The following is a 72,089-nucleotide window of genomic DNA, read 5'->3' as shown; positions in this document are numbered from 1 at the left end:
TATTTTCTGTAGTCCTTGGTTCTGTCACTCTTTGCAAATCCCCGCACTGGCTCCTACACTCTTTAAGAATAATATTTAAGCTATTTAATCAGTTTAGGGCATGCACCACAGTCGTTGCTAAGTATACTTCCACCCTGCCCCAGGTGTGACTGTCCCTCCATTCATAAAGTTAGCCCGGAGCGAGGAGACTGGAAGGGGAGGGCATTTGACCCTCAGAGTCTAGAAGCAAGGGGGGGGGTCTGCGCCCGGTGGAGGAGCGCAGTACAAGGAGAGGGCCAACAGGAAGCACGGCCTCTTCGTTTTGTAAGCAGCGTGGGAGAAGCAGTGGTTCCCCTCCCTCCCTAAATGATAACTTGTCGCAGCTCGTTTGGCGGGGGGTGTTTGCTGGGTAGATAAAAGGTTTGATTTAATGAGGTGTACCCCCTGGGTTCAGGGGAGGCTAAACTGGTTAAAATGTGGACTAAGCCTGATGGCTTAGTTGGGGCAAGCACCTTCTGAGGTTCCCTGGGGTTTAGTTTAATTAGTTGTCATTGGTTAACATATTTTATGATTCATGTATTTATATTTATCAGATACATGTGGAGCTGGAGCCTTTACAAACCCAACTTCTGTGTCAGTGTTTATTTATCATCCTTGCATAATAATGCATATGAGGGTCAACTCTTCTCCCCATATTCCTACATGGCTTCACTTATAACTCAGACTCTCTCTAAAAAAAAGTATATTTATAAACAGTGGCCTGAAAAATGCTTGAAGACTGCATAAGGCCAGTTTTAAAAATACCAAGAAAAAAACTAGACCAATAATATAATAACACGAGGCGCCCATTTGTAGCCTTTCACAGCGCTATTCAGTGCAGAATGAACATACCTGTAGATAGTGTAACATTTTTATAGCCAAAAGACAACAGATTCTATGGGGCCTAGTTTATCAAGCCGTCACCTCAAATACGCTGGAATTCCGCAGCGTATTTTGTGACGTAAGCTTCGATCCGCCGGACACAGATCGATTGCGGCACAATCTGACCTACTTTTGCTAGTTATCAAAAAACTAGCAGGTACGCTCGGCACTTTTACGGCCCAGCGTACCTGGTTTTCAAAACCGCCACCCTGGAGGCGGCGGACCCATAAGGAATCAATGGAGTCTGACCATAGCGAAAGTACAAGTTCGCTGCTGCCAGACATCCCATTGATTTCTATGGGAGCTGTCTACACCTAACACCCTAACATGTACCTCTGAGTCTAAACACCCCTAATCTGGCCCCCCCCTACACCGCCCGCAACTAAATAAAGTTATTACCCCCTAAAACCGCCGCTCCCGGAGCCCACCGCAAGCTACTCTATACATATTAAACCCCTAAACCGGCCGCTCCCTGACCCCGCCGCAACTATAATAAATTTATTAACCCCTAAGACCACCGCACCCGGACACCGCCGCAACCTACATTATACCTAGTAACCCCTATCCTGCCCCCCTATACCGCCGCCTCTATTTATAAAGTTATTAACACCTATCCTTCTGATCCCGACCTCGCCGCCACTAAATAAATAGTTTAACCCCTAAACCGCCGCTCCCGGACCCCGCCGCAACCTATATTAAACTTATTAACCCCCTAATCTGCACCCCTACACCTATAATACATTTATTATCCCCTATCCTGGCCCCCCCCTACACCGCCGCCACTGTAATAAAAATTATTAACCCCTAAACCTAAGTCTAACCCTAACCCTAACACCCCCCTAACTTAAATATTAATTAAATAAATCTAAATAATATTTCTATTATTAACTAAATTAATCCTATTTAAAACTAAATACTTACCTTTACTGTAGTGTGCACGATACCGAGGCTCACACGATATACATCTGTGATATACAACATGATTACCGTAGCGTGCACGATACAGAGGCTCACAAGATATGCATCTGCGCTATAACAACATGATTACTGTAGTGTGCACGATATGGAGGTTCACATGATATGCATTTGCGCTATACAACATGATTACAGTAACATGCCACAATACCGAGTCTCACATGATGTGTATCTGCGCTATACAACATGATTACTGTAGTGTGTACGATAATGAGGCTCACAAGATATACATCTGCACTATACAACATGATTACTGTAGCGTGCATGAACCGAGGAACACAAGATATGCATCTGCACTATACAACAGTGATTACTGTAGCGAGCATGATACAGAGGCTCACACGATATGCATCTGCTGCTAAACAACATGATTATGGTGGTGGTGCACGATAACGAGGATCACATGATATGCATCTGCGCTATACAACATAATTACAGTAGAGGTGCACGATACCGAGGCTCACATGATATGCATTTGCAATATATAGCATGATACTATAGCCTACACGATACCGAGGCTCACACGATATGCATCTGTGCTAACAACATGATTACAGTACCGTGCACGATACCGAGGCTCACACAATATGCATCTGCACTATACAACATGATTACTGTAGTGTGCACGATACAGAGGCTCACACGATATGCATCTGCTCTATACAACATGATTATGGTGGTGTGCACGATACCGAGGCTCACACGATATGCATCTGTGCTATACAACATGATTACGGTAGCGTGCACGATGCAGAGGCTCACACGATATGCATCTGAGCTGTACAACATGATTACTGTAGCGTGCACGATACCGAGGCTCACACAATATGCATCTGCGCTATACAACCATGATTACCGTAGCCGTGCACGATACAGAGGCTCACACGATATGCATCCTGCACTATACAACATGATTACCTGTAGTGTGCACGATACAGAGGCTCACACGTTATGCATCTGCACTATACAACATGATTACTGTAGTGTGCACGGTACAGAGGCTCACACAATATGCATCTGCTCTATACAACATGGTTATGGTGGTGGTGCACGATACCGAGGCTCACACGATATGCATCTGTGCTATACAACATGATTACGGTTAGCGTGCACGATACAGAGCTCACAACGATATGCATCTGCTCTATACAACATGATTATGGTGTGTGCACGATACCGAGGCTCACACAATATGCATCTGTGCCTATACAACATGATTACTGTAGGCGTGTACGATACCGAGGCTCACACGATATGCATCTGCGCTATACAACCTTTGCTATACAACAATACTGCTGCCTATTAGACTCAAGCAGTGTTCCAGACACAGTACTCTGACTTGTGATGTATTCTGAGGGTATGGGAGTAATCCCAGGAACACTCTATGCATCAAATCATATTTATGTATTCAGACAAATAGAGCTCCCAAACATCCGGCATGTGATTATCACCATGTGTGAGCTCTGCCCAACTGTCTCTCCTGCAGTTTTCTTTTTTTTTTTGCAAATGCCCCATTTTCAAAGTAAATCCTTGGATAATTAAAACCTTGTCCCTAGTCTCACAAGACTCCTTCCGCAGTTTGTCCAACCCCTACTAAGGTAGTCCTAGAACTGCTCACATAACATAAATGACTCCACACATGCAACACTCACATGACACCATAACTCCTCCCACAAGTCTCCCTACTCAGCCAAGGCCTCCCAGTCCCAGAGGCATCCAGGAAATGCTTGGAGGTATATATCCCACATGATGTGGGTAGTACATACTCAGAGTGTTGGGACTAAGGTTGTTAATATGGCCCCTATTTACACAGGCAAACAGAAAGTCCTACTAGTATGTGAGTTTACAACATTTATCAGGGATGCCCAGCAAGTCCACTTGTTCAATGTTCCCATGAGAAACCCTGAATACTCTGTGTACTGGTATGGGGAGCATGTCACACTATTTGTTTTATTCTAATTGCAATATTGTTTTTTAGTTTAATGTGAGAGGATTGGCCATATACTGTAACAGATTATGGGTACGCTAATACTGCAGACAGTGACATAGCACTACTCATGTAATATGAAGGTATTTGGCTAACAACTTCCATGTTTTTTTAATCCTATATAAATGTAGATTTGCTCAAATAATTCAATACTGAACATGTAACTTTTAAAGAAGGTTGTTGGCATTACATACAACATCACATTATGTAAATCATTACTTCGGTATAAAAATATAACATATAAAAGTGTATGGCAAGTGAGCTTTAGGGTTGGAATTCCATCATAACCTAATTAGAATATTTTCATGGGCAGACGATAATTTGATATGTGTCTTCCTAGATTAATAATTGGAGTTATATTTGTATTGGCTATTACCACATCCCATAGCGCAACATACCAGACAGGGTAATAACAGTTGACTTCCTCATTCTTCCACAACCAGAAATACCCCGTTTGGTTCTCCTCCTGCAGAAGGAACCTCTTGACATCCAGTCGTCTTAAAGGACCAAAGTACCAACTGGAAAGACAGTGAACAAAGTTATTATAGTACACTCTACATTACTGGCAAATATATACAAAGCATTACAGTTTGGCACACCTATGCATATCTGTTTATAATATTTTTGTCAGATGTGAACTAACACATTCATATTATCAGAATTAAAAGGGACATTAAACACAAATCGTTAACTACATGATTATGAACGTCCCCTTAAGGAAGTTTAGCACTGATTCAACTTAGTTACTATTGCAAAGAATGATTTTTCCTATCATGATTGTTGATGCAAAACTGATAATCTACATTTTGAAAGCATGTGACACCATAGAAGATGGGGGGGGGGTAATAGTGAACAAAAACTCACATCAAATTGCTTAAAAGTATTAACCCAAGCCTCCCTGGGAGAAAGTGAAAAAAAGCACAATTTTTAGATGTATTTGACAGATAAAGGCTGCAAAATAAATAGTGAATGTATATTGCAATAATAAAACATTTTGGCTAGATTACAAGGTGGAGCGCTAATTTATTTCACGCACAACAAACGGGCAAAATAACCATTTACAAGTGGCTGGTTATTGTTACCACTGGCTCATGGTAGCAATTAGCACTTATAAAATTAACTATAGATCACAGCTCTGGTTAATTTTATAAATGTGCCCCACATGCCCCCAAATTACATTGTATTGTATTTTATTAAAAATTTAAATTGTGAGCATTTTTGTTAAATAACTGCACCAGGCAATTTTTGCGGGCTTAAGTTGGTGGGGGTGGGGGTGTTCGTAAAAACTTTAAATTGCGGTCTATGAGAACTGTGTGTTTCCTGTAAATATATATGTATATGCTTATTAACACATAAATATATATGTATATAGTAATATACCTATATATTTCTATTACTGCGTGACTTACCCTCTTTGCTGCGCCAATGCAGCAATGGAAGCGAGCTCATCGTGAGCGCAATGCTTCCCAGCAATTCAAATGCAAGGTTGCGTTCGCATTGTTTCTCAACTTGCAATTCCAGAGGACATTAAGGCCTGATTTGGAGTTTGGCGGTAGAAGGGCTGTTAACGCTACGCGGGGCTTTTTTCTGGCCGCACCATAAAATTAACTCTGGTATCGAAGGTTCAAAAAAATGCTGCGTAGGCTCCAAAAAAGGAGCGTAGAGCATTTTTACCGCAAATGCAACTCTCGATACCAGAGTTGCTTACGGACTGCGGCCAGCCCCCAAAAACGTGCTCGTGCACGATTCTCCCATAGGAAACAATGGGCTGTTTGAGCTGAAAAAAAAACCTAACACCTGCAAAAAAAGCAGCGGTCAGCTCCTAACGCAGCCCCATTGTTTCCTATGGGGAAACACTTCCTACGTCTGCACCTAACGCCCTAACATGTACCCCCGAGTCTAAACACCCCTACCCTTACACTTATTAACCCCTAATCTGCCGCCCCCGCTATCGCTGACCCCTGCATATTATTATTAAAACCTAATCTGCCGCTCCGTAAACCGCCGCAACTTACATTATCCCTATGTACCCCTAATCTGCTGCCCCTAACACCGCCGACCCCTATATTATATTTATTAACCCCTAATCTGCCCCCCTCAACGTCGCCGACACCTTGCCTACACTTATTAACCCCTAATCTGCCGAGCGGGACCTGAGCGCTACTATAATAAAGTTATTAACCCCTAATCCGCCTCACTAACCCTATCATAAATAGTATTAACCCCTAATCTGCCCTCCCTAACATCGCCGACACCTAACTTCAATTATTAACCCTAATCTGATGACCGGAGCCTCACCGCTACTATAATAAATGGATTAACCCCTAAAGCTAAGTCTAACCCTAATACTAACACCCCCCCTAAGTTTAAATATAATTTTAATCTAACGAAATTAATTAACTCTTATTAAATAAATTATTCCTATTTAAAGCTAAATACCTGTAAAATAAATCCTAATATAGCTACAATATAAATTAATAATTACATTGTAGCTATTTTAGGATTAATATTTATTTTACAGGCAAATTTGTAATATTTTAACCAGGGTACAATAGCTATTAAATAGTTAAGAACTATTTAATAGTTACCTAGTTAAAATAATAACAAAATTACCTGTAAAATAAGTCCTAACCTAAGTTATAATTAAACCTAACACTACCCTATCAATAAATTAATTAAATAAAATACCTACAATTACCTACAATAAAAACCTAACACTACACTATCAATAAATAAATTAAATACAATTTCTACAAATAACTACAATTACATAAACTAACTAAAGTACAAAAAAATAAAAAAGAACTAAGTTACAAAAATAAACAAATATTTACAAACATAAGAAAAATATTACAACAATTTTAAACTAATTACACCTACTCTAAGCCCCCTAATAAAATAACAAAGACCCCCAAAAATAAAAAATTCCCTACCCTATTCTAAATTAATAAATTTAAAAGCTCTTTTACCTTACCAGCCCTGAACAGGGCCCTTTGCGGGGCATGCCCCAAGAAAATCAGCTCTTTTGCCTGTAAAAAAAAACATTTCAAGAAAGCAAAATTCAACGATTTAAGGAAATCATTAAATAATATAAATTGGGACAGATGTATTTTCTAATAAAAATACAGAGGATAATTGGATAATATTTAAAAATTGTTAAATAAATATACATATCAATTACATACCATATGGTTATAAAAATAAAAATAAAAAAAATAAGCCGTATGGCTAAATATAAATGTGTTAAAAGAAATTAGGAAAAAACGTAGGGCATTTAAATTATTAAAAGAAAATAGTACAAGGACTCAGCATACAATATTTATAAGGAATGTAACAAAGCATGCAAAAAAGCAATCAAATTAGCCAAAATTGAATATGAAAAAATTAATTGCCAAGGATTCTAAGTCTAACCCTAAAAGGTTCTTTAAGTACATAAATAGCAAAAAATCTTAAGAAGGATAATATAGGTACATTAAAATGTGTGGAGGGTAGCATGATAAATAATGACAGGGGAGAAGGCTGAGGTACTAAACCAGTTTTTTTCTTCAGTATACACAAGAGAGGAACCATTGAATGATACTTTGGAACAGAAATAGAACATGCCAGTCCATACCACTAACTGGGTTTTGTTTAGAGGATATCAGGAAAAAACTAAAAAATATTAAGGTAAATAAACTCCAGACCCAGATGGAATACACCCAAGGGTGTTAAGGGAACTTAGCACTGTTAAAGACAAACCTTTACTCTTAATTTTTCAAGACTCATTATCCTCAGGCATGGTACCCCAGGATTGGCGTAAAGCTGATGTGGTGCCACTCTTCAAAAAGGGAAGCAGGGGATGATCCAGGAAGCTATAGACCAGTTAGTCTGACATCAATAGTGGGGAAGATATTTGAAGGGATTATAAGGGGATTATATTGATGAGCATATTCGTGTAAACAAGATTATGAGTTCTAATCAGCATGGCTTTAGGAGAAATAGATCATGTCAAACTAATCTAATTAGATTCTACGAGGAAGTAAGTAAAAATATAGATAAAGGGGAATCAGTTGATGTGATATACTTAGATTTTGCAAAGGCATTTGATACAGTGCCACATGAGAGATTAATGCACAAAATTAAGGGACTGGGAATAGCTGAAAATGTTAGCTCATGGATAAATAACTGGATAAAAGATAGGGAGCAACGAGTAGCAGTAAATGGATCATACTCAGATTGGACAAAGGTAATCAGTGGCGTCCCCCAGGGATCAGTACTGGGCCCTGTTCTTTTTAATATTTTTATAAATGACTTGGAGCAAGGATTAAATAGCGACATCTCTATTTTTGCAGATGATACTAAGTTAAGTAAGGTCATTAGGTCAGAGCAGGATGAACTCTCTTGCAAGGGATTTGCTAAAATTAGAACTATGGGCAAGTGAATGGAAAATGAGATTTAATACGGAAAAATGTAAGGTTCTACATTTTGGAAGTAAAAAATAAGCAGGCTATGTATTTTTTAAATGGGACAAGACTTAGCCAAACACAGGAGGAAAGGATTTGGGAGTAGTAATAGATAACAAGCTAAAGATGAGTGCACAATGCAGGGCAGCGAGCTTCAAAGGCTAATAGATACTAGCATGTATTAAAAGAGGCATTGATTCAAGGGAGGAAAGCATAATTCCTGTCATTATATAAAGCCCTGGTAAGACCTCACCTTGAGTTGGAGTGCAAGTTCTGGGGACCGATTGCTAAAAAAGATATTGCAGAACTAGAAAAAGTTCAGAGAAGGGCCACAAAGCTAATAAGGGGGATTGGAGAAATTAACCTATGAGGAGAGGCTAGCCAAACTGGGTTTGTTCTCTTTAGAAAAAAGGCGCTTGAGAGGTGACATGATTACTTTATATAAATATATTCAAGGGCCCATATACAGAGATGGCAGAAGCTCTTTTTATTCCAAGAAATTGGTTCTGACAAGAGGTCATAATTTAAGGTTGGAGGAAAGGAGATTTAATCTCCTGCAAACGGAAACGTTTTTTCACTGTAAGAGCAAATAAAATTGTGGAACTCATTACCAAAGGAGGTAGTGAATGCCAATACCATAGATACATTTAAAAATAGTCTGGATAAATTTCTGTATATAAACAAAATTCATGGATATGATTGCTAGTATTAAATGGGTCACATTTTAATGGGGTTATTTAAGCTTAACTGGAGCTTTTTGTAAGTATTTTAGATTTGTATAGGTTGAACTCGATGGACTTCAGTCTTTTTTCAACCTTATCTACTATGTTACTATACAATACCCCCCCCCCAACATTACAACCCACCACCCACATACGCCCTAATCTAACCCAAACCCCCCTTAAATAAACCTAACACTAAGCCCCTGAAGCTCTTCCTACCTTGTCTTCAACCATACCAGGTTCACCCGATCCGTCCTGGCATCCGGTGCTGAAGAGGTCCAGAAGAGGCTCCAAAGTCTTCCTCCTATCCGGCAAGAAGAGGACATCCGGACTGGCAAACATCTTCATCCAAGCTGCATCTTCGATCTTCTCCCATTCCGGTGCGGACGGGGTCCATGTTGAAGCATCTGACGCGGATCCATCCTCTTCTTCCGGCGTCTCCCGACGAATGACGGTTCCTTTAAGGGACGTCATCCAAGATGGCGTCCCTCGAATTCCGATTGGGCTGATATGATTCTAACAGCCAATCGGAAATAAGGGTAGGAATATTCTGATTGGCTGATGGAATCAGCCAATCAGAAATCAAGTTCAATCCGATTGGCTGATCCAATCAGCCAATCAGATTGAGCTCGCATTCTATTGGCTGATCGGAACTAGCCAATAGAATGCGAGCTCAATCTGATTGGCTGATTGGATCAGCCAATATGATTGAACTTGATTCTGATGGCTGATTCCATCAGCCAATCAGAATATTCCTACCTTAATTCCGATTGGCTGATAGAATCCTATCAGCCAATCGGAATTCGAGGGACACCATCTTGGATGACGTCCCTTAAAGGTACCGTCATTCGTCGGGAGACGCCGGAAGAAGAGGATGGATCCGCGTCGGCTGATTCAAGATGGACCCGCTCCACACCGGATGGAAGAAGATCAAAGATGACGCTTGGAGAAGATGTTTGCCGGTCCGGATGTCCTCTTCTTGCCGGATAGGAGGAAGACTTTGGAGCCTCTTCTGGACCTCTTCAGCACCGGATGCCAGGACGGATCGGTGATACCTGGTGGTGAAGACAAGGTAGGAAGATCTTCAGGGGCTTAGTGTTAGGTTTATTTAAGGGGGTTTGGGTTAGATTAGGGGTATGTGGGTGGTGGGTTGTAATTTTGTGGGGGGGGGTATTGTATGTTTTTTTTTACAGGCAAAAGAGCTGATTTTCTTGGGGCATGCCCCGCAAAGGGCCCTGTTCAGGGCTGGTAAGGTAAAAGAGCTTTTAAATTTATTAATTTAGAATAGGGTAGGGAATTTTTTTATTTTGGGGGTCTTTGTTATTTTATTAGGGGGGCTTAGAGTAGGGTGTAATTAGTTTAAAAATTGTTGTAATATTTTTCTTATGCTTGTAAATATTTTTTTTATTTTTTGTAACTTAGGTTCTTTTTATTTTTTGTACTTTAGTTAGTTTATGTAATTGTAGTTATTTGTAGCAATTGTATTTAATTTATTTATTGATAGTGTAGTGTTAGGTTTTATTGTAGGGTAATTGTAGGTATTTTATTTAATTAATTTATTGATAGGGTAGTGTTAGGTTTAATTATAACTTAGGTTAGGATTTATTTTACAGGTAATTTTGTTATTATTTTAACTAGGTAACTATTAAATAGTTCTTAACTATTTAATAGCTATTGTACCTGGTTAAAATAATTACAAAGTTGCCTGTAAAATAAATATTAATCCTAAAATAGCTATAATATAATTATTATTTATATTGTAGCTATATTAGGGTTTATTTTACAGGTAAGTATTTAGCTTTAAATAGGAATAATTTATTTAATAAGAGTTAATTAATTTCGTTAGATTAAATTATATTTAAGTTAGGGGGGTGTTAGTGTTAGGGTTAGACTTAGCTTTAGGGGTTAATACATTATTATAGTAGCGATGAGCTCAGGTCGTCAGATTAGGGGTTAATAATTGAAGTTAGGTGTCCGGCGATGTTAGGGAGGGCAGATTAGGGGTTAATACTATTTATGATAGGGTTAGTGAGGCGGATTAGGGGTTAATAACTTTATTATAGTAGCGCTCAGGTCCGCTTCGGCAGATTAGGGGGTTAATAAGTGTAGGCAGGTGTCGGCGACGTTGTGGGGGCGGCAGGTTAGGGGTTAATAAATATAATATAGGGGGTCGGCGGTGTTAGGGGCAGCAGATTAGGGGTACATAAGTATAAACGTAGGTGGCGGCGCTTTGCGGTCGGCAGATTAGGGGTTAATTATTGAAAGTAGCTGGCGGCGACGTTGAGGGGGGCAGGTTAGGGGTTAATAAATATAATACAGGGGTCGGCGGTGTTAGGGGCAGCAGATTAGGGGTACATAAGTATAACGTAGGTGGCGGTCGGCAGATTAGGGGTTAAAAAAAAAGTAATCGAGTTGCGGCGATGTGGGGGGACCTCGGTTTAGGGGTGCATAGGTAGTTTATGGGTGTTAGTGTACTTTAGAGCACAGTAGTTAAGAGCTTTATGAACCGGCGTTAGCCCAGAAAGCTCTTAACTCCTGCTATTTTCCTGCGGCTGGAGTTTTGTCGTTAGAGTTCTAACGCTCACTTCAGCCACGACTCTAAATACCGGCGTTAGGAAGATCCCATTGAAAAGATAGGATACGCAACTGACGTAAGGGGATCTGCGGTATGGAAAAGTCGCGGCTGAAAAGTGAGCGTTAGACCCTTTAATCACTGACTCCAAATACCGGCGGTAGCCTAAAACCAGCGTTAGGAGCCTCTAACGCTGGTTTTCACGGCTACCGCCGAACTCTAAATCTAGGCCTAAGTGATTACAGAGTGACAAAAGCGATATTTAGCGCTCCACTTGTAATCTGACCCTTTATGCATTGTTGAAATGTCAAGTTTAATGACAAATTTAGCAAATAAAATGATGAAACCACATTCAAATTGGGAAACCTTTTTAATTTTTTGAATACACTTTCTGTAACTTCTATAACTCAAACCTGTCCAGAAAAAATTAAACTAAATACTCAAAATGTCAACAAATGTATTGATAGTAGCTATTAAATTACTAGATGCAGTATTTGCCTTAGAGCAATTCAAATTAGCTGTTTTATAGACATTTTGTGTGCACATAAACATGATATACTGTATATAACATATATACAAGCACAGAGTATATATAAACTATATATATATATATATATATATATATATATATACAATGTCCACAAAATGCAGGCACTCACTGGTCTTAGTAAAATATAACAATTTATTTAGAAATCATTAAAAAGACATAACGTTTCGGCACAATACGTGCCTTTGTCAAATGTCAGAATGTAACAAAACGAATATGCAGCACACTTAAAATCAATATGACCACACATTTAAAATCATACCCCTTTTAAAGATGTGAGCAAACTAATTAGTGTCATATTGATTTTAAGTGTGCTGCATATTCGTTTTGTTACATTCTGACATTTAACAAAGGCACGTATTGGTGCCGAAACGTTATGTCTTTTTTAATGATTTCTAAATAAATTGTTATATTTTACTAAGACCAGTGAGTGCCTGCATTTGTGGACATTGTGGATTATTTTCAGCAGAGAACCGTGGCATTCAAACAAGTGGTGAGATTGTGCTTTCCCCTCAAGGAACTGTATATATATACACACTCATTATCTATCTATCTATCTATCTATCTATCTATCTATCTATCTATCTATCTATCTATCTTTCTATCTGTTTGTCTGTCTGTCTAATCTGGAAATTACTATATAAAGCATATATAATACTATGACATCTTTGTAGGTGCATTAAACAAGATACCTGATGTTTATGTTATCTGTTTGTTATGTTTGCAATGTTGAGCTGTGCTTACACAATTGGTAAGTTTTTACTATATAGAGAGGCATGAATTAATAACAACTGGTATGGTTTTACTATATAGAGAGGCATGAATTAATAACGACTGGTAAGGTTTTACTATATAGAGAGGCATGAATTAATAACGACTGGTAAGGTTTTACTATATAGAGAGGCATGAATTAATAACGACTGGTAAGGTTTTACTATATAGAGAGGCATGCATTAATAACAATTAATAAGGTTTTACTATATAGAGAGGCATGAATTAATAACGACTGGTAAGGTTTTACTATATAGAGAGGCATGAATTAATAACGACTGGTAAGGTTTTACTATATAGAGAGGCATGAATTAATAATGACTGGTAAGTTTTTACTATATAGAGAGGCATGAATTAATAACGACTGGTAAGGTTTTACTATATAGAGAGGCATGAATTAATAACGACTGGTAAGGTATTACTATATAGAGAGGCATGCATTAATAATGACTGGTAAGGTTTTACTATATAGAGAGGCATGAATTAATAACGACTGGTAAGGTTTTACTATATAGAGAGGCATGCATTAATAACGACTGGTAAGGTTTTACTATATAGAGAGGCATGAATTAATAACAATTAATAAGGTTTTACTATATAGAGAGGCATGAATTAATAACGACTGGTAAGGTTTTACTATATAAAGAGGCATGAATTAATAACGACTGGTAAGGTTTTACAATATAGAGAGGCATGAATTAATAACGACTGGTAAGGTTTTACTATATAGAGAGGCATGAATTAATAATGACTGGTAAGGTTTTACTATATAGAGAGGCATGCATTAATAACGACTGGTAAGGTATTACTATATAGAGAGGCATGAATTAATAATGACGGGTAAGGTTTTAGCATGAATTAATACTGACTGGTAAGGTATTACTATATAGAGAGGTATGAATTAATAACGACTGGTAGGGTATTACTATATAGAGAGGCATGAATTAATAACGACTGGTAAGATTTTACTATATAGAGAGGCATGAATTAATAACGACTGGTAAGGTTTTACTATATAGAGAGGCATGAATTAATGACTGGTAAAGTTTTACTATATAGAGAGGCATGAATTAATAACGACTGGTAAGATTTTACTATATAGAGAGGCATGAATTAATAACGACTGGTAAGGTTTTACTATATAGAGCGGCATGAATTAATAACAACTGGTAAGGTTTTACTATATAAAAAGGCATGAATTAATAACGACTGGTAAGGTTTTACTATATAGAGAGGCATAAATTAATAACTGGTAAGGTTTTACTATATAGAGAGGCATGAATTAATAATGACTGGTAAGGTTTTACTATATAGAGAGGCATGAATTAATAACGACTGGTAAGGTTTTACTATATAGAGAGGCATGAATTAATAATGACTAGTAAGGTATTACTATATAGAAAGGCATGAATTAAAAACGATTGGTAAGGTTTTATATATAGAGAGGCATGAATTAATGACTGGTAAGGTTTTACTATATAGAGAGGCATGATTAATCATGATTGGTAGGTATTGCTATATAGAGAGGCATGAATTAATAACGACTGGTAAGGTTTTACTATATAGAGAGGCATGAATTAATAATGACTGGTAAGGTTTTACTATATAGAGAGGCATGAATTAATAACGACTGGTAAGGTATTACTATATAGAGAGGCATGAATTAATAACGACTGGTAAGGTTTTACTATATAGAGAGGTATGAAATAATAATGACTGTTAAGGTTTTACTATATAGAGAGGCATAAATTAATAACGACTGGTTAGGTTTTACTATATATAGAGGCATGAATTAATGACTGGTAAGGTTTTACTATATAGAGAGGGTAGAAATAATAATGACTGTTAAGGTTTTACTATATAGAGAGGCATAAATTAATAACGACTGGTTAGGTTTTACTATATATAGAGGCATGAATTAATGACTGGTAAGGTTTTACTATATAGAGAGGCATGAATTAATAACTGGTAAGGTTTTACTATATAGAGAGGCATGAATTAATAACGACTGGTAAGGTTTTGCTATATAGAGAGGTATGAAATAATAATGACTGTTAAGGTTTTACTATATAGAGAGGCATAAATTAATAACGACTGGTTAGGTTTTACTATATATAGAGGCATGAATTAATGACTGGTAAGGGTTTTACTATATAGAGAGGCATGAATTAATAACGACTGGTAAGGTTTTACTATATAGAGAGGTATGAAATAATAATGACTGTTAAGGTTTTACTATATAGAGAGGCATAAATTAATAACGACTGGTTAGGTTTTACTATATATAGAGGCATGAATTAATGACTGGTAAGGTTTTACTATATAGAGAGGCATGAATTAATAACTGGTAAGGTTTTACTATATAGAGAGGCATGAATTAATAACGACTGGTAAGGTTTTGCTATATAGAGAGGCATGAATTAATAACGACTGGTAAGGTTTTACTATATGGAGAGACATGAATTAATGACTGGTAAAGTTTTACTATATAGAGAGGCATGAATTAATAACGACTGGTAAGGTTTTACTATATAGAGAGGCATGAATTAATAACGACTGGTAAGGTTTTACTATATAGAGAGGCATGAATTAATAATGACTGGTAAGGTATTACTATATAGAGAGGCATGAATTAATAACGACTGGTAAGGTATTACTATATAGAGAGGCATGAATTAATAACGACTGGTAAGGTTTTACTATATAGAGAGGCATGAATTAATAACGACTGGTAAGGTATTACTGTATAGAGAGGCATGAATTATAATAATGACTGGTAAGGTATTACTGTATAGAGAGGCATGAATTATAATAACGACTGGTAAGGTATTGCTATATAGAGAGGCATGAATTAATAACGACTGGTAAGTTTTTACTATATAGAGAGGCATGAATTAATAACGACTGGTAAGGTGTTACTATATAGAGAGGCATGAATTAATAACGACTGGTAAGGTTTTACTATATAGAGAGGCATGAATTAATAACGACTGGTAAGGTATTACTGTATAGAGAGGCATGAATTAATAATGACTGGTAAGGTATTACTATATAGAGAGGAATTAATTAATAACGACTGGTAAGGTTTTACTATATAGGGAGGCATGAATTAATAACGACTGGTAAGGTTTTACTATATAGAGAGGCATGAATTAATAATGACTGGTAAGGTTTTACTATATAGAGAGGAATTAATTAATAATGACTGGTAAGGTTTTACTATATAGAGAGGCATGAATTATAATAACGACTGGTAAGGTTTTACTATATAGAGAGGCATGAATTATAATAACGACTGGTAAGGTTTTACTATATAGAGCGGCATGAATTAATAACGACTGGTAAGGTTTTACTATATAGAGAGGCATGAATTAATAATGACTGGTAAGGTTTTACTATATAGAGAGGCATGAATTAATAACGACTGGTAAGATTTTACTATATAGAGAGGCATGAATTAATAACGACTGGTAAGGTTTTACTATATAGAGAGGCATAAATTAATAACTGGTAAGGTTTTACTATATAGAGAGGCATGAATTAATAATGACTGGTAAGGTTTTACTATATAGAGAGGCATGAATTAATAATGACTAGTAAGGTATTACTATATAGAAAGGCATGAATTAAAAACGATTGGTAAGGTTTTATATATATAGAGAGGCATGAATTAATAACGACTGGTAAGGTTTTACTATATAGAGAGGCATGAATTAATCATGATTGGTAAGGTATTGCTATATAGAGAGGCATGAATTAATAATGACTGGTAAGGTTTTACTATATAGAGAGGCATGAATTAATAACGACTGGTAAGGTTTTACTATATAGAGAGGCATGAATTAATAACGACTGGTAAGGTTTTACTATATAGAGAGGCATGAATTAATAACGACTGGTAAGGGTATTACTATATAGAGAGGCATGAATTAATAACGACTGGTAAGGTATTACTATATAGAGAGGCATGAATTAATAATGACTGGTAAGTTTTTACTATATAGAGAGGCATGAATTAATAACGACTGGTAAGGTTTTACTATATAGAGAGGTATGAAATAATAATGACTGTTAAGGTTTTACTATATAGAGAGGCATAAATTAATAACGACTGGTTAGGTTTTACTATATATAGAGGCATGAATTAATGACTGGTAAGGTTTTTACTATATAGAGAGGCATGAATTAATAACGACTGGTAAGTTTTTACTATATAGAGAGGCATGAATTAATAACGACTGGTAAGGTTTTACTATATGGAGAGACATGAATTAATGACTGGTAAAGTTTTACTATATAGAGAGGCATGAATTAATAACGACTGGTAAGGTTTTACTATATAGAGAGGCATGAATTAATAACGACTGGTAAGGTTTTACTATATAGAGAGGCATGAATTAATAATGACTGGTAAGGTATTACTATATAGAGAGGCATGAATTAATAACGACTGGTAAGGTATTACTATATAGAGAGGCATGAATTAATAACGACTGGTAAGGTTTTACTATATAGAGAGGAATGAATTAATAACGACTGGTAAGGTATTACTGTATAGAGAGGCATAATTTATAATAATGACTGGTAAGGTATTACTGTATAGAGAGGCATGAATTATAATAACGACTGGTAAGGTATTGCTATATAGAGAGGCATGAATTAATAACGACTGGTAAGTTTTTACTATATAGAGAGGCATGAATTAATAACGACTGGTAAGGGTGTTACTATATAGAGAGGCATGAATTAATAACGACTGGTAAGGTTTTACTATATAGAGAGGCATGAATTAATAACGACTGGTAAGGTTTTACTATATAGAGAGGAATTAATTAATAACGACTGGTAAGGTTTTACTATATAGAGAGGCATGAATTAATAACGACTGGTAAGGTTTTACTATATAGAGAGGCATGAATTAATAATGACTGTAAGGTTTTACTATATAGAGAGGAATTAATTAATAACGACTGTAAGGTTTTACTATATAGAGAGGCATGAATTAATAACGACTGGTAAGGTTTTACTATATAGAGAGGCATGAATTAATAATGACTGGTAAGGTTTTACTATATAGAGAGGAATTAATTAATAACGACTGGTAAGGTATTACTATATAGAGAGGCATGAATTATAATAACGACTGGTAAGGTTTTACTATATAGAGAGGCATGAATTATAATAACGACTGGTAAGGTTTTACTATATAGAGAGGCATGAATTAATAACGACTGGTAAGGTTTTACTATATAGAGCGGCATGAATTAATAACGACTGGTAAGGTATTACTATATAGAGAGGCATGAAATAATAATGACTGGTAAGGTTTTACTATATAGAGAGGCATGAATTAATAACGACTGGTAAGGTTTTACTATATATAGAGGCATGAATTAATAACGACTGTAAGTTATTACTTTATAGAGAGGCATGAATTAATAACGACTGGTAAGGTATTACTATATAGAGAGGCATGAATTAATAACGACTGGTAAGGTATTACTATATAGAGAGGCATGAATTAATAACGACTGGTAAGGTATTACTGTATAGAGAGGCATGAATTAATAACGACTGGTAAGGTATTACTATATAGAGAGGCATGAATTAATAATGACTGGTAAGTTTTTACTATATAGAGAGGCATGAATTAATAACGACTGGTAAGGTTTTACTATATAGAGAGGTATGAAATAATAATGACTGTTAAGGTTTTACTATATAGAGAGGCATAAATTAATAACGACTGGTTAGGTTTTACTATATATAGAGGCATGAATTAATGACTGGTAAGGTTTTACTATATAGAGAGGCATGAATTAATAACGACTGTTAAGTTTTTACTATATAGAGAGGCATGAATTAATAACGACTGGTAAGGTTTTACTATATGGAGAGACATGAATTAATGACTGGTAAAGTTTTACTATATAGAGAGGCATGAATTAATAACGACTGGTAAGGTTTTACTATATAGAGAGGCATGAATTAATAACGACTGTAAGGTTTTACTATATAGAGAGGCATGAATTAATAATGACTGGTAAGGGTATTACTATATAGAGAGGCATGAATTAATAACGACTGGTAAGGTATTACTATATAGAGAGGCATGAATTTAATAACGACTGGTAAGGTTTTACTATATAGAGAGGCATGAATTAATAATGACTGGTAAGGTATTACTGTATAGAGAGGCATGAATTATAATAATGACTGGTAAGGTATTACTGTATAGAGAGGCATGAATTATAATAACGACTGGTAAGGTATTGCTATATAGAGAGGCATGAATTAATAACGACTGGTAAGTTTTTACTATATAGAGAGGCATGAATTAATAACGACTGGTAAGGTATTACTATATAGAGAGGCATGAATTAATAACGACTGGTAAGGTTTTACTATATAGAGAGGCATGAATTAATAACGACTGGTAAGGTTTTACTATATAGAGAGGAATTAATTAATAACGACTGGTAAGGTTTTACTATATAGAGAGGCATGAATTAATAACGACTGGTAAGGTTTTACTATATAGAGAGGCATGAATTAATAATGACTGGTAAGGTTTTACTATATAGAGAGGAATTAATTAATAACGACTGGTAAGGTTTTACTATATAGAGAGGCATGAATTAATAACGACTGGTAAGGTTTTACTATATAGAGAGGCATGAATTAATAATGACTGGTAAGGTTTTACTATATAGAGAGGAATTAATTAATAACGACTGGTAAGGTTTTACTATATAGAGAGGCATGAATTATAATAACGACTGGTAAGGTTTTACTATATAGAGAGGCATGAATTATAATAACGACTGGTAAGGGTTTTACTATATAGAGAGCATGAATTAAATAACGACTGGTAAGGTTTTACTATATAGAGCGGCATGATTAATAACGACTGGTAAGGTATTACTATATAGAGAGGCATGAAATAATAATGACTGGTAAGGTTTTACTATATAGAGAGGCATGAATTAATAACGACTGGTAAGGTTTTACTATATATAGAGGCATGAATTAATAACGACTGGTAAGTTATTACTTTATAGAGAGGCATGAATTAATAACGACTGGTAAGGTATTACTATATAGAGAGGCATGAATTAATAACGACTGGTAAGGTATTACTATATAGAGAGGCATGAATTAATAACGACTGGTAAGGTATTACTGTATAGAGAGGCATGAATTAATAACGACTGGTAAGGTATTACTGTATAGAGAGGCATGAATTAATAACGACTGGTAAGGTTTTACTGTATAGAGAGGCATGAATTAATAATGACTGGTAAGTTATTACTTTATAGAGAGGCATGAATTAATAACGACTGGTAAGGTATTACTATATAGAGAGGCATGAATTAATAACGACTGGTAAGTTATTACTTTATAGAGAGGCATGAATTAATAACGACTGGTAAGGTTTTACTATATAGAGAGGCATGAATTAATAACGACTGGTAAGGGTTTTACTATATAGAGAGGCATGAATTAATAACGACTGGTAAGGTATTACTATATAGAGAGGCATGAATTAATAACGACTGGTAAGTTATTACTTTTATAGAGAGGCATGAATTAATAACGACTGGTAAGGTTTTACAATATAGAGAGGCATGAATTAATAACGACTGGTAAGGTTTTACTATATAGAGAGGCATGAATTAATAACGACTGGTAAGGTATTACTGTATAGAGAGGCATGAATTAATAACGACTGGTAAGGTATTACTGTATAGAGAGGCATGAATTAATAACGACTGGTAAGGTTTTTACTATATAGAGAGGCATGAATTAATAACGACTGGTAAGGTATTACTATATAGAGAGGCATGAATTAATAATGACTGGTAAGGTTTTACTATATAGAAAGGAATGAATTAATAATGACTGGTAAGGTATTACTATATAGAGAGTCATGAATTAATAACGACTGGTTAGGTTTTACTATATATAGAGGCATGAATTAATGACTGGTAAGGTTTTACTATATAGAGAGGCATGAATTAATAACGACTGGTAAGGTTTTACTATATAGAGAGGTATGAAATAATAATGACTGTTAAGGTTTTACTATATAGAGAGGCATAAATTAATAACGACTGGTTAGGTTTTACTATATATAGAGGCATGAATTAATGACTGGTAAGGTTTTACTATATAGAGAGGCATGAATTAATAACTGGTAAGGTTTTACTATATAGAGAGGCATGAATTAATAACGACTGGTAAGGTTTTGCTATATAGAGAGGCATGAATTAATAACGACTGGTAAGGTTTTACTATATGGAGAGACATGAATTAATGACTGGTAAAGTTTTACTATATAGAGAGGCATGAATTAATAACGACTGGTAAGGTTTTTACTATATAGAGAGGCATGAATTAATAACGACTGGTAAGGTTTTACTATATAGAGAGGGCATGAATTAATAATGACTGGTAAGGTATTACTATATAGAGAGGCATGAATTAATAACGACTGGTAAGGTATTACTATATAGAGAGGCATGAATTAATAACGACTGGTAAGGTTTTACTATATAGAGAGGGCATGAATTAATAACGACTGGTAAGGTATTACTGTATAGAGAGGCATGAATTATAATAATGACTGGTAAGGTATTACTGTATAGAGAGGCATGAATTATAATAACGACTGGTAAGGTATTGCTATATAGAGAGGCATGAATTAATAACGACTGGTAAGTTTTTACTATATAGAGAGGCATGAATTAATAACGACTGGTAAGGTGTTACTATATAGAGAGGCATGAATTAATAACGACTGGTAAGGTTTTACTATATAGAGAGGCATGAATTAATAACGACTGGTAAGGTATTACTGTATAGAGAGGCATGAATTAATAATGACTGGTAAGGTTTTACTATATAGAGAGGAATTAATTAATAACGACTGGTAAGGTTTTACTATATAGGGAGGCATGAATTAATAACGACTGGTAAGGTTTTACTATATAGAGAGGCATGAATTAATAATGACTGGTAAGGTTTTACTATATAGAGAGGAATTAATTAATAATGACTGGTAAGGTTTTACTATATAGAGAGGCATGAATTATAATAACGACTGGTAAGGTTTTACTATATAGAGAGGCATGAATTATAATAACGACTGGTAAGGGTTTTACTATATAGAGCGGCATGATTAATAACGACTGGTAAGGTTTTACTATATAGAGAGGCATGAATTAATAATGACTGGTAAGGTTTTACTATATAGAGAGGCATGAATTAATAACGACTGGTAAGATTTTACTATATATAGAGAGGCATGAATTAATAACGACTGGTAAGGTTTTACTATATAGAGAGGCATAAATTAATAACTGGTAAGGTTTTACTATATAGAGAGGCATGAATTAATAATGACTGGTAAGGTTTTACTATATAGAGAGGCATGAATTAATAATGACTAGTAAGGTATTACTATATAGAAAGGCATGAATTAAAAACGATTGGTAAGGTTTTATATATAGAGAGGCATGAATTAATAACGACTGGTAAGGTTTTACTATATAGAGAGGCATGAATTAATCATGATTGGTAAGGTATTGCTATATAGAGAGGCATGAATTAATAATGACTGGTAAGGTTTTACTATATAGAGAGGCATGAATTAATAACGACTGGTAAGGTTTTACTATATAGAGAGGCATGAATTAATAACGACTGGTAAGGTTTTACTATATAGAGAGGCATGAATTAATAACGACTGGTAAGGTATTACTATATAGAGAGGCATGAATTAATAACGACTGGTAAGGTATTACTATATAGAGAGGCATGAATTAATAATGACTGGTAAGTTTTTACTATATAGAGAGGCATGAATTAATAACGACTGGTAAGGTTTTACTATATAGAGAGGTATGAAATAATAATGACTGTTAAGGTTTTACTATATAGAGAGGCATAAATTAATAACGACTGGTTAGGTTTTACTATATATAGAGGCATGAATTAATGACTGGTAAGGTTTTACTATATAGAGAGGCATGAATTAATAACGACTGGTAAGTTTTTACTATATAGAGAGGCATGAATTAATAACGACTGGTAAGGTTTACTATATGGAGAGACATGAATTAATGACTGGTAAAGTTTTACTATATAGAGAGGCATGAATTAATAACGACTGGTAAGGTTTTACTATATAGAGAGGCATGAATTAATAACGACTGGTAAGGTTTTACTATATAGAGAGGCATGAATTAATAATGACTGGTAAGGTATTACTATATAGAGAGGCATGAATTAATAACGACTGGTAAGGTATTACTATATAGAGAGGCATGAATTAATAACGACTGGTAAGGTTTTACTATATAGAGAGGCATGAATTAATAACGACTGGTAAGGTATTACTGTATAGAGAGGCATGAATTATAATAATGACTGGTAAGGTATTACTGTATAGAGAGGCATGAATTATAATAACGACTGGTAAGGTATTGCTATATAGAGAGGCATGAATTAATAACGACTGGTAAGTTTTTACTATATAGAGAGGCATGAATTAATAACGACTGGTAAGGTGTTACTATATAGAGAGGCATGAATTAATAACGACTGGTAAGGTTTTACTATATAGAGAGGCATGAATTAATAACGACTGGTAAGGTTTTACTATATAGAGAGGAATTAATTAATAACGACTGGTAAGGTTTTACTATATAGAGAGGCATGAATTAATAACGACTGGTAAGGTTTTACTATATAGAGAGGCATGAATTAATAATGACTGGTAAGGTTTTACTATATAGAGAGGAATTAATTAATAACGACTGGTAAGGTTTTACTATATAGAGAGGCATGAATTAATAACGACTGGTAAGGTTTTACTATATAGAGAGGCATGAATTAATAACGACTGGTAAGGTTTTACTATATAGAGAGGAATTAATTAATAACGACTGGTAAGGTTTTACTATATAGAGAGGCATGAATTATAATAACGACTGGTAAGGTTTTACTATATAGAGAGGCATGAATTATAATAACGACTGGTAAGGTTTTACTATATAGAGAGGCATGAATTAATAACGACTGGTAAGGTTTTACTATATAGAGCGGCATGAATTAATAACGACTGGTAAGGTATTACTATATAGAGAGGCATGAAATAATAATGACTGGTAAGGTTTTACTATATAGAGAGGCATGAATTAATAACGACTGGTAAGGTTTTACTATATATAGAGGCATGAATTAATAACGACTGGTAAGTTATTACTTTATAGAGAGGCATGAATTAATAACGACTGGTAAGGTATTACTATATAGAGAGGCATGAATTAATAACGACTGGTAAGGTATTACTATATAGAGAGGCATGAATTAATAACGACTGGTAAGGTATTACTGTATAGAGAGGCATGAATTAATAACGACTGGTAAGGTATTACTATATAGAGAGGCATGAATTAATAATGACTGGTAAGTTTTTACTATATAGAGAGGCATGAATTAATAACGACTGGTAAGGTTTTACTATATAGAGAGGTATGAAATAATAATGACTGTTAAGGTTTTACTATATAGAGAGGCATAAATTAATAACGACTGGTTAGGTTTTACTATATATAGAGGCATGAATTAATGACTGGTAAGGTTTTACTATATAGAGAGGCATGAATTAATAACGACTGGTAAGTTTTTACTATATAGAGAGGCATGAATTAATAACGACTGGTAAGGTTTTACTATATGGAGAGACATGAATTAATGACTGGTAAAGTTTTACTATATAGAGAGGCATGAATTAATAACGACTGGTAAGGTTTTACTATATAGAGAGGCATGAATTAATAACGACTGGTAAGGTTTTACTATATAGAGAGGCATGAATTAATAATGACTGGTAAGGTATTACTATATAGAGAGGCATGAATTAATAACGACTGGTAAGGTATTACTATATAGAGAGGCATGAATTAATAACGACTGGTAAGGTTTTACTATATAGAGAGGCATGAATTAATAACGACTGGTAAGGTATTACTGTATAGAGAGGCATGAATTATAATAATGACTGGTAAGGTATTACTGTATAGAGAGGCATGAATTATAATAACGACTGGTAAGGTATTGCTATATAGAGAGGCATGAATTAATAACGACTGGTAAGTTTTTACTATATAGAGAGGCATGAATTAATAACGACTGGTAAGGTTTTACTATATAGAGAGGCATGAATTAATAACGACTGGTAAGGTTTTACTATATAGAGAGGCATGAATTAATAACGACTGGTAAGGTTTTACTATATAGAGAGGAATTAATTAATAACGACTGGTAAGGTTTTACTATATAGAGAGGCATGAATTAATAACGACTGGTAAGGTTTTACTATATAGAGAGGCATGAATTAATAATGACTGGTAAGGTTTTACTATATAGAGAGGAATTAATTAATAACGACTGGTAAGGTTTTACTATATAGAGAGGCATGAATTAATAACGACTGGTAAGGTTTTACTATATAGAGAGGCATGAATTAATAATGACTGGTAAGGTTTTACTATATAGAGAGGAATTAATTAATAACGACTGGTAAGGTTTTACTATATAGAGAGGCATGAATTATAATAACGACTGGTAAGGTTTTACTATATAGAGAGGCATGAATTATAATAACGACTGGTAAGGTTTTACTATATAGAGAGGCATGAATTAATAACGACTGGTAAGGTTTTACTATATAGAGCGGCATGAATTAATAACGACTGGTAAGGTATTACTATATAGAGAGGCATGAAATAATAATGACTGGTAAGGTTTTACTATATAGAGAGGCATGAATTAATAACGACTGGTAAGGTTTTACTATATATAGAGGCATGAATTAATAACGACTGGTAAGTTATTACTTTATAGAGAGGCATGAATTAATAACGACTGGTAAGGTATTACTATATAGAGAGGCATGAATTAATAACGACTGGTAAGGTATTACTATATAGAGAGGCATGAATTAATAACGACTGGTAAGGTATTACTGTATAGAGAGGCATGAATTAATAACGACTGGTAAGGTATTACTGTATAGAGAGGCATGAATTAATAACGACTGGTAAGGTTTTACTGTATAGAGAGGCATGAATTAATAATGACTGGTAAGTTATTACTTTATAGAGAGGCATGAATTAATAACGACTGGTAAGGTATTACTATATAGAGAGGCATGAATTAATAACGACTGGTAAGTTATTACTTTATAGAGAGGCATGAATTAATAACGACTGGTAAGGTTTTACTATATAGAGAGGCATGAATTAATAACGACTGGTAAGGTTTTACTATATAGAGAGGCATGAATTAATAACGACTGGTAAGGTATTACTATATAGAGAGGCATGAATTAATAACGACTGGTAAGTTATTACTTTATAGAGAGGCATGAATTAATAACGACTGGTAAGGTTTTACAATATAGAGAGGCATGAATTAATAACGACTGGTAAGGTTTTACTATATAGAGAGGCATGAATTAATAACGACTGGTAAGGTATTACTGTATAGAGAGGCATGAATTAATAACGACTGGTAAGGTATTACTGTATAGAGAGGCATGAATTAATAACGACTGGTAAGGTTTTACTATATAGAGAGGCATGAATTAATAACGACTGGTAAGGTATTACTATATAGAGAGGCATGAATTAATAATGACTGGTAAGGTTTTACTATATAGAAAGGAATGAATTAATAATGACTGGTAAGGTATTACTATATAGAGAGTCATGAATTAATAACGACTGGTAAGGTTTTACTATATAGAAAGGAATGAATTAATAATGACTGGTAAGGTATTACTATATAGAGAGGCATGAATTAATAACGACTGGTAAGGTTTTACTATATAGAGAGTCATGAATTAATAACGACTGGTAAGGTTTTACTATATAGAGAGGCATGCATTAATAACGACTGGTAAGGTTTTACTATATAGAGAGGCATGAATTAATAACGACTGGTAAGGTTTTACTATATAGAGAGGAATGAATTAATAACGACTGGTAAGGTTTTACTATATAGAGAGGCATAAATTAATAACGACTGGTAAGGTATTACTATATAGAGAGGCATGAATTAATAACGACTGGTAAGGTATTACTATATAGAGAGGCATGAATTAATAACGACTGGTAAGGTTTTACTATATAGAGAGGCATGAATTAATAACGACTGGTAAGGTATTACTATATAGAGAGGAATGAATTAATGATCTACTTTTATTCCTTCTCAGTCTAATGTACCTGATATTCCTACAGATCTGATTTTTTTTCTTGCTGCAGCCATAGAAAAGGCGATGACTGCTATTTCGCCTTCAAAAAAAAGTAAAAGGTCTTTCCAAACTTGTCATAGATCTAATGAATTTTGTACTGACCGACAGCATACTGAAATATCCTCTACTGATGAGTGTTTCTCTGACTCAGAGGATCCTGCATCAGAGACAGAAATTGACAAATCTTTTTTATTTAAAATTGAACATATTCGTTCTATACAGTAAAGGAAATATTGTTTACTTTAGGTATTGAGGACTCTAGTCCTCCTGACAGCAAAGCTAATAATTGTTTAAATTCTGTATTTAAGACTTCTGGGGGTCGATCCGATAAAAATCGTCGCCCGCAAAAGCCGGCAACGCCAATATTTGCGCTGGTTTGGTATCCTATATACGGCGTAACCTAGAAGTTACGCCCGTATATTTCTGCCGTCGCCCGTAGTTTTTTGGGCCATAGGCAGGTATACCAAACCAGCGCAGTTTGGTATCCAATATGCAGCGTAACGACTTACGTGGCGAAAATGGAGAAATCTTACTCCATTTTCACCTCACCACAAAAAGCAGCCGTAAGAAGCCTTACGCTGACTATTGGAGCCCCGTAACTCCCTAAACTAGCTAGAAAATAAACCTAACACCTAACGCATGCGCAATGTCTATCTATCTGTCACCCGCGATCTGCTAAATAAAACTAACACCTAACGCATGCGCAATGTCTATCTACCTGTCAACCGCGTTCCCCCGCCGCAATCCCTAATAAAGTATTTAACCCCTAAACCGCCGCTCCCGGACCCTGCCGCCATCTACATAAACTAACCCCCTACTGTGAGCCCCTAAAACCGCCGCCACCTACCTGATCTATCGCCTAATGTGAACCCCTAAAACCGCCGCCATCTACCGTATCTATCCCCTAATGTGAACACCTTACACCGCTGCCATCTACCTTATCTATCCCCTAATCTAACCCCTTACACCGCCGCCACCTATATAAAAATTATTAACCCCTAATCTAATCCCCCTATACCGCCGCCAGCTATATTAATAGTATTAACCCCTAATGTAAGCCCCTTACACCGCCGCCATCTCTATTAAAATTATTAACCCCTAATTTAATCTACCTACCCCGCCGCTAGCTATATTATCTATATTAACCCTAAGTATATTATAGTTAATATAGTTATTACATTATATATATTAACTATATTAACCCTAAGTATATTATAGTTAATATAGTTATTACATTATATATATTAACTATATTACCCTAACACCCCTAACTAAATTATTATTAAATTAATCTAATTTATATTATAAACTAAAATATTCCTATTTAAATCTAAATACTTACCTATAAAATAAACCCTAAGATAGCTACAATATAATTAATAATTACATTGTAGCTATGTTAGGGTTAATATTTATTTTACAGGTAAATTGTTAATTATTTTAACTAGGTATAATAGATATTAAATAGTTATTAACTATTTAATATCTACCTAGTTAAAATAATTACCCAATTACCTGTAAAATAAATCCTAACCTAAGTTACAAATACACCTACACTATCAATAAATTAAATAAACTACAAATATCTATCTAAAAATACAATTAAATAAACTAAACTAAATTACAAAAAAACCCCCCACTAAATTACAAAAAATAAAAAAAAGATTACATGATTTTTAAGCTAATTACACCTATTCTAAGCCCCCTAATAAAATAATAAAGCCCCCCAAAATAAAAAAAATTCCCTGCCCTATTCTAAATTAAAATAAGTTCAAAGCTCTTTACCTTACCAGCCCTTAAAAGGGCCTTTTGTGGGGGCATGCCCCAAAGAATTCAGCTCTTTTGCATTTCAATAAATATACAATACCCCCCCCCCACATTACAACCCACCGCCCACATACCCCTATTCTAAACCCACCCAAACCCCCCTTAAAAAAGCCTAACACTACCCCCCTGAAGATCTCCCTACCTTGTCTTCACCACACCGGGCTGAACTCCTCATCCGATCCGGGCGATGTCTTCCTCCATGCGGCAAAGAAGAATTCTTCATCCCGGCGACGTGTTCATCCAAGCGGCAAAGAAGAATTCTTCATCCTGGCGACGTCTTCCTCCAAGCGGCAGCAAAGTCTTCTTCCTTCCGGCAGCATCTTCCATGAAGCGGCATCTTCAATCTTCTTTCTTCGCTCCGCCACGGCGGAGCATCCATCCCGGCCGACGACTGAACGACGAATGAGGTACCTTTAAATGACGTCATCCAAGATGGCGTCCGCCGAATTCCGATTGGCTGATAGGATTCTATCAGCCAATCGGAATTAAGGTAGAAAAATCTGATTGGCTGATTGAATCAGCCAATCAGATTCAAGTTCAATCCGATTGGCTGAACCAATTTTATTTAATTGTATTTTTAGATAGATATTTGTAGTTTATTTAATTTATTGATAGTGTATGTGTATTTGTAATTTAGGTTAGGATTTATTTTACAGGTAATTGGGTAATTATTTTAACTAGGTAGATATTAAATAGTTAATAACTATTTAATAGCTATTATACCTAGTTAAAATAATTAACAATTTACCTGTAAAATAAATATAAACCCTAACATAGCTACAATGTAATTATTAATTATATTGTAGCTATCTTAGGGTTTATTTTATAGGTAAGTATTTAGATTTAAATAGGAATATTTTAGTTTATAATATGAATTAGATTAATTTAATAAGAATTTAGTTAGGGGTGTTAGGGTTAGATAGAGTTAATATAGTTAATATAAATGCTATAGTAACTATATTAACTATATTAACCCTAATATAATTAGGGTTAATATAGTTAATATATATAATGTAATAACTATATTAACTATAATATACTTAGGGTTAATATTGGTAATATAGCTTGCGGCGGGGTAGGTAGATTAAATTAGGGCTTAATCATTTTAATATAGATGGCGGCGGGGTAGGGGGATTAAATTAGGGGTTAATAATTTTAAAATAGATGGCGGCGGTGTTAGGGGCTCACTTTAGGGGGTTATAGATTTAATATAGCTGGCGGCGGGGTACGGGAGCGGCGGTTTAGGGGTTAATAACTTTATTAGGTTGCGGCGGGCTACGGGAGCGGCGGTTTAGGGGTTAATAACTTTATTAGGTTGCGGCGGGCTATGGGAGCCGCGGTTTAGGGGTTAATAACTTTTTTATTGTTAGGATAGTGAGGGGGGATAGCGGATAGAGGGTTAGACGTGTCGGGCTATGTTTAGGAGGCGTGTTAGACAGTGCGGGTGATTTAGACTTTAGTCAGGTTTTGTAGGCGCCGGCAGTTTCTAACGTGGCGCAAGTCACTGGCGACTCCAAAAATCTGTACTTACGCAGATTTCTGGACATCGCTACTTTGTCAGACTTGTGCCACTTTAGCAACTGACGGCGCTGCATATTGGATAGCTCGAGTTGCGAGCTGAAACTGCGGGCGACGCAGGTTCCCTCGCTTGCGCCGCAAACTACGCCGTTTATCGGATCGCGCCCCTGAGGTTACTCCTGACGTTTTTCCTATTCCAGATGCTATCTCCAATATGTATTGTAATGTGATTTGTTACAATAAACAAGTCGGATCAAATATTATCTTTCTATTCTTTTACCTACCTGGGTGCGCTGACTACTAACATAGTTGCTATCTCCAATATGATTGCTAAAGAAATAATGTGTTTGCTTCTTCGGAAGCAGCCTTTGGTATAAAGATTCTTCAGGCAGCTGTCTCAGTTTGATTCTAGTGCCTAAGATTTGAGTTTTTTGAATTTTTTTAAGAAAACTCAATTATTTTTTGGATTTCATTTCTCAGCGGAAATAGCTGTTTTTATTTAATCCCTCCCTCTCTAGTGATTTGTGGACTTCCACATCTTGGGTTTTATATCCCATACGTCACTCGCTCATGGACTCTTGCCACCTATATGAAAGAAAACATAATTTATGTAAGAACTTACCTGATAAATTCATTTCTTTCATGGTGGCAAGAGTCCATGAGACCTACCCAATTTTTAGGGGGTTATGATTTATTTATCCTGTTCCTCTTTTTTATGCTTTTTCTCCTTTTACACCTAACTTGACAATATGTTAAACTGAGGTATGAATGAGGGGGGAGGTGTATTTATAGGCATTTTAGGTTTGGGAAACTTTGCCCTCTCCTGGTAAGAATGTATATCCCATATGTCACTAGCTCATGGACTCTTGCCACCATGAAAGAAACAAATTTATCAGGTAAATTCTTACATAAATGATGTTTTTGCACCATTATCATGGTGTGCTGTCTGCCAGTACCTAAGATGGGAGAGACCAGTGGGGGATGAGGGAGGAAGGAGAGCTGTTTGGGAGGAATCAAGGTGTGGGAGGTGTCGGGCAGGAGTGTAATCTCTACATTTAAGACTAAATTATCCTTAGAAGCTACCTAATTAAACCCTTCACTGCCGTGAGAAATAAAAGTGTGGTGCACAGCTGCAATTTGCGGCCTTCTAATTACCAAAAAGCAAAGGCAAAGCCGTATATATGTCTGCTATTTATGAACAAAGAGAAACTTTTAAAACCATTTGTGTTATGACTGCAGTAGTTGTGTGTAAATAATTTCAGTGAGACACCCAACGTTTGTAAAAAAGTTATCAATTTTTTTATTTGATTGCAGTTGGCAGCGAAATGGTGGAATGAAATATAGCAAAACGCACCTAGTTCAATACCTTGGGTTGTCTACTAAAAAAAGAATATATCGTTTTGATAGGAAAATAAAAGAAAAACAAGTCTCTATTTCTGTTTAAATGGAGTGATAGCAAAAATGCTAACAATTCTCCGGTACTTTGGGTTTTTCTCTGACATTCCCGGTACTGAAGGGGTTAAATATAAAAATAAATCCATATGCTGGTAAATCATACACTTGTTATATAAATTAATTGTAGCCTAACTCACCATTTTTAACTGTCCCCAATGTAAAGGATTAAAATATCATAGATGCATCAACAACCTCAATGACTCTTAACCGGAGCCAAAGTCCAGGAGCTGTGTGAAATGGTTCCTGTTACAGTAACTCCGGCAGCTATAAAGGGTTTCATGCTGTGTTATATTTGTTACAGCAATAGGGAAGCACAGCACTTAGTATAAGTTAAGTTCATAGTTCATATATGACATAAAGCAGAATAATATTAACAACAATCCTTTTTTTTATTGATTTAAACTAAAGAATGGCATTTATAAGGACAATAAGCACCATCAAGTGTTTAGTTATCTGTAGTAAATAGCTTTGCAATTGTGCATTTTCTAATTCTCAAAGCTCAGAGCACACTGCAGATGTATCATGCTAAACCTGCTACATATCTGTCCAAAAATGGCTTCAACAGATACCAACTGCAAATCAAAGCACTTTATACTAACATATTAACTGTTGCTAGCCTTGTTGCCTGCAAACTCAAGCCCTGATTGGATCCTTATAAGGAAGTGGTGGTTGGGGTTTGGCTATTTGTCTATGAAACAATGGGAAATCTATGATAGATGACCCTAAAGGGTACAAGCCGTGTGTTGTAAACACTATCATAGTAAAATTAAATATCTATAATCAACATGAACCAAAAAATATATAAATATGCAATATAGTTGATACAGTTGTAACAACCCTCCTAATAGCTGGATAAGATTATGGGGCCTATTTATCAAAGGTCTTGCGAACCTGATCAGGTCCACAAGACCTCGCTGAATGCGGAGAGCAATACGCTCTTCGCATTTAACATTGCACCAGCAGCAATTCCAGTCCGCCTCATCAGAGCAGGCGGACAGGGTTATGGAGCAGCGGTCTTAAGACCACTGCTTCATAACTGCTGTTTCTGGCGAGTCTGAAGACTCGCCAGAAACACGGGCCCACAAGCTCCATTCGGAGCTTGATAAATGGGCCCCATTGTGTATAGTCCAGAAAAAAGTGGTAACCAAATGTTTGTGTGTGACAAAAGGCGGCTCCACTTCGACAACCAGTGAAGAAGCCAGTCTAAAAATGAGAAAAAGAGCAAGGGGCACCTCATAGTGTAACTGTCACACTGCTCCTCACGCCGCTCCGTCCTGTTGCCATGGACACAGCGGTTGCCGGTCGTATCACCTGTGAGTCCTCCTTGGCGCAAATCTGTGCCTATGTAAGTACCTGCATTGCTTACCTACAGTGCCCAAGTATAGGTTTACTTTGTGTATTCCTGGGTGCTTGTTAATTCTGCTATCTACCAGTTACTGAACCTCTGCTTGCATACTGACTACTCTACTGGTTATCCCCTGTACTGCTGTGTATTTGAACTGTCTGCCTGTTACTGAACCTCTGCTTGCATACTGACTACTCTACTGGTTATCCCCTGTACTGCTGTGTATTTGAACTGCATCAGTAGGAAATACATATCAGCCAGTGTGCATCAGTAGGAAATACATATCAGCCACAGATGCATCAGCAGAAAATACATATCAGCCAGTGTGCATCAGTAGGAAATACATATCAGCCAGTGAGCATCAGTAGGAAATACATATCAGCCAGTGTGCATCAGTAGGAAATACATATCAGCCAGTGCGCATCAGTAGGATATACATATTAGCCAGTGAGCATCAGTAGGAAATACATATCAGCCACAGATGCATCAGTAGGAAATACATATCAGCCAGTGCGCATCAGTAGGATATACATATTAGCCAGTGAGCATCAGTAGGAAATACATATCAGCTACAGATGCATCAGTAGGAAATACATATCAGCCAATGAGCATCAGTAGGAAATACCTATCAGGTACAGATGCATCAGTAGGAAATACATATCAGTCAGTGTGCATCAGTAGGAAATACATATCAGCCAGTGAGCATCAGTAGGAAATACATATCAGCTACAGATGCATCAGTAGGAAATACATATCAGCTACAGATGCATCAGTAGGAAATACATATCAGCCAGTGAGCATCAGTAGGAAATACATATCAGCCAGTGAGAATCAGTAGGAAATACATATCAGCCAGTGAGCATCAGTAGGAAATACATATCAGCCAATGTGCATCAGTAGGAAATACATATCAGCCAGTGAGCATCAGTAGGAAATACATATCAGCCAGTGAGCATCAGTAGGAAATACATATTAGCCAGTGAGCATCATTAGGAAATACATATCAGCCAGTGAGCATCAGTAGGAAATACATATCAGCCAATGTGCATCAGTAGGAAATACATATCAGCCAGTGAGCATCAGTAGGAAATATTTATTAGCCAATGTGCATCAGTAGGAAATACATATCAGCCACAGATGCATCAGTAGGAAATACATATCAGCCAGTGTGCATCAGTAGAAAATACATATCAGCCACAGATGCATTAGTAGGAAATACATATCAGCTACAGATGCATCAGTAGGAAATACATATCAGCTACAGATGCATCAGTTTGAAATACATATCAGCTAGTGAGCATCAGTAGGAAATACCTATCAGGTACAGATGCATCAGTAGGAAATACATATCAGCCAGTGTGCATGAGTAGGAAATACATATCAGCTACAGATGCATCAGTAGGAAATACATATCAGCTACAGATGCATCAGTAGGAAATACCTATCAGGTACAGATGCATCAGTAGGAAATACATATCAGCCAGTGTGCATCAGTAGGAAATACATATCAGCCAGTGAGCATCAGTAGGTAATACATATCAACCAGTGTGCAACAGTAGGAAATACATATCAGCCACAGATGCATCAGTAGGAAATACATAGCTACAGATGCATCAGTAGGAAATACATATCAGCTAGTGTGCATCAGTAGGAGATACATATCAGCCAGTGAGCATCAGTAGGAAATACATATCAGCCATTGTGCATCAGTAGGAAATACATATCAGCTACAGATGCATCAGTTGGAAATACATAGCTACAGATGCATCAGTAGGAAATACATATCAGCTAGTGTGCATTAGTAGGAAATACATATCAGCCAGTGAGCATCAGTAGGAAATACATATCAGCCATTGTGCATCAGTAGGAAATACATATCAGCTACAGATGCATCAGTAGGAAATACACATCAGCTACAGATGCATCAGTTGGAAATACATATCAGCCAGTGTGCATCAGTAGGAAATACATATCAGCCAATGTGCATCAGTAGGAAATACATATCAGCCAGTGTGCATCAGTAGGAAATACATATCAGCCAGTGTGCATCAGTAGGAAATACACATCAGCTCCAGATGCATCAGTAGTAAATACATATCAGCCACAGATGCATCAGTAGAAAATACATATCAGCTACAGATGCATCAGTAGGAAATACATATCAGCCAGTGCGCATCAGCAGGAAATACATATCAGCCAGTGTGCATCAGTAGGAAATACATATCAGCCAGTGAGCATCAGTAGGAAATACATATCAGCCAATGTGCATCAGTAGGAAATACATATCAGCCAGTGAGCATCAGTAGGAAATATTTATTAGCCAATGTGCATCAGTAGGAAATACATATCAGCCAGTGCGCATCAGTAGGAAATACATATCAGCCACAGATGCATCAGTAGAAAATACATATCAGCTACAGATGCATCAGTAGGAAATATTTTTTAGCCAATGTGCATCAGTAGAAAATACATATCAGCCAGTGCGCATCAGTAGGAAATACATATCAGCCAGTGTGCATCAGTAGGAAATACATATCAGCCAGTGTGCATCAGTAGGAAATACATATCAGCCAGTGTGCATCAGTAGGAAATACATATCAGCCAGTGTGCATCAGTAGGAAATACACATCAGCTCCAGATGCATCAGTAGTAAATACATATCAGCCACAGATGCATCAGTAGAAAATACATATCAGCTACAGATGCATCAGTAGGAAATACATATCAGCCAGTGCGCATCAGTAGGAAATACATATCAGCCAGTGTGCATCAGTAGGAAATACATATCAGCCAGTGAGCATCAGTAGGAAATACATATCAGCCAATGTGCATCAGTAGGAAATACATATCAGCCAGTGAGCATCAGTAGGAAATATTTATTAGCCAATGTGCATCAGTAGGAAATACATATCAGCTACAGATGCATCAGTAGGAAATACATATCAGCTAGTGAGCATCAGTAGGAAATACCTATCAGGTACAGATGCATCAGTAGGAAATACATATCAGCCAGTGCGCATCAGTAGGAAATACATATCAGCCAGTGTGCATCAGTAGGAAATACATATCAGCCACAGATGCATCAGTAGGAAATACATATCAGCTACAGATGCATCAGTAGGAAATACATATCAGCTAGTGAGCATCAGTAGGAAATACCTATCAGGTACAGATGCATCAGTAGGAAATACATATCAGGTACAGATGCATCAGTAGGAAATACAGGGAGTGCAGAATTATTAGGCAAATTAGTATTTTGACCACATCATCCTCTTTATGCATGTTGTCTTACTCCAAGCTGTATAGGCTTGAAAGCCTACTACCAATTAAGCATATTAGGTGATGTGCATCTCTGTAATGAGAAGGGGTGTGGTCTAATGACATCAACACCCTATATCAGGTGTACATAATTATTAGGCAACTTCCTTTCCTTTGGCAAAATGGGTCAAAAGAAGGACTTGACAGGCTCAGAAAAGTCAAAAATAGTGAGATATCTTGCACTCTTAAAATTGCAAAGCTTCTGAAGCGTGATCATCGAACAATCAAGCGTTTCATTCAAAATAGTCAACAGGGTCGCAAGAAGCGTGTGGAAAAACCAAGGTGCAAAATAACTGCCCATGAACTGAGAAAAGTCAAGCGTGCAGCTGCCAAGATGCCACTTGCCACCAGTTTGGCCATATTTCAGAGCTGCAACATCACTGGAGTGCCCAAAAGCACAAGGTGTGCAATACTCAGAGACATGGCCAAGGTAAGAAAGGCTGAAAGACGACCACCACTGAACAAGACACACAAGCTGAAACGTCAAGACTGGGCCAAGAAATATCTCAAGACTGATTTTTCTAAGGTTTTATGGACTGATGAAATGAGAGTGAGTCTTGATGGGCCAGATGGATGGGCCCGTGGCTGGATTGGTAAAGGGCAGAGAACTCCAGTCTGACTCAGACGCCAGCAAGGTGGAGGTGGAGTACTGGTTTGGGCTGGTTTCATCAAAGATGAGCTTGTGGGGCCTTTTCGGGTTGAGGATGGAGTCAAGCTCAACTCCCAGTCCTACTGCCAGTTTCTGGAAGACACCTTCTTCAAGCAGTGGTACAGGAAGAAGTCTGCATCCTTCAAGAAAAACATGATTTTCATGCAGGACAATGCTCCATCACACGTGTCCAAGTACTCCACAGCGTGGCTGGCAAGAAAGGGTATAAAAGAAGAAAATCTAATGACATGGCCTCCTTGTTCACCTGATCTGAACCCCATTGATAACCTGTGGTCCATAATCAAATGTGAGATTTACAAGGAGGGAAACCAGTACACCTCTCTGAACAGTGTCTGGGAGGCTGTGGTTGCTGCTGCACGCAATGTTGATGGTGAACAGATCAAAACACTGACAGAATCCATGGATGGCAGGCTTTTGAGTGTCCTTGCAAAGAAAGGTGGCTATATTGGTCACTGATTTGTTTTTGTTTTGTTTTTGAATGTCAGAAATGTATATTTGTGAATGTTGAGATGTTATATTGGTTTCACTGGTAAAAATAAATAATTGAAATGGGTGTATATTTGTTTTTTGTTAAGTTGCCTAATAATTATGCACAGTAATAGTCACCTGCACACACAGATATCCCCCTAAAATAGCTATAACTAAAAACAAACTAAAAACTACTTCCAAAACTATTCAGCTTTGATATTAATGAGTTTTTTGGGTTCATTGAGAACATGGTTGTTGTTCAATAATAAAATTAATCCTCAAAAATACAACTTGCCTAATAATTCTGCACTCCCTGTACATATAAGCAAGTGTGCATCAGTAGGAAATACATATCAGCCAGTGAGCATCAGTAGGAAAGACCTATCAGGTACAGATGCATCAGTAGGAAATACATATCAGCTAGTGAGCACCAGTAGGAAATACATATCAGCCAGTGAGCATCACTAGGAAAGACCTATCAGGTACAGATGCATCAGTAGGAAATACATATCAGCCAGTGTGCATCAGTAGGAAATACATACCAGCCAGTGAGCATCAGTAGGAAAGACCTATCAGGTACAGAAGCATCAGTAGGAAATACATATCAGCCAGTGTGCATCAGTAGGAAATACATATCAGCCAGTGAGCATCAGTAGTAAAGACATATCATGTACAGATGCATCAATAGGAAATACATATCAGCAAGTGTGCATCAGTAGGAAATACATATCAGCCAGTATGCATCAGTAGGAAATACATATCAGCCACAGATGCATCAGTAGGAAATACATATCAGCTAGTGAGCATCAGTAGGAAATACATATCAGCCACAGATGCATCAGTAGGAAATACATATCAAACTTTGTGCATCAGTAGGAAATAGATATCATCCAGTGCGCATCAGTAGGAAATACATATCAGCCAGTGTGTATCAGTAGGAAATACATATCAGCCAGTGCGCATCAGTAGGAAATACATATCAGCCAGTGTGCATCAGTAGGAAATACATATCAGGTACAGATGCATCAGTAGGAAATACATATCAGCCAGTGTGCATCAGTAGGAAATACATATCAGCCAGTGAGCATCAGTAGGAAATACATATTAGCCACAGATGCATCAGTAGGAAATACATATCAGCCAGTGCGCATCAGTAGGAAATACATATCAGCTAGTGAGCATCAGTAGGAAATACATATCAGCCACAGATGCATCAGTAGGAAATACATATCAAACTTTGTGCATCAGTAGGAAATAGATATCATCCAGTGCGCATCAGTAGGAAATACATATCAGCCAGTGTGTATCAGTAGGAAATACATATCAGCCAGTGCGCATCAGTAGGAAATACATATCAGCCAGTGTGCATCAGTAGGAAATACATATCAGCCAGTGAGCATCAGTAGGAAATACATATCAGCCAATGTGCATCAGTAGGAAATACATATCAGCCAGTGAGCATCAGTAGGAAATATTTATTAGCCAATGTGCATCAGTATGAAATACATATCAGCCAGTGCGCATCAGTAGGAAATACATATCAGCCAGTGTGCATCAGTAGGAAATACATATCAGCCACAGATGCATCAGTAGGAAATACATATCAGCTACAGATGCATCAGTAGAAAATACATATCAGCTACAGATGCATCAGTAGGAAATACATATCAGCTAGTGAGCATCAGTAGGAAATACCTATCAGGTACAGATGCATCAGTAGGAAATACATATCAGCCAGTGTGCATCAGTAGGAAATACATATCAGCCAGTGAGCATCAGTAGGAAAGACCTATCCAGTAAAGATGCATCAATAGGAAATACATATCAGCCAATGTGCATCAGTAGGAAATACATATCAGCCAGTGCGCATCAGTAGGAAATACATATCAGCCAGTCTGCATCAGTAGGAAATACATATCAGCCACAGATGCAACAGTAGGAAATACATATCAGCCACAGATGCATCAGTAGGAAATACATATCAGCTACAGATGCATCAGTTGGAAATACATATCAGCTAGTGAGCATCAGTAGGAAATATCTATCAGGTACAGATGCATCAGTAGGAAATACATATCAGCCAGTGTGCATCAGTAGGAAATACATATCAGCCAGTGAGCATCAGTAGGAAAGACCTATCAGGTACAGATGCATCAGTAGGAAATACATATCAGCCAGTGTGCATCAGTAGTAAATATATATCAGCCAGTGTGCATCAGTAGGAAATACATATCAGCCAGTGTGCATCAGTAGGAAATACATATCAGCCAGTGAGCATCAGTAGGAAAGACCTATCAGGTACAGATGCATCAGTAGGAAATACATATCAGCCAGTGTGCATCAGTAGGAAATACATATCAGGTACAGATGCATCAGTAGGAAATACATATCAGCCAGTGAGCATCAGTAGGAAATACATATCTGCCAGTGAGCATCAGTAGGAAATACATATCAGCTACAGATGCATCAGTAGGAAATACATATCAGCTAGTGAGCATCAGTAGGAAATACATATCAGGTACAGATGCATCAGTAGGAAATACATATCAGCCAGTGTGCATCAGTAGGAAATACATATCAGCCAGTGAGCATCAGTAGGAAAGACCTATCAGGTACAGATGCATCAGTAGGAAATACATATCAGCTAGTGAGCATCAGTAGGAAATACATATCAGGTACAGATGCATCAGTAGGAAATACATATCAGCCAGTGAGCATCAGTAGGAAATACATATCAGCCAGTGAGCATCAGTAGGAAATACATATCAGCTACAGATGCATCAGTAGGAAATACATATCAGCTACAGATGCATCAGTAGGAAATACATATCAGCTAGTGAGCATCAGTAGGAAATACCTATCAGGTACAGATGCATCAGTTGGAAATACATATCAGCCAATGTGCATCACTAGGAAATACATATCAGCCAGTGAGCATCAGTAGGAAATACATATCAGCTACAGATGCATCAGTAGTAAATACATATCAGCTACAGATGCATCAGTAGGAAATACATATCAGCCAGTGTGCATCAGTAGGAAATACATATCAGCCACAGATGCATCAGCAGGAAATACATATCAGCCAGTGTGCATCAGTAGGAAATACATATCAGCCAGTGAGCATCAGTAGGAAATACATATCAGCCACAGATGCATCAGTAGGAAATACATATCAGCCAGTGCGCATCAGTAGGAAATACATATCAGCCAGTGAGCATCAGTAGGAAATACATATCAGCCAGTGTGCATCAGTAGGTAATACATATCAGCCAGTGAGCATCAGTAGGAAATACATATCAGCCAGTGTGCATCCGTAGGAAATACATATCAGCCAGTGAGCATCAGTAGGTAATACATATCAGCCAGTGTGCATCAGTAGGTAATACATATCAGCCAGTGAGCATCAGTAGGAAATACATATCAGCCAGTGAGCATCAGTAGGAAATACATATCAGCCACAGATGCAACAGTAGGAAATACATATCAGCTACAGATGCATCAGTAGGAAATACATATCAGCCAGTGAGCATCAGTAGGAAATACATATCAGCCACAGATGCATCAGTAGGAAATACATATCAGCCACAGATGCATCAGTAGGAAATATATATCAGCCACAGATGCATCAGTAGGAAATACATATCAGCCAGTGTGCATCAGTAGGAAATACATATCAGCCACAGATGCATCAGCAGGAAATACATATCAGCCAGTGTGCATCAGTAGGAAATACATATCAGCCAGTGAGCATCAGTAGGAAATACATATCAGCCACAGATGCATCAGTAGGAAATACATATCAGCCAGTGCGCATCAGTAGGAAATACATATCAGCCAGTGAGCATCAGTAGGAAATACATATCAGCCAGTGTGCATCAGTAGGTAATACATATCAGCCAGTGAGCATCAGTAGGAAATACATATCAGCCAGTGTGCATCCGTAGGAAATACATATCAGCCAGTGAGCATCAGTAGGTAATACATATCAGCCAGTGTGCATCAGTAGGTAATACATATCAGCCAGTGAGCATCAGTAGGAAATACATATCAGCCAGTGAGCATCAGTAGGAAATACATATCAGCCACAGATGCAACAGTAGGAAATACATATCAGCTACAGATGCATCAGTAGGAAATACATATCAGCCAGTGAGCATCAGTAGGAAATACATATCAGCCACAGATGCATCAGTAGGAAATACATATCAGCCACAGATGCATCAGTAGGAAATACATATCAGCCACAGATGCATCAGTAGGAAATACATATCAAACTTTGTGCATCAGTAGGAAATAGATATCATCCAGTGCGCATCAGTAGGAAATACATATCAGCCAGTGTGTATCAGTAGGAAATACATATCAGCCAGTGCGCATCAGTAGGAAATACATATCAGCCAGTGTGCATCAGTAGGAAATACATATCAGGTACAGATGCATCAGTAGGAAATACATATCAGCCAGTGTGCATCAGTAGGAAATACATATCAGCCAGTGAGCATCAGTAGGAAATACATATTAGCCACAGATGCATCAGTAGGAAATACATATCAGCCAGTGCGCATCAGTAGGAAATACATATCAGCTAGTGAGCATCAGTAGGAAATACATATCAGCCACAGATGCATCAGTAGGAAATACATATCAAACTTTGTGCATCAGTAGGAAATAGATATCATCCAGTGCGCATCAGTAGGAAATACATATCAGCCAGTGTGTATCAGTAGGAAATACATATCAGCCAGTGCGCATCAGTAGGAAATACATATCAGCCAGTGTGCATCAGTAGGAAATACATATCAGCCAGTGAGCATCAGTAGGAAATACATATCAGCCAATGTGCATCAGTAGGAAATACATATCAGCCAGTGAGCATCAGTAGGAAATATTTATTAGCCAATGTGCATCAGTATGAAATACATATCAGCCAGTGCGCATCAGTAGGAAATACATATCAGCCAGTGTGCATCAGTAGGAAATACATATCAGCCACAGATGCATCAGTAGGAAATACATATCAGCTACAGATGCATCAGTAGAAAATACATATCAGCTACAGATGCATCAGTAGGAAATACATATCAGCTAGTGAGCATCAGTAGGAAATACCTATCAGGTACAGATGCATCAGTAGGAAATACATATCAGCCAGTGTGCATCAGTAGGAAATACATATCAGCCAGTGAGCATCAGTAGGAAAGACCTATCCAGTAAAGATGCATCAATAGGAAATACATATCAGCCAATGTGCATCAGTAGGAAATACATATCAGCCAGTGCGCATCAGTAGGAAATACATATCAGCCAGTGTGCATCAGTAGGAAATACATATCAGCCACAGATGCAACAGTAGGAAATACATATCAGCCACAGATGCATCAGTAGGAAATACATATCAGCTACAGATGCATCAGTTGGAAATACATATCAGCTAGTGAGCATCAGTAGGAAATACCTATCAGGTACAGATGCATCAGTAGGAAATACATATCAGCCAGTGTGCATCAGTAGGAAATACATATCAGCCAGTGAGCATCAGTAGGAAAGACCTATCAGGTACAGATGCATCAGTAGGAAATACATATCAGCCAGTGTGCATCAGTAGTAAATATATATCAGCCAGTGTGCATCAGTAGGAAATACATATCAGCCAGTGTGCATCAGTAGGAAATACATATCAGCCAGTGAGCATCAGTAGGAAAGACCTATCAGGTACAGATGCATCAGTAGGAAATACATATCAGCCAGTGTGCATCAGTAGGAAATACATATCAGGTACAGATGCATCAGTAGGAAATACATATCAGCCAGTGAGCATCAGTAGGAAATACATATCTGCCAGTGAGCATCAGTAGGAAATACATATCAGCTACAGATGCATCAGTAGGAAATACATATCAGCCAGTGAGCATCAGTAGGAAATACATATCAGGTACAGATGCATCAGTAGGAAATACATATCAGCCAGTGTGCATCAGTAGGAAATACATACCAGCCAGTGAGCATCAGTAGGAAAGACCTATCAGGTACAGATGCATCAGTAGGAAATACATATCAGCCAGTGTGCATCAGTAGGAAATACATATCAGGTACAGATGCATCAGTAGGAAATACATATCAGCCAGTGAGCATCAGTAGGAAATACATATCAGCCAGTGAGCATCAGTAGGAAATACATATCAGCTACAGATGCATCAGTAGGAAATACATATCAGCTACAGATGCATCAGTAGGAAATACATATCAGCTAGTGAGCATCAGTAGGAAATACCTATCAGGTACAGATGCATCAGTTGGAAATACATATCAGCCAATGTGCATCACTAGGAAATACATATCAGCCAGTGAGCATCAGTAGGTAATACATATCAGCTACAGATGCATCAGTAGTAAATACATATCAGCTACAGATGCATCAGTAGGAAATACATATCAGCCAGTGTGCATCAGTAGGAAATACATATCAGCCACAGATGCATCAGCAGGAAATACATATCAGCCAGTGTGCATCAGTAGGAAATACATATCAGCCAGTGAGCATCAGTAGGAAATACATATCAGCCACAGATGCATCAGTAGGAAATACATATCAGCCAGTGCGCATCAGTAGGAAATACATATCAGCCAGTGAGCATCAGTAGGAAATACATATCAGCCAGTGTGCATCAGTAGGTAATACATATCAGCCAGTGAGCATCAGTAGGAAATACATATCAGCCAGTGTGCATCAGTAGGAAATACATATCAGCCAGTGAGCATCAGTAGGTAATACATATCAGCCAGTGTGCATCAGTAGGTAATACATATCAGCCAGTGAGCATCAGTAGGAAATACATATCAGCCAGTGAGCATCAGTAGGAAATACATATCAGCCACAGATGCAACAGTAGGAAATACATATCAGCTACAGATGCATCAGTAGGAAATACATATCAGACAGTGAGCATCAGTAGGAAATACATATCAGCCACAGATGCATCAGTAGGAAATACATATCAGCCACAGATGCATCAGTAGGAAATATATATCAGCCACAGATGCATCAGTAGGAAATACATATCAGCCAGTGAGCATCAGTAGGAAATACAAATCTGCCAGTGAGCATCAGTAGGAAATACATATCAGCCAGTGTGCATCAGTAGGAAATACATATCAGCCAGTGAGCATCAGTAGGAAATACATATCAGCCAGTGTGCATCAGTAGGAAATACATATCAAACTTTGTGCATCAGTAGGAAATAGATATCATCCAGTGCGCATCAGTAGGAAATACATATCAGCCAGTGTGTATCAGTAGGAAATACATATCAGCCAGTGCGCATCAGTAGGAAATACATATCAGCCAGTGTGCATCAGTAGGAAATACATATCAGGTACAGATGCATCAGTAGGAAATACATATCAGCCAGTGTGCATCAGTAGGAAATACATATCAGCCAGTGAGCATCAGTAGGAAATACATATTAGCCACAGATGCATCAGTAGGAAATACATATCAGCCAGTGCGCATCAGTAGGAAATACATATCAGCTAGTGAGCATCAGTAGGAAATACATATCAGCCACAGATGCATCAGTAGGAAATACATATCAAACTTTGTGCATCAGTAGGAAATAGATATCATCCAGTGCGCATCAGTAGGAAATACATATCAGCCAGTGTGTATCAGTAGGAAATACATATCAGCCAGTGCGCATCAGTAGGAAATACATATCAGCCAGTGTGCATCAGTAGGAAATACATATCAGGTACAGATGCATCAGTAGGAAATACATATCAGCCAGTGTGCATCAGTAGGAAATACATATCAGCCAGTGAGCATCAGTAGGAAATACATATTAGCCACAGATGCATCAGTAGGAAATACATATCAGCCAGTGCGCATCAGTAGGAAATACATATCAGCTAGTGAGCATCAGTAGGAAATACATATCAGCCACAGATGCATCAGTAGGAAATACATATCAAACTTTGTGCATCAGTAGGAAATAGATATCATCCAGTGCGCATCAGTAGGAAATACATATCAGCCAGTGTGTATCAGTAGGAAATACATATCAGCCAGTGCGCATCAGTAGGAAATACATATCAGCCAGTGTGCATCAGTAGGAAATACATATCAGCCAGTGAGCATCAGTAGGAAATACATATCAGCCAATGTGCATCAGTAGGAAATACATATCAGCCAGTGAGCATCAGTAGGAAATATTTATTAGCCAATGTGCATCAGTATGAAATACATATCAGCCAGTGCGCATCAGTAGGAAATACATATCAGCCAGTGTGCATCAGTAGGAAATACATATCAGCCACAGATGCATCAGTAGGAAATACATATCAGCTACAGATGCATCAGTAGAAAATACATATCAGCTACAGATGCATCAGTAGGAAATACATATCAGCTAGTGAGCATCAGTAGGAAATACCTATCAGGTACAGATGCATCAGTAGGAAATACATATCAGCCAGTGTGCATCAGTAGGAAATACATATCAGCCAGTGAGCATCAGTAGGAAAGACCTATCCAGTAAAGATGCATCAATAGGAAATACATATCAGCCAATGTGCATCAGTAGGAAATACATATCAGCCAGTGCGCATCAGTAGGAAATACATATCAGCCAGTGTGCATCAGTAGGAAATACATATCAGCCACAGATGCAACAGTAGGAAATACATATCAGCCACAGATGCATCAGTAGGAAATACATATCAGCTACAGATGCATCAGTTGGAAATACATATCAGCTAGTGAGCATCAGTAGGAAATACCTATCAGGTACAGATGCATCAGTAGGAAATACATATCAGCCAGTGTGCATCAGTAGGAAATACATATCAGCCAGTGAGCATCAGTAGGAAAGACCTATCAGGTACAGATGCATCAGTAGGAAATACATATCAGCCAGTGTGCATCAGTAGTAAATATATATCAGCCAGTGTGCATCAGTAGGAAATACATATCAGCCAGTGTGCATCAGTAGGAAATACATATCAGCCAGTGAGCATCAGTAGGAAAGACCTATCAGGTACAGATGCATCAGTAGGAAATACATATCAGCCAGTGTGCATCAGTAGGAAATACATATCAGGTACAGATGCATCAGTAGGAAATACATATCAGCCAGTGAGCATCAGTAGGAAATACATATCTGCCAGTGAGCATCAGTAGGAAATACATATCAGCTACAGATGCATCAGTAGGAAATACATATCAGCTAGTGAGCATCAGTAGGAAATACATATCAGGTACAGATGCATCAGTAGGAAATACATATCAGCCAGTGTGCATCAGTAGGAAATACATATCAGCCAGTGAGCATCAGTAGGAAAGACCTATCAGGTACAGATGCATCAGTAGGAAATACATATCAGCCAGTGTGCATCAGTAGGAAATACATATCAGGTACAGATGCATCAGTAGGAAATACATATCAGCCAGTGAGCATCAGTAGGAAATACATATCAGCCAGTGAGCATCAGTAGGAAATACATATCAGCTACAGATGCATCAGTAGGAAATACATATCAGCTACAGATGCATCAGTAGGAAATACATATCAGCTAGTGAGCATCAGTAGGAAATACCTATCAGGTACAGATGCATCAGTTGGAAATACATATCAGCCAATGTGCATCACTAGGAAATACATATCAGCCAGTGAGCATCAGTAGGTAATACATATCAGCTACAGATGCATCAGTAGTAAATACATATCAGCTACAGATGCATCAGTAGGAAATACATATCAGCCAGTGTGCATCAGTAGGAAATACATATCAGCCACAGATGCATCAGCAGGAAATACATATCAGCCAGTGTGCATCAGTAGGAAATACATATCAGCCAGTGAGCATCAGTAGGAAATACATATCAGCCACAGATGCATCAGTAGGAAATACATATCAGCCAGTGCGCATCAGTAGGAAATACATATCAGCCAGTGAGCATCAGTAGGAAATACATATCAGCCAGTGTGCATCAGTAGGTAATACATATCAGCCAGTGAGCATCAGTAGGAAATACATATCAGCCAGTGTGCATCCGTAGGAAATACATATCAGCCAGTGAGCATCAGTAGGTAATACATATCAGCCAGTGTGCATCAGTAGGTAATACATATCAGCCAGTGAGCATCAGTAGGAAATACATATCAGCCAGTGAGCATCAGTAGGAAATACATATCAGCCACAGATGCAACAGTAGGAAATACATATCAGCTACAGATGCATCAGTAGGAAATACATATCAGACAGTGAGCATCAGTAGGAAATACATATCAGCCACAGATGCATCAGTAGGAAATACATATCAGCCACAGATGCATCAGTAGGAAATATATATCAGCCACAGATGCATCAGTAGGAAATACATATCAGCCAGTGAGCATCAGTAGGAAATACAAATCTGCCAGTGAGCATCAGTAGGAAATACATATCAGCCAGTGTGCATCAGTAGGAAATACATATCAGCCAGTGAGCATCAGTAGGAAATACATATCAGCCAGTGTGCATCAGTAGGAAATACATATCAGCCAGTGAGCATAAGTAGGAAATACATATCAGCCAGTGAGCATCAGTAGGAAATACAAATCAGCCAGTGAGCATCAGTAGGAAATACATATCAGCCAGTGAGCATCAGTAGGAAATACATATCAGCCAGTGAGCATCAGTAGGAAATACATATCAGCCACAGATGCATCAGTAGGAAATACATATCAGCCAGTGCGCATCAGTAGGAAATACATATCAGCCAGTGAGCATCAGTAGGAAATACATATCAGCCACAGATGCATCAGTAGGAAATACATATCAAACTTTGTGCATCAGTAGGAAATAGATATCATCCAGTGCGCATCAGTAGGAAATACATATCAGCCAGTGTGTATCAGTAGGAAATACATATCAGCCAGTGCGCATCAGTAGGAAATACATATCAGCCAGTGTGCATCAGTAGGAAATACATATCAGCCAGTGAGCATCAGTAGGAAATACATATCAGCCAATGTGCATCAGTAGGAAATACATATCAGCCAGTGAGCATCAGTAGGAAATATTTATTAGCCAATATGCATCAGTAGGAAATACATATCAGCCAGTGCGCATCAGTAGGAAATACATATCAGCCAGGGTGCATCAGTAGGAAATACATATCAGCCACAGATGCATCAGTAGGAAATACATATCAGCTACAGATGCATCAGTAGGAAATACATATCAGCTACAGATGCATCAGTAGGAAATACATATCAGCTAGTGAGCATCAGTAGGAAATACCTATCAGGTACAGATGCATCAGTAGGAAATACATATCAGCCAGTGTGCATCAGTAGGAAATACATATCAGCCAGTGAGCATCAGTAGGAAAGACCTATCAGGTAAAGATGCATCAATAGGAAATACATATCAGCCAATGTGCATCAGTAGGAAATACATATCAGCCAGTGCGCATCAGTAGGAAATACATATCAGCCAGTGTGCATCAGTAGGAAATACATATCAGCCACAGATGCAACAGTAGGAAATACATATCAGCCACAGATGCATCAGTAGGAAATACATATCAGCTACAGATGCATCAGTAGGAAATACATATCAGCTAGTGAGCATCAGTAGGAAATACCTATCAGGTACAGATGCATCAGTAGGAAATACATATCAGCCAGTGTGCATCAGTAGGAAATACATATCAGCCAGTGAGCATCAGTAGGAAAGACCTATCAGGTACAGATGCATCAGTAGGAAATACATATCAGCCAGTGTGCATCAGTAGTAAATATATATCAGCCAGTGTGCATAAGTAGGAAATACATATCAGCCAGTGTGCATCAGTAGGAAATACATATCAGCCAGTGAGCATCAGTAGGAAAGACCTATCAGGTACAGATGCATCAGTAGGAAATACATATCAGCCAGTGTGCATCAGTAGGAAATACATATCAGGTACAGATGCATCAGTAGGAAATACATATCAGCCAGTGAGCATCAGTAGGAAATACATATCTGCCAGTGAGCATCAGTAGGAAATACATATCAGCCAGTGAGCATCAGTAGGAAATACATATCAGCTACAGATGCATCAGTAGGAAATACATATCAGCTACAGATGCATCAGTAGGAAATACATATCAGCTAGTGAGCATCAGTAGGAAATACATATCAGGTACAGATGCATCAGTAGGAAATACATATCAGCCAGTGTGCATCAGTAGGAAATACATATCAGCCAGTGTGCATCAGTAGGAAATACATATCAGCCAGTGAGCATCAGTAGGAAAGACCTATCAGGTACAGATGCATCAGTAGGAAATACATATCAGCCAGTGTGCATCAGTAGGAAATACATATCAGGTACAGATGCATCAGTAGGAAATACATATCAGCCAGTGAGCATCAGTAGGAAATACATATCTGCCAGTGAGCATCAGTAGGAAATACATATCAGCCAGTGAGCATCAGTAGGAAATACATATCAGCTACAGATGCAGCAGTAGGAAATACATATCAGCTGCAGATGCATCAGTAGGAAATACATATCAGCTAGTGAGCATCAGTAGGAAATACCTATCAGGTACAGATGCATCAGTAGGAAATACAGTACATATCAGCCAATGTGCATCAGTAGGAAATACATATCAGCCAGTGAGCATCAGTAGGAAATACATATCAGCTACAGATGCATCAGTAGTAAATACATATCAGCTACAGATGCATCAGTAGGAAATACATATCAGCCAGTGTGCATCAGTAGGAAATACATATCAGCCACAGATGCATCAGCAGGAAATACATATCAGCCAGTGTGCATCAGTAGGAAATACATATCAGCCAGTGAGCATCAGTAGGAAATACATATCAGCCACAGATGCATCAGTAGGAAATACATATCAGCCAGTGCGCATCAGTAGGAAATACATATCAGCAGTGAGCATCAGTAGGAAATACATATCAGCCAGTGAGGATCAGTAGGAAATACATATCAGCCAGTGTGCATCAGTAGGTAATACATATCAGCCAGTGAGCATCAGTAGGAAATACATATCAGCCAGTGTGCATCAGTAGGAAATACATATCAGCCAGTGAGCATCAGTAGGTAATACATATCAGCCAGTGTGCATCAGTAGGTAATACATATCAGCCAGTGAGCATCAGTAGGAAATACATATCAGCCACAGATGCATCAGTAGGAAATACATATCAGCCACAGATGCATCAGTAGGAAATACATATCAGCCACAGATGCATCAGTAGGAAATATATATCAGCCAGTGAGCATCAGTAGGAAATACAAATCTGCCAGTGAGCATCAGTAGGAAATACATATCAGCCAGTGTGCATCAGTAGGAAATACATATCAGCCAGTGAGCATCAGTAGGAAATACATATCAGCCAGTGTGCATCAGTAGGAAATACATATCAGCCAGTGAGCATCAGTAGGAAATACATATCAGCCACAGATGCATCAGTAGGAAATACATATCAGCTACAGATGCATCAGTAGGAAATACATATCAGCCAGTGAGCATCAGTAGGAAATACATATCAGCCACAGATGCATCAGTAGGAAATACATATCAGCTACAGATGCATCAGTAGGAAATACATATCAGCCAGTGAGCATCAGTAGGAAATACATATCAGCCACAGATGCAGCAGTAGGAAATACATATCAGCTGCAGATGCATCAGTAGGAAATACATATCAGCTAGTGAGCATCAGTAGGAAATACCTATCAGGTACAGATGCATCAGTAGGAAATACAGTACATATCAGCCAATGTGCATCAGTAGGAAATACATATCAGCCAGTGAGCATCAGTAGGAAATACATATCAGCTACAGATGCATCAGTAGTAAATACATATCAGCTACAGATGCATCAGTAGGAAATACATATCAGCCAGTGTGCATCAGTAGGAAATACATATCAGCCACAGATGCATCAGCAGGAAATACATATCAGCCAGTGTGCATCAGTAGGAAATACATATCAGCCAGTGAGCATCAGTAGGAAATACATATCAGCCACAGATGCATCAGTAGGAAATACATATCAGCCAGTGCGCATCAGTAGGAAATACATATCAGCAGTGAGCATCAGTAGGAAATACATATCAGCCAGTGAGGATCAGTAGGAAATACATATCAGCCAGTGTGCATCAGTAGGTAATACATATCAGCCAGTGAGCATCAGTAGGAAATACATATCAGCCAGTGTGCATCAGTAGGAAATACATATCAGCCAGTGAGCATCAGTAGGTAATACATATCAGCCAGTGTGCATCAGTAGGTAATACATATCAGCCAGTGAGCATCAGTAGGAAATACATATCAGCCACAGATGCATCAGTAGGAAATACATATCAGCCACAGATGCATCAGTAGGAAATACATATCAGCCACAGATGCATCAGTAGGAAATATATATCAGCCAGTGAGCATCAGTAGGAAATACAAATCTGCCAGTGAGCATCAGTAGGAAATACATATCAGCCAGTGTGCATCAGTAGGAAATACATATCAGCCAGTAGGCATTAGTAGGAAATACATATCAGCCAGTGAGCATCAGTAGGAAATACATATCAGCCACAGATGCATCAGTAGGAAATACATATCAGCTACAGATGCATCAGTAGGAAATACATATCAGCCAGTGAGCATCAGTAGGAAATACATATCAGCCACAGATGCATCAGTAGGAAATACATATCAGCCACAGATGCATCAGTAGGAAATACATATCAGCCACAGATGCATCAGTAGGAAATATATATCAGCCAGTGAGCATCAGTAGGAAATACAAATCTGCCAGTGAGCATCAGTAGGAAATACATATCAGCCAGTGTGCATCAGTAGGAAATACATATCAGCCAGTGAGCATCAGTAGGAAATACATATCAGCCAGTGTGCATCAGTAGGAAATACATATCAGCCAGTGAGCATCAGTAGGAAATACATATCAGCCAGTGAGCATCAGTAGGAAATACAAATCAGCCAGTGAGCATCAGTAGGAAATACATATCAGCCAGTGAGCATCAGTAGGAAATACATTTCAGCCAATGTGCATCAGTAGGAAATACATATCAGCCAGTGAGCATCAGTAGGAAATACATATCCGCTACAGATGCATCAGTAGGAAATACATATCAGCCAGTGAGCATCAGGAGGAAATACATATCAGCCACAGATGCATCAGTAGGAAATACATATCAGCCAATGTGCATCAGTAGGAAATACATATCAGCCAGTGTGCATCAGTAGGAAATACATATCAGCCAGTGAGCATCAGTAGGAAATACATATCAGCCACAGGTGCATCAGTAGGAAATACATATCAGCCAGTGAGCATCAGTAGGAAATACATATCAGCCACAGGTGCATAAGTAGGAAATACATATCAGCCAGTGAGCATCAGTAGGAAATACATATCAGCCAGTGAGCATCAGTAGGAAATACATATCAGCCACAGGTGCATCAGTAAGAAATACATATCAGCCACAGGTGCATCAGTAAGAAATACATATCAGCCACAGATGCAGCAGTAGGAAATACATATCAGCCAGTGTGCATCAGTAGGAAATACATATCAGCCAGTGAGCATCAGTAGGAAATACAAATCAGCCAGTGAGCATCAGTAGGAAATACAATTCAGCCAGTTAGCATCAGTAGGAAATACCTATCAGCCACAGATGCATCTGTAACTCCAAGTTTCCCTTAGTCAGCCTAGGGCTCCCAGTTCTGGAAAGTATCAGACAAATATGGTGAGGTATTTATGACAAGAAAACAACTTTTATAAGATGGTTTAGGAAATATGAGCCCTAGGGTTAGAAGAAACTTGTCACTTTTCATAACTGTAATTGATATGATCCACTGTGGGTAATACTCATATATACAAACCTGACAGAACCTGCCCTTCCTGTCATTATTTGTGATAAAAAATGAAGGAAACATTGAACAAGTATAAATATCTAGTGGAACAAAGCATTATGCAATCTGCTCTAGACATCTATGAGCCCTGAGGGCTTCATATAACAACACAATAAAGTTTCTGTCACTTGGCAACTAGCACCTCTCTGAGCCGGCACCGGTTATTTCCTGGTGTAGTATTTAGCCACCAATCAGCAAGCACTACCTAGGTGCTGAACAAAAAATATCTCTTTAAGCTAATGGGCTCTTGCTACTGCTATAATTACCGTGTGTGTTAAAAGGAGAATGTGCAGTTTGGCAGCTGACATGCATGTGCGCTAAATCAGGAGCAGATCTTTACAGAATTACTCTCTTATGCTTCATTAATGCACTAGATTGCTGGGTGATTAGCAATGAACATAATGCTTGTATTCTATGGAACAGAGTGGCAGGCTATATGCTACGCAGGAGCTTGTTACAAGTTAAAAGTAAACTAGAGCGCAATTTAATTTAAAGCGGGTTGGGTTATCGCAAACCTTGGAGCTCTGGGTAACTGTCTCGCTCGAATAAAAAATGTCACAAAATACATCAAAATTCACAGTACAGTGACACTCAGAATTACACTGGCCTAGATTTGGAGTTCGGCGGTAAAAGGGCTGTTAACGCTCCGCGGGCTTTTTTCTGGCCGCACCATAAATTTAACTCTGGTATCGAGAGTTTAATCAAATGCTGCGTTAGGCTCCAAAAAAGGAGCGTAGAGCATTTTTACCGCAAATGCAACTCTCGATACCAGAGTTGCTTACGGACGCGGCCGGCTTCAAAAACGTGCTCGTGCACGATTCTCCCATAGGAAACAATGGGGCTGTTTGAGCTGAAAAAAAACCTAACACCTGCAAAAAAGCAGCGTTCAGCTCCTAACGCAGCCCCATTGTTTCCTATGGGGAAACACTTCCTACGTCTGCACCTAACACCCTAACATGTACCCCGAGTCTAAACACCCCTAACCTTACACTTATTAACCCCTAATCTGCCGCCCCCGCTATCGCTGACCCCTGCATATTTTTTTTAACCCCTAATCTGCCGCTCCGTAAACCGCCGCAACCTACGTTATCCCTATGTACCCCTAATCTGCTGCCCTAACATCGCCGACCCCTATATTATATTTATTAACCCCTAATCTGCCCCCCTCAACGTCGCCGACACCTGCCTACACTTATTAACCCCTAATCTGCCGAGCGGACCTCACCGCTACTATAATAAATGTATTAACCCCTAAAGCTAAGTCTAACCCTAATTCTAACACCCCCCTAAGTTAAATATAATTTACATCTAACGAAATAAATTAACTCTTATTAAATAACTTATTCCTATTTAAAGCTAAATACTTACCTGTAAAATAAATCCTAATATAGCTACAATATAAATTATAATTATATTATAGCTATTTTAGGATTAATATTTATTTTACAGGCAACTTTGTAATTATTTTAACCAGGTACAATAGCTATTAAATAGTTAAGAACTATTTAATAGTTACCTAGTTAAAATAATAACAAATTTACCTGTAAAATAAATCCTAACCTAAGATATAATTAAACCTAACACTACCCTATCAATAAATTAATTAAATAAACTACCTACAATTACCTACAATTAACCTAACACTACACTATCAATAAATTAATTAAACACAATTGCTACAAATAAATACAATTAAATAAACTAGCTAAAGTACAAAAAATAAAAAAGAACTAAGTTACAAAAAATAATAAAATATTTACAAACATAAGAAAAATATTACAACAATTTTAAACTAATTACACCTACTCTAAGCCCCCTAATAAAATAACAAAGCCCCCCAAAATAAAAAATTCCCTACCCTATTCTAAATTAAAAAAGTTACAAGCTCTTTTACCTTACCAGCCCTGAACAGGGCCCTTTGCGGGGCATGCCCCAAGGATTTCAGCTCTTTTGCCTGTAAAAAAAACATACCATACCCCCCCCCAACATTACAACCCACCACCCACATACCCCTAATCTAACCCAAACCCCCCTTAAATAAACCTAACACTAAGCCCCTGAAGATCTTCCTACCTTGTCTTCACCATACCAGGTTCACCGATCCGTCCTGGCTCCAACATCTTCATCCAACCCAAACGGGGGTTGGCGATCCATCATCCGGTGCTGAAGAGGTCCAGAAGAGGCTCCAAAGTCTTCCTCCTATCCGGCAAGAAGAGGACATCCGGACCGGCAAACATCTTCTCCAAGGGGCATCTTCAATCTTCTTCCATCCGGTGCGGAGCGGGTCCATCTTGAAGCAGGCGACGCGGATCCATCCTCTTCTTCCGTTGTCTCCCGACGAATGACGGTTCCTTTAAGGGACGTCATCCAAGATGGCGTCCCTCGAATTCCGATTGGCTGATAGGATTCTATCAGCCAATCGGAATTAAGGTAGGAATTTTCTGATTGGCTGATGGAATCAGCCAATCAGAATCAAGTTCAATCCGATTGGCTGATCCAATCAGCCAATCAGATTGAGCTCGCATTCTATTGGCTGATCGGAACAGCCAATAGAATGCGAGCTCAATCTGATTGGCTGATTGGATCAGCCAATCGGATTGAACTTGATTCTGATTGGCTGATTCCATCAGCCAATCAGAAAATTCCTACCTTAATTCCGATTGGCTGATAGAATCCTATCAGCCAATCGGAATTCGAGGGACGCCATCTTGGATGACGTCCCTTAAAGGAACCGTCATTCGTCGGGAGACAACGGAAGAAGAGGATGGATCCGCGTCGCCTGCTTCAAGATGGACCCGCTCCGCACCGGATGGAAGAAGATTGAAGATGCCGCTTGGAGAAGATGTTTGCCGGTCCGGATGTCCTCTTCTTGCCGGATAGGAGGAAGACTTTGGAGCCTCTTCTGGACCTCTTCAGCACCGGATGATGGATCGCCAACCCCCGCTTGGGTTGGATGAAGATGTTGGAGCCAGGACGGATCGGTGAACCTGGTATGGTGAAGACAAGGTAGGAAGATCTTCAGGGGCTTAGTGTTAGGTTTATTTAAGGGGGGTTTGGGTTAGATTAGGGGTATGTGGGTGGTGGGTTGTAATGTTGGGGGGGGGTATGGTATGTTTTTTTTTACAGGCAAAAGAGCTGAAATCCTTGGGGCATGCCCCGCAAAGGGCCCTGTTCAAGGCTGGTAAGGTAAAAGAGCTTGTAACTTTTTTAATTTAGAATAGGGTAGGGAATTTTTTATTTTGGGGGGCTTTGTTATTTTATTAGGGGGCTTAGAGTAGGTGTAATTAGTTTAAAATTGTTGTAATATTTTTCTTATGTTTGTAAATATTTTATTATTTTTTGTAACTTAGTTCTTTTTTATTTTTTGTACTTTAGCTAGTTTATTTAATTGTATTTATTTGTAACAATTGTGTTTAATTAATTTATTGATAGTGTAGTGTTAGGTTAATTGTAGGTAATTGTAGGTAGTTTATTTAATTAATTTATTGATAGGGTAGTGTTAGGTTTAATTATATCTTAGGTTAGGATTTATTTTACAGGTAAATTTGTTATTATTTTAACTAGGTAACTATTAAATAGTTCTTAACTATTTAATAGCTATTGTACCTGGTTAAAATAATTACAAAGTTGCCTGTAAAATAAATATTAATCCTAAAATAGCTATAATATAATTATAATTTATATTGTAGCTATATTAGGATTTATTTTACAGGTAAGTATTTAGCTTTAAATAGGAATAAGTTATTTAATAAGAGTTAATTTATTTCGTTAGAATTAAATTATATTTAACTTAGGGGGGTGTTAGTGTTAGACTTAGCTTTAGGGGTTAATCAATTTATTAGAATAGCGGTGAGCTCCGGTCGTCAGATTAGGGGTTAATAATTGAAGTTAGGTGTTGGCGATGTTAGGGAGGGCAGATTAGGGGTTAATACTATTTATGATAGGGTTAGTGAGGCGGGTTAGGGGTTAATAACTTTATTATAGTAGCGCTCAGGTCCGCTCGGCAGATTAGGGGTTAATAAGTGTAGGCAGGTGTCGGCGACGTTGAGGGGGGCAGATTAGGGGTTAATAAATATAATATAGGGGTCGGCGGTGTTAGGGGTAGCAGATTAGGGGTACATAGGGATAACGTAGGTGGCGGCGCTTTGCGGTCGGAAGATTAGGGGTTAATTATTTTAAGTAGCTGGCGGCGACGTTGTGGGGGGCAGGTTAGGGGTTAATAAATGTAATACAGGGGTCGGTGGGGTTAGGGGCAGCAGATTAGGGGTACATAAGTATAACGTAGGTGGCGGTCGGCAGATTAGGGGTTAAAAATTTTAATCGAGTGGCGGCGGTGTGGGGGGACCTCGGTTTAGGGGTACATAGGTAGTTTATGGGTGTTAGTGTACTTTAGGTTACAGTAGTTAAGAGCTTTATGAACCGGCGTTAGCCAGAAAGCTCTTAACTCCTGCTATTTTCAGGCGGCTGGAGTTTTGTCGTTAGAGCTCTAACGCTCACTTCAGAAACGACTCTAAATACCAGCGTTAGAAAGATCCCATTGAAAAGATAGGCTACGCAAATGGCGTAGGGGGATCTGCGGTATGGAAAAGTCGCGGCTGAAAAGTGAGCGTTAGACCCTTTAATCACTGACTCCAAATACCAGCGGGCGGCCAAAACCAGCGTTAGGAGCCTCTAACGCTGGTTTTGACGGCTACCGCCGAACTCCAAATCTAGGCCACTGTCTGATAAAGATTATTAAAAACAATTGCAATGAAAAGTTATGTGCTAAACAATATGAGGTCTCAGAAACGGGCTTAACATGTATGTGCAGTATGTAGAGATCGTATTAAAAGTTGAAAGTAAAAAGTTTACTCTCTCACTCTAACCTGATGTGCGCTAAAAGCCTCATTAACTTATTCCCCCATAGAAGCCAATGGAGCAAGAATAGTGGGAAAAAAACCCTACCCGACTAGCATGCAAATGTGAATATCTATTTACAAATACATAGTATATATTCCCTTATGTGAAGAACATTGGAATGGGAAATATTTACAATAAATACACTGTATAAAATAAAGTATAAGTATTGCATAAATGTGTTTTCATGTTTTCTTTTACTTGACTTTAAAGGGCTCCAATGCACTTATGTATATGTATACTTATGTATTTATGTATTTATATGTGTATATATGTATTTATGTGTTTATATGTATATATATGTATTTATGTGTTTATATGTGTACATATGTATTTATGTGTTATATGTATACATATGTATTTATGTGTTTATATGTGTATATATGTATTTATGTGTTTATATGTATACATATGTATTTATGTGTATATATGTATTTATATGTGTATATATGTATTTATGTGTTTATATGTGTATATATGCATTTATGTGTTTATATGTATACATATGTATTTATGTGTTTATATGTGTATTTATGTGTTTATATCTATACATATGTATTTATGTGTTTATATGTGTATATATGTATTTATGTGTTTATATGTATATATATGTATTTATGTGTTTATATGTGTATATATGTATTTATGTATTTATATGTGTATATATGTATTTATGTGTTTATATGTATATATATGTATTTATGTGTTTATATGTGTATTTATGTGTTTATATGTATATATATGTATTTATGTGTTTATATGTGTACATATGTATTTATGTGTTATATGTATACATATGTATTTATGTGTTTATATGTGTATATATGTATTTATGTGTTTATATGTGTATATATGTATTTATGTGTTTATATGTGTATATATGTATTTATGTGTTTATATGTGTATATATGCATTTATGTGTTTATATGTATACATATGTATTTATGTGTTTATATGTGTACATATGTATTTATGTGTTATATGTATACATATGTATTTATGTGTTTATATGTGTATATATGTATTTATGTGTTTATATGTGTATATATGTATTTATGTGTTTATATGTGTATATATGCATTTATGTGTTTATATGTATACATATGTATTTATGTGTTTATATGTGTATTTATGTGTTTATATCTATACATATGTATTTATGTGTTTATATGTGTATACATGTATTTATGTGTTTATATGTATATATATGTATTTATGTGTTTATATGTGTATATATGTATTTATGTATTTATATGTGTATATATGTATTTATGTGTTTATATGTATACATGTGTATTTATGTGTATATATGTATTTATGTGTTTATATGTGTATATATGTATTTATGTGTTTATATGTGTATATGTATTTATGTGTATATATGCATTTATGTGTTTATATGTATACATATGTATTTATGTGTTTATATGTGTATTTATGTGTTTATATGTATACATATGTATTTATGTGTTTATATGTATACATATGTATTTATGTGTTTATATGTGTATATATTTATTTATGTGTTTATATGTATACATATGTATTTATGTGTTTATATGTATACATATGTATTTATGTGTTTATATGTATACATATGTATTTATGTGTTTATATGTGTATATAAGTCTGGAATAGATATATACACATATAAATACATAGATACATTTGTATACACACACATATACTGTATACATATATATTTATGTATTTTCCTCTGATTGCAATAAAATTGTGAGGCTTTTTTTCTGAATAATTTAGATATACATTTGTTAATAAGGATATGTTTAAAGTTGACTCTCTGATATGGTTTATAAAACACTTCTGAATAATGATACAATTAACCTTGTTAACAGACAGCTGAGTAATTTATGTATCAACCAATAGACTAGTAGGGGTTTTAAAACATTTGTGAATATGGTGTATACTAAGCTATGACTATGGTGCTTATGCCGAAACACGTAAGCTGACTTACCTACTGTTCGTTTTATGGAGCTACTATTGTAGTGTGTGGACTTACCATGTTTTTTTAAGGGATATGTAACAAATGCTATGATTTCATTTATCCAATAAAGTATCGCTCTATTTCTTTTAGTTGCTATACAGTTGCCAGCTTTGAGTGATTACTTCCCTTGCTTGCTAAGTATCACCACCCCGGGACCTGCCTGGGCTACTTTGTTGAGCCAAGTAACTATCAGTGACAGCGGAACCCTCTGCTCCCTTCTCCTGTCTCAAGGGTTAGCTGAATGGGTCAGTTTTGTTTTTGAGGAGAGCTGCCTAGGTTGAAGGCAGGCTACAGGAAAGACTATACTCGGAGGAATATCTGTTTGGAGCATAAACACAGAGGAGTGCTTGGCAGCAGCGGATGAGTACTGTTGCCGCTTGGCTTTCAGTGTAAACGGTTCAGTGAGGCCGGAGTCAGAGGTCTAGTGTGCAAAGGTCAGTACGTATACTTACAGGTTGTGCCATTGGAGGCACAAATCGGTGGATTATTATGGAGTCCTAAAGCACATGGCAACCGGAGTAACTGACAAGCTCTCTGCAGCTGTGAGCTCCGTTACCGCTTAACTCGGGATATGTACTATTAAAATACAGTGCTGCAGGATTTCCCATTGGGTGAGTGACAAAGTGTAAAAAAGCAATAATTATATCAAACGGATTGCTTTATTTTATTTACTAAGCAAATACGAATGACTAAAGATTGATTCTTATAAGTCCATGGTCAATACTTTCTTTACTTTTTTTATTGAAAATAGATTAATACACATATAAATACATAGAGATATATGTATACACACACATATACTGTGTATATACTGTATACATACATCTTTAGACATGTATATGTACGTATCTCTACGTGTAAGCCCTTTGCAGCCTTTTTTTTTCTAATATCTAAGACCTCATATCTTTGAGCCCTTTTTACTTTTTTATGCAATATTTTTTTTAATAAATCTTATTAGATAGTGTTACTATGAGTGTAATGTATTTTAATGTGTTTTATTCGAGCGTAGCAGTTAACCAGAGATTTGAGGTTGCGGTATTCCAGTGCACATTAAATTAATTTGTGCTCAAGTGATGATGTTTACTTTCATCTTGTAATATAAGAGTTCCTTCGGATGAGCAAAAACAGCCTCGATAAATCAGTTATTGCTCGAGCGAAACTGTTAGCGCTCCACTCGTAATCTGGCCCATAACTGTTTAAAAATTATGGGTTCAAAAGGGAATATATATGTTTATATTAGTGTATTTGTACATTAACACATAGATAAACAAACATACATAATCATTTACAAATATTTAGACATATATATATATATAGGAAATTAGCACATGTAGGCAAGATTCCCTGCTTGCTTTTATCCAGAAATACCTCATATACAATGTTAAAAATGCACAAGAGAATTCTGGGTAAGATATGCAAATTAGATATGCAAATTCTCAGTTTTTTTGCTTCAAAATACTGTTTTAACACAGCGATCCTTTTAACAGGATTATTGCAGCAAACCAGAAATCACTCACTAGACAGCCTGTTTCGTTCTTTTTGGAACTCATCAGTAGGAGATAGATTTCTGGTTGCTGCATTGGTAAAGCTATTTTCAAGCTTAAACCAAAATTCATTAAAATTATGGGGGGAGATAAAAAAACTGAAATTAAAATCCTCCATGTCTCAAAATTAAATCAATGTAAATATTTGCATAGGAAATTAGCACATCTAGGCAAGATTCCCCGCTTGCTTTTTTCCAGAAATACCTCGGGCGCGATCCGATATACGGCGTAGTTTTCGGCGCAAGCAAGGGAACCCGCGCCACCCGTAATTTCACCTCGCACATCAGGGTATTACATATACGGCGCCATCAGATGCTAAAGTGGCGTAAGTAGGACAAACTGGCGTTCTTCCGAAAAGTGCGCAAATACACATTTTACTCGTCGCAAGTAACTTACGCCTGTATAGGCCCTAGCATGTATCAATGTACATTGTATGACCACATGGACATATATATGACTGTACTAATCCCTCTCATCATTTGACTCCTCCACAGAACCTCCTGTCACCAGGATGCAAACAGGCATGCCGCCACCTCCACCACCACCACCAGTCACAGGCATGCAGCCACCTCCACCACAACCACCAGTCGCAGGCATGCAGCCACCACCACCAGTCTTCAGGCAACAACGTGAACATTATGCTCCCAGGCATGAGCAGGGTTGGATGGCTTCATTAGAGGACCCGGAAGTGATGCCACCACCATTGACATATGACCCCTGGCCAGAGGAATATTCTTCTTTTGGCTTTGAGGGGGAGCCAAGTCAGCCACAAAGGGTCCATGTCTTTACCCTCCCCCCCCCAACACAATATCAGGGCAGTCATGGATTTTACACACAAGGTATGTCACAAGAAGTGCAAACTGGACAGGCTGAGTGGTCACACACTGCTCATCAATGGGACTACCAATCCACCCTGAGAGCTCCACCATCCTCTTCCCTTGGGAAAACTCCACCATCCTCTTCCCTTGGGAGAGCTCCACCATCCTCTTCCCTTGGGAGAGCTCCACCATCTACAGATTAGCATATAGCTGGAATTACTCAAGCACCAGCAGATGCAGCTGAGGATGTCCCACCAGCAGATGCAGCTGAGGATGTCCCACCAGCAGATGCAGCTGAGGATGTCCCACCAGCAAATGCAGCTGAGGATGTCCCACCAGCACCAGCAGATGCAGCTGAGGATGTCCCACCAGCACCAGCAGAATCAGCTGGACCTGCACCTCAAGCACCTAGAAGCCCTGCTGCTGAAGAGCCTGTGGATGCACTGTATTCTCCCCTGGGTAAGGAATACATTTCACTACAGAGGAGGCTCATAGCAAGCTGCAAGAGCAGACAAAGAGGCCAACAGAGGTTTCACAGGAGCCAAGAGAGGTTACTCAAGCATAGCATAGAGCTGCAGAGGGACATGGCAGCATCATTAAATGGAATTGTACAAAACGAGTAGCAGATGAGAAGAATTCTGTGTGATATGCAGATGCAGATGGACAATAGATGGGGGGAACAAAATCAACTCTTGGGTGTGTTGGTTGAGCACTTTACACACCAGCAGGACACTGCCTCCAGCCTATAATCTGTGGCCAGCACACCAGCAGAAACAGTGAAGAATCCTCTCAAACCAGGAGAACAAGGAAATCCACTACAGCCACCTCAGCTCCCTCATACAAGAAGCCAAAAAATAAATAAATATTCTTATAGTTCACCATAAATCTTGTCCTCTGTTATTTACCATATAATTGTCATCCACATCCATGTGAGGTGTGTTTTAGTACACTGATATTGTTAAAACAGATAATATGACCTGTGTGGAAATGGCAAACAAAGGTAATATTATAATGTTTATGACATATTCATGTTCTATAAAATACATCACATAGTTGTGTATGAAGGGTACATATAGTAATATTCACTTATAAGATGTAAATCAAGGTTTCTCACATCCAATATAAATTTCCACATGGGTATATATATATAAATAATAATGTATTTACAGAAGGTGTGAACATAAGGTATAAACATCAATTTTCATTCTTATTAATGATAGTCTATAAATCATAGTGACCTAAACATAAATTAAACAAATGAGACATTTTCAGTAATTAGTAATTATGTAATTCTGCTAGACATGATATATACACATAAATAAGAAAGAAAAAGTTCTGGAGCCGCAATAAAATAAATCTTCAGCTTCATTCCATAAAAGTTGTTAAATCAGCTATATACACATGCAATGGTTGGTGAGGTACAGTCAAACATCATAATACATGTGAATGTTTCGGTTTGCTGTACTTATGAACAAGTAACTTACAGGGGAAGTATTGACGGATGACAAGGTCCCTCACTTCATTCCCCCTCAGTGTCCCCCTGTCCACATCCTCAGGTACGGGAACCAGCTGCTGATCTTATTCTGGTTCCATGTCCCCCAATATACGTGTGTCCACAGCAATGTTATGTAGAATACAACATGCATTGACAATGGAACACACTTTGTTGGGGTTATACTGTAAAGCTCCGCCTGTCAAAACCAGACACCTGAATCTGGTTTTGAGTAGGCCAAAGCTCCTTTCTATCACATTTCTGGTCTGTATGTGGGCCTCCTGGTACCTGAGTTGTGGCTCTGTAAGGGGGTGTACCAAGGGGGTTAACAGCCATGGTCTGCAGCCATACCCTGCGTTGCCTGTCATGTAACATATGTATTCTGATTACTACAGGTTCATCATGTGCTTAAAGTGACATAACATGGATTTCATTTAAAAGATATATTTTTCAAATACATTAAATTGGTGCATTGTAAGCAATCTACTTTTATGCCAGGATTAATCTAGACAAAATTACATTTTCATGATTCAGATAGAACATTCCATTTTAAGAAAATGTCCTTTTAAGTGAAAAACTAGTATACTCTTAAACAAAGGATATCTAAAGAATAAATCAAATGAGATAATAGAAGTAAATTGTAATGTTGTTTAACATTGTATTCTCTATCTGAAACATGAGAAAATTATTTTGTGTTTAGTGTCCCTTTAGTTGAAATATACAGATAGAATGAAGGTAGTGCATACTCACCAAGCAGCCAACCTCCCGAGAGTGTGCCAGATTCAAAAAGCTGGAATAAGGAGGTCTGGCGCAGGATGTAGGAATCATGTGCACTACCTGGAAAGCCTGCATACACATGTGTGAATTTCAGAGTGGTATTGCAGACCATCTGGCAATTCAAGGAGTTAAACCCTTTCCTGTAAATATAGAGGAATGGCTCCTCATGTGAGGCCATGATACGCACATGTGTGCAATCAATTGCCCCCATGACATTGGGAATACCCCCCAGTCGATAGAAGCCTTGTTTAAGACTGTTCCATTCCTGGGGGTACGGGGAAAATGAATGTATCGCTGTGTCTGGTTATCTAGAGCAGTCAAAACCTCCCCTAGAATCCTGGAGAAGGTGGACTGTGCTAGGCCAGACACAAGCCCCTCTGTTGACTGGAATGAGCCAGATGCCAGGAAGTGTACAACACACAACAGCTTCTGCATACCAGTCAGAACTTGGTTCCTATTCGCGTGAGGGTCAATATCATCCTTCAAGACCTCATATAGGTCAATGAGGCTTGCAGAAGTCAAGCGATACTTTCCCTGACCTCCCCTTCTGTCATCCCAAACAGGGTGACCCTAACCAAGTGTATTCTTGCTGCCCTTGCTCTTACCCTCTGCTGATGTCGACGTCTTATAGGCCCTGCTGGCCTATGACCACCAGCTGCAGCAACAACAGCAGCAGGGGCAGCACCAGGAACAGGGACAACAGCGTGAGGAGCAGGGACAGCAGCAGCAGGGACGGCTACAGCACCATGACCAGGGACCTCAGCAGCAACTATATCCTCCACAACAGGGGCTCGCAGGGCTTCCAGCACCCCTTGTGCCCCACGATGCTGTCTCTCTATGTATTGCAGATAATGCAGGGGAAACATGGTGGCAAATGAGGGTGTGCATTGCCAGGTGTTTTAAGGCTGGAGGTGAGAGGTTGTGCTGTTTGTGATTGGTTTGACACACTTGCAGGGGCAGGAATTCTGAATGCTTAGAAGAGGTTTAACTGTTTGAGATCTGCTGCTGATATGTATGTGATTGCGCATGCGTTTGTTAGGCCTTCAGGGAGTTACGTTGTTTTTTTAGTCAGTGCAAGGGTTCCTGCACCTGCAATTTGTGGCGAGATGAGAATGGAGTAGATTTTCTGAAATCTGCGCGCATAAGTCCTTACGCTGTATATTGGATACCAAATTGCGCATAGTTCTATGTTTGTCTATGGGTAAAAAAAATATGGCCAAAGGGTGAAATATACGCGCGTAACTTGTATGCTACGCTGTATATGTGATACCAAAATTGTGGAAAAATATGGCGTCGCCGGCTTTTGCGGGCGATGCTGCATATCGGATGGAGCCCCTCATATACAATGTTACCAATGCACAAGAGAATTCTGGGTAAGATATGCAAATTAGATATGCAAATTCTCAGTTTTTGTGCTTCAAAATACTGTTTTAACACAGCGATCCTTTTAACAGGATTATTGCAGCAAACCAGAAATCACTCACTAGACAGCCTGTTTCGTTCTTTTTGGAACTCATCAGTAGGAGATAGATTTCTGGTTGCTGCATTGGTAAAGCTATTTTCATGGTTAAACCAAAATTTATTAAAATTATGGGGGAGATAAAGAACTGAAATTAAAATTGGTAACATTGTATATGAGGTATTTCTGGAAAAAAAGCAAGCGGGGATACTTGCCTAGATGTGCTAATTTCCTATGAAAATATTTACATTGAATTAATTTTGAGACATGGAGGATTTTAATTTCAGTTTTTTTATCTCCCCCATAATTTTAATGAATTTTGGTTTAAGCTTGAAAATAGCTTTACCAATGCAGCAACCAGAAATCTATCTCCTACTGATGAGTTCTAAAAAGAACGAAACAGGCTGTCTAGTGAGTGATTTCTGGTTTGCTGCAATAATCCTGTTAAAAGGATAGCTGTGTTAAAACAGTATTTTGAAGCAAAAAAATTGAGAATTTGCATAACTAATTTGCATATCTTACCCAGAATTCTCTTGTGCATTGATAACATTGTATATGAGGTATTTTTGGAAAAAAGCAAGCAGGGAATCTTGCCTACATGAGCTAATTTCCTATGCAAATATTTACATTGATATATATATATATATATATATATATATATATATATATATATATATATATATATATATATATATATATATAGAGAGAGAGAGAGAGAGAGTGAGTGAAAGGTATAATTGCATATATATATAATAACTTGCTAGTAGTTGTACTTCTACAAAAGAATAATCCTGGGGTGCTTAGGTAATGCACTATCCAATGTAGAAGATTAAGTTACCAGCCCAGCATTCTCCTTATTCAATTTCTTTTATTGGATTCTCTTGAGGAAAACAAAAATTGAATAAAGAGAGTGCAATGCTGGTAATTTGATCTTAGACATTGTATAGTGCATTACCTGAGCCCCCCAGGAGGATTCTTTTGTAGGAGTACAACCACTAGCAAGTTATTATATATATTGGTAAGCAATGATACCTTTTTATTGGACTAACAGAATATCTAAAAGCTTTTGGGAGGTTTACACCCTCCCTCAAGTCTGATGCAGTACTAATAAATAAGAATTAAACGCTTAAAAGAAGATGTATTTACAGAAGAGAGAGCATAATTAGCAGAAAGGCCAGTGAAAGCAGAGAGAGTAGTCAGAACAAGCAAACTAAGCTGAATTAAAACATTACACAGCAGAGATAATATAAAGATGATATACAGCTGCATAATATGTTTATATCCTATAATATAAAAGGCCAAGTGTGTTTGCCCGAAGCTGTCATGCACAGTAAAGACTGCACAAGGACAAACACACCTGGCCTTCACCAGACTGACCTGGCATCTGGGGCTGACTGGGGGTGCTGGGGGCGGGGCCAGGCTGTGCCAAGAGCTCAAAAGAGGGGGGATAGAGGGAGCAAAAGAGGGGTGATAGAGAGAGCAGAAGAGAGGGAGAGAGACAGCAAAAGAGAGGGGGAGGGAGAGCAGAATAAAGGGGAGAAAGAGAGCAAAATAGGGGAGATAGAGAGAGAGCAAAAGAGGGGAGATAGAGAGAGCAAAAGAGAGGAAGAGAGAGCAAAAGAGAGAGAGACAGCAAAAGAGAGAGAGAGAGAAACAGCAAAAGAGAGGGGGGAGGGAGAGCAAAAGAAAAGGGAGAGAGAGATCAAAAGAGGGGAGATAGAGCAAAAGAGAGGGAGAGAGATAACAAAAGAGAGGGGGGAGAAAGTGGACAGAGAGAGCAAAAGAGGGCAGAGAGCGCAAAAGAGGACAGAGAGAGAGCGCAAAAGAGAGGGGGAAGAGAGACTGCAAAAGAGGAGGGAAAGAGAGCAAAAGAAAGGGGAGAGAGAGAGGGGGGATAGAGAGAGAAAAAGAGAGGGGGGGAGAGAGGGCAAAAGAGGGGGGAAAGTGAGAGCGTGCAAAAGAGGGGGGTAGAGAAAGCAAAAGAGGGGGGATAGAGAGAGCAGAAGAGAGGGAGAGAGACAGCAAAAGAGAGGGAAGAGAGACAGCAAAAAAGAGGGGATAAAGACAGCAAAAGAGAGGGGGGAGAGACAACAAAGGAGAGGGGGAGAGAGAGAGCAAAAGAGATAAAGAAGAGAGCAAAGAGAGGGGAGAGAGAGCAAAAGAGAGGGGGAGAAAGAGAGTAAAAGAGAGGGGGAGAGAGAGAGCAAAAGAGAGGGGGAGAGAGAGAGCAGAAGAGAGGGAGAGAGACCGCAAAAGAGAGGGGGAGAGCAAAATAAAGGGGAGAGAGCGAGCAAAATAGTGGAGATAGAGAGAGCAAAAGAGAGGGAGAGAGAGAGCAAAAGAGAGGGAGAGAGACAGCAAAAGAGAGGGGGGAAGGAGAGCAAAAGAAAAGGGAGAGAGAGATCAAAAGAGGGGAGATAGAGCAAAAGAGAGGGAGAGAGACAGCAAAAGAGAGGGGGGAGAAAGTGAACAGAGAGAGCAAAAGAGGACAGAGAGCACAAAAGAGGACAGAGAGAGAGAGAGAGAGAGAGAGAGAGAGAGAGCGCAAAAGAGAGGGGGAGAGAGACAGCAAAAGAGGAGGGAAAGAGAGCAAAAGAAATTGGAGAGAGAGAGGGGGGATAGAGAGAGCAAAAGAGAGGGGGGGAAGAGAGCAAAAGAGGGAGGAAAGAGAGAGCGTGCAAAAGAGGGGGGTAGAGAAAGCAAAAGAGGGGGGATAGAGAGAGCAGAAGAGAGGGAGAGAGACAGCAAAAGAGAGGGGGGAGAGAGACAGCAAAAGAGAGGGGAGAGAGACAGCAAAAGAGAGGGGGGATAGACAGCAAAGGAGAGGGGGAGAGAGCAAAAGAAATGGAGAAGAGAGCAAAAGAGAGAGGAGAGAGAGCAAAAGAGAGGGGGAAAGAGAGAACAAAAGAGAGGGGGAGAGAGAGCACTAAAGAGAGCTCGAAGTAAGAGAGAGAGCAAAAGAGAGGGGAGAGAGAGCAAAAGAGGAGGATAGAGAGAGCAAAAGAGAGGGAGAGATATAGAAAAAGATAGGAGGGAATGAGAGCAAAAAAAAGGGAAGAGAGAGCAAAAGAGGGGAGATAGAGAGAACAAAAGAGAGGAAGAGAGACAGCAAAAGAGAAGGGTGAGAAAGGGGAGAGAGAGAGCAAAAAAGATGGGAGAGAGCGCAATAGAGAGGGGGGAGCACAAAAGAGGGGAGATAGAGACAAAAAGAGAGAGCACAAAAGAGAGGGAAAAAAGAGGGGGAGAGAGAGAGACCAAAAGAGAGGGGGAGTGAGAGCAAAATAGTGGGGGAGAGAGAGAGCAAAAGAGAGGGTGGGAAAGAGAGGGTGGATTAAGAGAGAGAGCACAAAAGAGAGGGGAGAGCGAGAGCATAAGAGAGGGGGAGAGAGACTGAAAAAGAGGAGGGAAAGAGAGCAAAAGAAGGGAGAGAGAGAGAGGGGGGATAGAGAGAGCAAAAGAGAGGAGAGAGAGAGAGCAAAAGAGATAAAGAAGAGAGCAAAGGAGAGGGGAGAGAGAGCAAAAGAGAGGGGGAGAAAGAGAGTAAAAGAGAGGGGGAGAGAGAGAGCAAAAGAGAGGGGGAGAGAGCAGAAGAGAGGGAGAGAGACAGCAAAAGAGAGGGGGAGGGAGAGGAAAATAAAGGGGAGAGAGCGAGCAAAATAGTAGAGATAGAGAAAGCAAAAAAGGGGAGATAGAGAGAGCAAAAGAGAGGGAGAGAGAGAGCAAAAGAGAGGGAGAGAGACAGCAAAAGAGAGGGGGGAAGGAGAACAAAAGAAAAGGGAGAGAGAGATCAAAAGAGGGGAGATAGAGCAAAAGAGAGGGAGAGAGACAGCAAAAGAGAGGGGGGAGAAAGTGAACAGAGAGAGCAAAAGAGGACAGAGAGCTCAAAAGAGGACAGAGAGAGAGAGAGCGCAAAAGAGAGGGGGAGAGAGACTGCAAAAGAGGAGGGAAAGAGAGCAAAAGAAATTGGAGAGAGAGAGAGGGGGGATAGAGAGAGAGGGGGGATAGAGAGAGCAAAAGAGAGGGGGGAAAGAGAGCAAAAGAGGGAGGAAAGAGAGAGCGTGCAAAAGAGGGGGGTAGAGAAAGCAAAAGAGGGGGGATAGAGAGAGCAGAAGAGAGGGAGAGAGACAGCAAAAGAGAGGGGGGAGAGAGACAGCAAAAGAGAGGGGAGAGAGACAGCAAAAGAGAGGGGGATAGACAGCAAAGGAGAGGGGGAGAGAGCAAAAGAAATGGAGAAGAGAGCAAAAGAGAGGGGAGAGAGAGCAAAAGAGAGGGGGAGAGAGAGAGAACAAAAGAGAGGGGGAGAGAGAGAGAGCACAAAAGAGAGCTCGGAGTAAGAGAGAGAGCAAAAGAGAGGGGAGAGAGAGCAAAAGAGGGGGGATAGAGAGAGCAAAAGAGAGGGAGAGATATAGAAAAAGATAGGGGGGAATGAGAGCAAAAAAGGGAAGAGAGAGCAAAAGAGGGGAGATAGAGAGAACAAAAGAGAGGAAGAGAGACAGCAAAAGAGAAGGGTTAGAAAGGAGAGAGAGAGCAAAAAAGATGGGAGAGAGAGCAATAGAGAGGGGGGAGCACAAAAGAGGGGAGAGAGAGACAAAAAGAGAGAGCACAAAAGAGAGGGAGAAAAGAGGGGGAGAGAGAGAGACCAAAAGAGAGGGGAAGTGAGAGCAAAATAGTGGGGGAGAGAGAGAGAGCAAAAGAGAGGGTGGGAAAGAGAGGGTGGATTAAGAGAGAGAGCACAAAAGAGAGGGGAGAGCGAGAGCATAAGAGAGGGGGAGAGAGACTGAAAAAGAGGAGGGAAAGAGAGCAAAAGAAAGGGGAGATTGAGAGAGGGGGGGATAGAGAGAGCAAAAGAGAGGAGAGAGAGAGTAAAAGAGGGGGGAGAGAGCATGCAAAAGAGGGGGGTAGAGAAAGCAAAAGAGGGGGGATAGAGAGAGCAGAAGAGAGGGAGAGAGACAGCAAAAGAGAGGGGAGAGAGACAGCAAAAGAGAGGAGGAGAGACAGCAAAGGAGAGGGGGAGAGAGCAAAAGAAATGGAGAAGAGAGCAAAAGAGAGGGTAGAGAGAGCAAAAGAGAGGGGGAGAAAGAGAGTAAAAGAGAGGGGGAGAGAGAGAGAGCAAAAGAGAGGGTGAGAGAGAGAGCACCAAAGAGAGCTCGGAGTAAGAGAGAGAGCAAAAGAGAGGGGAGAGAGAGCAAAAGAGGGGGGATAGAGAGAGCAAAAGAGAGGGGGAGATACAGCAAAAGATAGGGGGGAACGAGAGCAAACGAAAGGGGAGAGAGAGCAAAAGAGGGGAGATAGAGAGAACAAAAGAGAGGAAGAGAGACAGCAAATG

Source organism: Bombina bombina, chromosome 4 (genome assembly GCF_027579735.1).
Source record: "Bombina bombina isolate aBomBom1 chromosome 4, aBomBom1.pri, whole genome shotgun sequence".
Taxonomy (NCBI): domain Eukaryota; kingdom Metazoa; phylum Chordata; class Amphibia; order Anura; family Bombinatoridae; genus Bombina; species Bombina bombina.
Note: the sequence above shows the minus strand (reverse complement) of the source record.